The 72,089-nt window shown below is 35.5% G+C and overlaps 1 pseudogene; it reads left to right on the plus strand.

Moving 5' to 3' along the window:
* Positions 1-2,973: 2,973 nt before the first annotated feature.
* On the plus strand, positions 2,974-49,520 carry LOC149150880 (uncharacterized; annotated as a pseudogene).
* Positions 49,521-72,089: the final 22,569 nt, after the last annotated feature.

Consider the following 72,089-nt stretch of genomic DNA (forward strand, 5'->3'; position numbering starts at 1 on the left):
GACAAGGAAGTAGAAGAAGTTATTGAATCCTGGTTGATTAACATGAATATATACTTACAAATATATGAATATGATGATAACCTCTAGGAAATATTAGCCATTTATCATCTTCAGGGGAAGACTACGTTGTATTGGGAAGATGAGAAGGGGGTGACCTGAGTAGACTTTTAGAATTACTTTAAGGAAAAGTACTTGCTTGAGCAATTTTATGATGATAAGGCGAAGGAATTCTATGACCTCTCATTGGGACAATTCTCTATGGATAATTTTGTGACCAATTTCACATCCCTATTGAGTTATGTACCTTATATATGAGAGGAGAAGGCCAACATACAACTCTTTAAGAGAAACCTATGAACATTTATGAAATAGTGTTTGGATTTTAACAATCCTAAAACTATTAATGAGGCCATTAGGAAGGCATGGATTTATTATCAACAAATGGAACATAGGGTGGAAGGCAACAATATTTTGGTTGATAAAAAAGGACAGAAAAACTTCCAAAGCATTAAAAATATTAAAAGTGAAAATACCATAAATTTACACAAGAACCAGGACAATAAACCTCCTAGAAAGAATCAACAAAAATTCAGAGTACAAAATGAATCTAAATAAGTGGAAGTATCTAGTAAACCATAGGTTAGCTAATCACAGAGACCTCCATGAGTGGTTGCCATGTATTCTGCCTCTGTAGTTGATAGTGCTACTACAGATTGTTTCTTACTCATCCAACTGACTGCACCTCCAAATAGGTTAAACACATGTCCACTTGTAGATCTTCTCTAATCTAGATCTCCAGCCCAGTTTGCATCAACAAAGCCACGAATATCCAACACTCTGTCCAATCCTGGTCTTCCTTGGAGAACAAACCATAATCATTGGTGCCACGCAAACACCTGAAAACCCGCTTCATTATTGTCCAGTGCTCCTTCCCTGGCTTTGACATAAACATGCTCAATACTCCCAGTGCATGTGCAATGTCTGGTCTAGTACATACCATTGTATACATCAGGCTACTGATTGCACCTGCATATGGAACACAAGACATATCCTCTTCCTCTTCTTGTGTCTTGGGACACTATTCAACAGATAACTGTACACCTACAAGAATAGGAACCTTCACCGGTTTACTATCCTGCATATTAAACCTTTACAATATTGTCTCAACATACTTCCTCTGGTTTAACTAGAGCTTCCTCTTTTCCCAATCTCTTTTAATTTCCATGCCCAAAATATAGTTTGCAGCACCAAGGTCTTTCATGTCAAATTTGGAGGACAATTGGGTCTTCAAATCTTGGATAATTTTTTTGTCATTTTCAACCAGCAACATATCATCCATATACAAGACCAGATAAATAACACAATCACCAATTAATTCAAAATACACACAGTGATCTGCTTTGCTTCTGGTGGAGCCAAGTCCCTGTATAAATGTATCAAATTTCTAATACCACATCCTTGGTGACTATTTTAACCCATACAAAGACTTCTTTAACTTGCATACTAGTTCTTTCTTACCCTTCATCTCAAAGCCTTTAGGTTGCTTCATGTAGATCTCCTCTTCCAAATCCCCGTGAAGAAATTTTGTCTTAACATCCATCTATTCTACCTCAAAATTAAAAGTGGCAGTAACAAATAAAAGTAATCTAATAGAAGTTACCTTGGCAACAAGAGAAAAAATATCACCAAAATCAATTCCCGGCACCTGGGAATAACCTTTTGCTACCAACCAAGCTTTGTATTTCTCCACTTTTCCTTCTGCATTTGTCTTCTTTTTGAACACCCATTTGATACTAATGGGTTTCCTTCTAGCCGGCAACTCCACTAGATCCCAAGCCTAGTTTTTGTGCAAAGATGTCATTTCATCAACCATGGCCTCTTTCCAAAGTTTTCCATCCTCTGAATCCACTTCTTCCTTCATAGTTCTGGGATCATCATCAGTAATAGTCAAAGAAATATTTGAACAAAAAGCAGATGGACTATACCTTTCTGGCTACCTTCTTTCTCGAACTGATCTTCTCATAGTCGGAGTTTGTGGCTCTTCATCTTCTGATTCCTCCTCTGCTGTAGAGTCTGATTCTTCCTCCTTTAGCTCAAACTCTATCTTCTCAGGTTCCTTTGGTTGGACTTCATGTTTAATAACATCTTTTACCTCTCTGAACACCACATCTCAGTTGTACACAACCTTCCGTGCGACTAGGTTCCAAAGCTTATAACCCTTTAAACCATCCTTATACCCAATAAAGATGCACTTTTCAGATTTACTATCCAACTTGGTTTGTTTCTCCTTCGGAACATGTACATATGCATCACATCCAAATACCCTCAGATGTGAAAGAGAGGGTTTCCTACCAGTCCATACCTCTTGTGGAGTCTTATCCTCCAATGCTAATGAAGGTGATCTGTTGACCAGGTAACATGCAGTATCCACCACCTCTGCCCCGGATTCCTATCCTAACCTGACACTACTGAGCATGCTTCTTTCCCTTTCCATCAACGTCTTATTCATTCTTTTTGCAACTCCATTTTGTTGAGGGGTATATGGAATAGTCTTTTGTCATGCTATACCATACTTCTTACAGAATTCTTCAAATTCCTTGCTCCAAAACTCTCCACCATTATCTGTCCTCAGCGCCTTTATCTTCTTCTCTGTCTGATTTTCCACGAAAGCCTTAAATTCTTTAAACCTATCAAAGGCTTCAGATTTCTTCTTAAGGAAATATATCCATGTATTCCTTGAGAAGTCATCTATAAATGATACATAGTACATAGACTTACATAGTGATGGAACCTTCATAGGTCCAAACACATCACTGTGCACAAGTTCTAATATGTTTCGCCCTCTTACTACTAGAGGGGAAACTCACCCGATTCTGCTTGATATGAATTGGATCCTCAAAAAATTCCATGATTGGTAAGAATGAATGACAGACTTCAAGAAATCTTATAGCTATCAGAAATAACCTCTGAATAATGGCAATTTGTAGCCAGCATGGAGCAATGAGGACCTTTGGTCAAAGCACGCTCACCGTTGGCCCATGGAGACCGCGCATGGTGAAAAAATGGAAATTGGGAAGCTCAGATCTGGAAATGGAGGCTTTTTCTGATACGCGTATCACTGGGCAAAACCCCTCGAGAAGGAAAATCCTCGAGCGCTCAGTCACAAGGGAAACTAGAAAACCGTGGAAAAGCACTAAATTGACAAGGCGGGTCCCGTGCTCAAAATCGGTGGAATATCTGACGCATTTCGGGTGGTAAGCAAGTTTGGCCGAGGACCCAACGATTCCATACACTGAGTGATGCATGTTTGGTGACGAGAGAGAGAAACTGCTTACATTACAGACTAACAGTCGAGCACCTCAACTGCACGATATAAGCGAAGACCGTAGGATCTGGGGGCTCCAGATCAATGGCAGAGGTTCAAACCAATGGATGGCCAGACCTGGGGGAGAAATAAACTACGGCGCATAAGATTTGAAGTCTGATTTGACCAATGAATTGACAGAATGATCCGTTTCATAGGCATCTGGGAAATAATGGAAAAAAATGATCGTTCAGGAAGAACTGACACTCAGTTCGCAAAGAGACAGGTTGCCACCTCTGTGCAAAGCATGACATAGCAATGATGACGCAAGGTAGAGGAGTCCCAATAGGCAGAGGCAGGTGATCCAGAGAGCTGAGAAGCTGAGACGAATAGTCGAAGGAATGAACTGGCTTTAAAGCCACAAGCTGACAGGAAGCAAAACGGATAGTGAGGCAGAGAGGCATTGAAGAAGCCAAAGGCCGAGAGACACAGAAAGAGAGGCAAAGTTGCAGAGGGCAGAGAAGCCGGGCTGACCATTAAAGTAAGGGCAGCACCGAGCAGTCAAAGACCAATTGAGGTGGAAATTCGGTAAGGGGAGTCTGTGAACTCTAAGGACTTGGGAATTCCAAGTGCCATCCTACTGATCATCCTCTCTCAATTGAGACTCAGATTGAGCTCCCTATTGTAAGACTCTACTTTAAAAACATAATAAAAAGGCCACCACTAAAGGCTGGACCAGGAGACGTAGCTGTTGTAGGGAAAAGTATCCGACTCGGATGACCCTATCCCACTCTAAGGGTGACAGTTCCTTAGCAACAACTGTAAAACAAACTACTTAAGGTTTACTTCTTTATGAAAGCAAAAGAGAATGGAGAAAGCACTAACCGTTGCCTTGCGCTTAATGTTGAATCCAAACTCTTCTCTTTGGCCGCTTGCTCCTAGCTCTTTGTTCTTCTGCTCGCCCAGCTACAATGAGATCCTGCACAATAACAAAGAAGGAAACTACGAGAGGCATGCAATCATAACTGGTTCATGGATTAGTGTAAACCAAACATGCAATCATCACAATATATAATTGAAACAAGAGCACATAGAAGAACCTCAATAGCTTTTATTAATGAAGAAATAAAGGTTCTGAGAGTATTACAACCATTGCAGGCTCCAACCCAGCAACACCTCCCAGCAGAAAGAATTGCTCTTCTTCACCTCTCTCAAACAATCACCCAATAACTCAATAATGAAACCAACAGCATATCATTACTTTGCACAAAATTCCAGCCCCCTGAGCTCATAGGAGAGAGCTCAATATATAGATGAATTGAGAAAGGATGAGTCAGCTTGCAATTGATGTGTAGCTGCCTTGTGTCCTCTCTCTCTTCAGTTAATCTTTAGTTGATCTTCAGTTCTTGAGTCCACTTGGTGAACCTTGCTTCCACTTGGAGAAACAAAGCCTCTGACTCATCACAAGGCGAAATACCTGATCCAAGTGTCATTTTTGGAAGATTCCAAAGCAATGACTCACTGTGCCACTTGTGCTTTCTCGCTCAGCGCAGGTGGCCTTTGTCCCACTTGCTTTGCAACGCAGGTACACCATGGAGCAACTGAGTTTCAGCGCAGAACCCTAGTGGAGCACCTGCTTTGATTTCAGGATTGCTTGTTTTTGAGTGTTTTTAGGTGGAGAACTGATCTGAGAGTTGTTGGTTTGCTGACCTTGTTCCTCTAGGGGTAGGAACATCATGTTTAGGGAACTTTGGATCCCTTGGATTATTGACAATTCATGCTTGTTGCTGTAAGGCACAAAATTGTCTATAACAGATGCCCCCTAAAGTATGAGGTCGTTTATCGGGTGAAATGCTTTATTGAGAGGATCCGAAGTTCGTTCAGTCTGCTGAGAAGTGTCCTGTAATAAGATACAATACAATACACTATTTTTCATACATTTTTCATGATCTAGCTGAGGCGGGCATTCCCATGCTCAACTTTATAAATACATTTTGGTACATAGAACAGACGATCGTCTGATTGTAGACTGATAATTCTCTGCCGAAGTTATCATCCTTTGAGAAGGATTATCATCTGCTGTAATGATGTACATATCAAATGTCTTTATGTCCTGAATATATATCGCAGCTCGGATGGATGAAACTAGATCCGGGGTCTTCAATCTCTTCCGATCTTCACTCGATGTACAAGTCGATCCATGTGAGAATTTCTTGAAGTCGAACATGGAAAGACATCGCTTGATTACCGGTCAATGATGTAAACCGTTAACAAGCGCGAGAGGAGTCACCGATAAGGATGATGACCCTCAAGGTACGGCAGTACAATCCACATGGTGGGAATAAAGGACTTGGCGTCGACCACCATGCAAAATCTTCTGGTCGAAGGTCATTGATGTATACCTGTCGCCGGAAGTGAGAAACTTGCCATTGAGGCATGCAAGCTTCAAAGTACTGAGGGGGGTGTTCCTAGATCAACTCCTTGGATAATGAGCTGATGTCGACAAGGAGCGATCCGTCAAAGGAGGGCCTTAATGAATCCCACATCAGTGACACGGAACGGAGCTAGCGATTGTGATGAGGTGAAAACAAACTGTGATGTATGATTCAGGGTGGCGGTCATGAAGTGGATGAAGGATAATGTATGGCAGTGGGTGGAACACGGTTGACTCTTTACAGAACCACATCTCTTGAACATATAACGACACTGATGTGATGGATTGGTAGCATTACCCCAATTGTGGGTGGTGTGGCGAGGACCATGGTTATGAGACCGGTGAATGAAACAACCCAACCCGATGTGATACGGAGGACAAAATGTCATGTTCAAGAGCGACTTGCTACCATTAATGCTGTGAGGTTCTCCCAATTTTTCCCCAGTCATTACTGACCAGTACCTCTTTATTTTTGTCAAGCTTGAGGAGGATAACATATGCTTGTTCTATAACCTGCCCTTCGGGCAAGCCCATCGCTATGTTTTAACGAGCCTAGCGATAGGGAAACTCGTTCTCATCTAAAGACAAGTTTGTCGCTATTTAATCATTTTAACGAGTCTAACGACAAAGAAAACTCGGTCCTTTTCATTTTTAGAGAGTCTGAAAAGGTACGAAAAGTTAACTCCAAAATTCCTTTTTCGTCTTCTAATCCCTTAAGTCCGAAAAAGTATAAAACAATACAGAAGGGATGAGTTTTCGATTGCTTTAACGAGCCGAACAAAACAAGCGCTCGATCTTTTTGTGTAATAATCCCTCAGGTCCAAAAAGATTAAAATCTAGAGGAGGGATAGCTCTTCCGGTCCTTTTAACGAGCTGGAAGGCCAAAACTCGGCAAACTTTTCATATTTTACGAGTCAGTGAAAAGAGCTCAAAGAAGACTCGTCTTTTGAGGAACGAGTGATGAACAGGGATAGCAGCAGATTCCAGGTACAGGTTGGAATTCTCCAATCACGGCAGTGTCACAAGGATGGCTAAGTGAAATCACTCTTCGCAGCTGTTCCTCAAAAAGGGTAAACAAACATATGGAGGTGAACGATTGGCCAAATGAACGGATGGAGGTGATGGCATATAAACATGACCAAGGGCTTTTAATATGGCTTTCAAAGGTTACATTTCTCGAGGTTGTTTACCGGTTCATTTTTTCTGGATGAGCTTGAACTGCTAGGGAAAGATTGCTCACAATTTATGTTTATTTTTTAACGAGCATGAACTCTACACAAAAACTGCTCGATTTATACCAGTCTTAATACAAGGAATTCTTTAGGTGAGGTAATCTTATTTAAGGAGCGATACCTCACTAATTACTCCAATTTGGCAGGTTTTAACTTTTGCCCTTCATCCTTTCTTTATGCAAGCTGGAAACGGCTAATCCTACGAGTTTAACGGGTTAGACCTACAGGTTTAAAGGGAGGACCTAAAAATTTAAAAAAATAAATAGTCGTCCCGTGCTTGCACTCCAAAAGGTTTGCATGCCCCCAGGTATAAAGTATAATTTCGAGATTCTGCCATCTTACTTATTATCCGAAAAATGGTTTTGTTTGCTGCCACAAACTAAACTCTCTTTTCGGCGATGTCTATCATTAGGTTGCTAAGGATGGTGACTACTTGTTGCAGCAATTTCATCTCTTTCTTTGGAGACTGCCCCTACTTATCCTTCAAAACATATTGTTTTAATGGGTGAGGCTTGACATTCAAAGATGGTGGCTACTTGCTGCCACAAATGGATCTCCTCCTTAGGAGAGCCTACTTTTTTAGACAAAGGGAGACGATCCTTTCGCTCTCATAACTTTGACAAAAGAATTTTATCCTAGAACAACCCTCTCTTCCTCTGCCGGACGGGGTACGGACTAGTCCATCCTTCTGCGGAAATTAACTTTATACCTAAGGTTTTCTCTGCCCGAGGCAGGCCAGGGTGCAGGCCCCCTGTGTCCCAGTTCTTTCTTTCCGAATTACTCGCATTCATCGGGAAGTAGAACCGGGGGCGGTGGCATTCCTTGAGTGAATAAACCGTTAAAGGATGGTAATTGACTATTTGCAATGCGTGATCCTGGAAATGAAAGTTGGTCTACGAGCTTGACCATTCTTCCTTCGTGCGGAAAACACATGACTCTAAAGAGCGAGGACACTATTGCCTCCATGCAATATATATAGTCTCGTCCAAGGAGTAAGTTATATGCCAAGGGTCCCTGGACGACCATGATGTTCATATGGACTGTCTTCCCTTTCAATGTAACTGGAACATTGGGGAGAATCCCTAACGGGTGACTGGTTCCTTTATCAAAACCTGATAGATTTCTCATCTCAGGTAAAAGCGTCGGGCAACCCAGTGCTTTCCAAGCAACAGAGGAAAGGATACTCACAGATGCCCCTTCATCAATGATAGTTCCAGCCATCACCATTCTGTAGATTTGGACTATGATTCTGAATGGGATACTGGCTGGTAACCGGGGTCTGCCTAGTTGATTCCAATCAAAGGATACAACTAGGTTTCTTGGTGGTGGGACCGAATATACGGCCGGATACGACCCTGACGATGTTCCTTCCTGCGATAAAGGAATGGGCGCATTGCCCTGATGCTCATCAGAGTCTGTGTTGATGAAAAGAATATGGACGGTGTCATCCTTATCCTCTTTAGTGAGGGTGTCATTTGAAGATGGGTCTTCAATGACGGAGTCATTGGACGATGAAACCTCTGAAGGAAGAACCGGGTCAACTGCCGTTTCGACCTTTAGACTTTCATCTGGTCTGGATTCAGTAGATTCATTCTCAATGACCGACACTTCAGCTGACCACTTGGGCGGGTCAGCTGGATTTTCAACTATCGAGGGATTAGGCGCGAGTTTTTGGTATCCAGGAGGAAGTCGTAACGGTGAAACCGGACGATCTTCCAAAACTCTCTTTGCCTCATCTAAGAATGGACATTTGTGGATGGCGTGATCGCCTTCACACAATATACAGGGTGATCTTGGTCTCCCTCTTCATCCTTCACTCTCACTAGTTGACGGACTGCAATCAACATGACTACCAGAGGTTGATGCTACCGGATTGTGCAACCTTGGGGACCAGTCCCTTAGTATCCGGGGAATACAAGGACAATCACGATGGAAGTGGGCCCCTTTGCAAATGACACATGGCGATTTAGGCCCGGTCGGTGCAGTGTGTGGATTTTTGTCAGCTGTCTTTTGCTTGCCCCCAGTCGCCTTCGCCATAGGCTCCTTCTGCTTCTTTTCTCTCTTCTTCTTTTCCTTCTTCTCCACGGGAGGCTGACTTTTTCCAGCTCTACCTTGTGAAGATGAAGGATCAGAGGGAGAATTATAAGAAGTGGAAGGCTGGTGGGTAGTTCTAGATTGGTCTGACTGTTGATTCGACTGCTCAGGATTAGTGGCGATCTAGACTACATTAGTTGAAAAGAGCCATACAGGTAGGCCAATTGTCAATCCTGGAAGTGACAATGTGGCCATATGAGGCGCACCAACATCTCCCCAAGAGGAGAAGGGATTTGGACTTCCGCCAAGGTTACTTCCTTGGTTGGTGGTCCCCATACTTTTCAACTAAAAGATCAACGTGGGAATAACAGGTGATTATGTTCCGTTTAAAATAAATTTTATTAACGACGCTTTTAGACACAAACTTGCTTTTTCATGTTTTAAGAGTCGAGAAAAAGCTAAAGATGACTCTAGTCGCCTTCGATGTTTTAACGAGCCCGAAGTGACGAATGCTCGGATGGACTTTTTCAGTTATAGAGTTTAAAAAAGGCCAAAAGAAACTTCTCTGGAGTTCTAGGCAGAGGGTGTGCCAAACTTTTCACGAAACCACAGAATACGTTTTACGGTACGGGTGGTCGATCTTCGTGAATGTTGTGTTCACTGCATCGCGATCAGTAGGGCGGTCGACACGGCTTCCTATGGATAAAGGATAATTGCCTATAGGGGTCTCCCAATATATACGCGACGGTACGTGGGAGCACAAGTCCGTATTAGTGCCACCGACTCTCAGGAGGAATCACCCACCTTCGTAGAGATCGACAGTCACTATGTTTAACGACGCCGGAACACGTCTCTACCTAGACCTCTATGTGTTTGCGTTATGTTACAAAGCGTTGTTATGTAAATTGGATTTATTTTAATGTTGATCTTGCTTATCAGTTCGCCTTTAAGGATCACCACGAGATGTATATAACAAATTCCTGAATGCAGTCTAAGATGAGAAGCAAACTTTTCAATCTTTCAACTTTGAAAACCTTAACTACTGAGGGAAAAGAAAGGCAAATCTTTTCACACAGATCATAGAGCACACACTAAAATGCAAATTTTTCCTAAATCGTCAAGCACACAGTCAAATGCAAAATGCACAATGCATGTAGTTTCTTTTGCCTTTCTTAATGTGGATGGATACAAAAAGAAAGTGGTTATATAACTTTGATTTCGATTTAAAGCGAAAGTAAACAAGTTTGTCCAAAATCAAAAGACACCTTAAGATTCACTTGCTTAATCACTGGAAATACATGAAATCAAACCATACTAACGAAAGTAAAATGACTAATCAGCTATGGACAACAAACAAGCTAACTCCTTAGACCAGCAAAATGCCTAACACAGGTTCAGATCTAAGAGGCCAAAAGCATGACTAGTTTACTTTTCGTTATGGGAAATTGTAAATGAGTAAGAAATACAAAGAACAAGTACAATTTCGTTATATAACAGAGGCGGAATGATGGCAAGTAATATTGGTTTCAAAACAGGCACAAGACTGACACCTAGCAGCAAAACTAAGTGAAAACAGGCAAGAGAAAGGAGGAAACCCCAAATGCACTAAGCAAATTTGGGCCAACACAGGCTCTGCACAGCCAAACTGGCTCTCAGCGCAGGTGGTCCCTTCGGGACCTGCGTTGCAAAGCAGGTAGCCTGTGTACTACCTGCTTTGGAAAACGAGAATTGCGTTTTCACAGTTTCCGGGTCATAATTTTCTCAAAAATGCTCGGTTTTTGCTCAAATCAGAAGCAATCAGTCAAGCACACTCAAAGGGATGATTTAGAAGGTGCAAAGCTATCACTAAGAGCTTACAAGGATCCTTGTAGATCAGCTCTTCAAATCACGAATTTGCTCAGAAAATGAGCAAGAGTAGCTGCCCTCTACTTCGCTTTTGATATAGTCAAAAGCTTTTCGATTCGGTACTCTTTTGTTCAGGAAATGAATAGCAAAATACTACAAACACAATCAAATGGATACGATCCCCAGTGGAGTCACCAGTTTTTTGTAGGGAAAAGTATCCGACTCGGATGACCCTATCCCACTCTAAGGGTGACAGTTCCTTAGCAACAATTGTAAAACAAACTACTTAAGGTTTACTTCTTTATGAAAGCAAAAGAGAATGGAGAAAGCACTAACCGTTGCCTTGCGCTTAATGTCGAATCCAAACTCTTCTCTTTGGCCGCTTGCTCCTAGCTCTTTGTTCTTCTGCTCGCCCAGCTACAATGAGATCCTGCAAAATAACAAAGAAGGAAACTACAAGAGGCATGCAATCATAACTGGTTCATGGATTAGTGTAAACCAAACATGCAATCATCACAATATATAATTGAAACAAGAGCACATAGAAGAACCTCAATAGCTTTTATTAATGAAGAAATAAAGGTTCTGAGAGTATTACAACCATTGCAGGCTCCAACCCAGCAACACCTCCCAGCAGAAAGAATTGCTCTTCTTCACCTCTCTCAAACAATCACCCAATAACTCAATAATGAAACCAACATCATATCATTACTTTGCACAAAATTCCAGCCCCCTGAGCTCATAGGAGAGAGCTCAATATATAGATGAATTGAGAAAGGATGAGTCAGCTTGCAACTGATGTGTAGCTGCCTTGTGTCCTCTCTCTCTTCAGTTAATCTTTAGTTGATCTTCAGTTCTTGAGTCCACTTGGTGAACCTTGCTTCCACTTGGAGAAACAAAGCCTCTGACTCATCACAAGGCGAAATACCTGATCTAAGTGTCATTTTTGGAAGATTCCAAAGCAATGACTCACTGTGCCACTTGTCCTTTCTCGCTCAGCGCAGGTGGCCTTTGTCCCACTTGCTTTGCAACGCAGGTACACCATGGAGCAACTGAGTTTCAGCGCAGAACCCTAGTGGAGCACCTGCTTTGATTTCAGGATTGCTTGTTTTTGAGTGTTTTTAGGTGGAGAACTGATCTGAGAGCTGTTGGTTTGCTGACCTTGTTCCTCTAGGGGTAGGAACATCATGTTTAGGGAACTTTGGATCCCTTGGATTATTGACAATTCATGCTTGTTGCTGTAAGGCACAAAATTATCTATAACAGTAGCCCAGGGGGATTAGGTGAACTCCTTATTAAATTTTGTTGTGTTTATGTTTGCTTACTATGATCTCTTATTGTTTCAAGTGTCTGTGTATTTCACAATCTTATCAATCTGTTGCACAAGATAACATAGACCCACACACCATCACATGAGTCCGTAATACCTTCATTAATTTCCTCAGGTCACCTAGGGGTGATTTCAAATCAAGTGGTATCAGAGCATTAGGTTGTTAAGGTTAGACAAGCTTGTGTTGGATTTAGCTATTGAATCTAACTAGATGTAAGCTTAAATTAGGAGAAGGTGAGTTGGTTGAGACTAATCATGAAATTGGAAGAGTCTATCCTCAGAAGAAAATGTCAGAGGAAGGTTCCTTGCGCCCAGACCCACAATTTATAGAGAGTTTCTTGGCCATGAGGTTCATGGTAGAGGAAATGTATAGGGACTTTAGAAACAAAAACATGAGGAATCATCAGGCTCCAAACAAGATAAGGGGGAAGAAGAATCTCTCCTCCATGACCACTCCAAAGGCAAAGGGAAAGAAGAAAGCTTTCTCTTACTTCCTAATAGCCCTGAACATAAAAAGAAGACATCTCTGATTAAAATGGATGTTAAATTTGATTTACCAATATATGATGGAGAGTTGAATGCAGGAAAGCTGGACAATTGGATCAGACAAATTGATGTTTATTGCAGAGTGCAGAGTATTGACTTAGACAAGAGCAAGATTCAGCTGGCCAGCCTACGCCTTGGGGGCACTGCCTTGGTTTGGTGGGAAGGCATGACCCAAGCTGACATGAAGAGACATGGTAAGACTCTTTCTATCTGGATTGAATTTGTTTCTGCAATCAAAAAAATTCTATCCATTGGCCTACATGCAGAAAGCCATGATGAGCTGGCAAACTCTTCGCTAACTGAAAGGGCAAAGTGTACAAGTTTACACCCAAGAATTTAGGAAGAGAGCTTTGATTCTAGGAATCTCATTAGACTCACCTGAGACTCTGTTGATGTACAACGGTGGTCTACATAGCTACATGAGGCACACTATCCTCATGTTTAATCCCACTAATATAGATGAGGTATCTGTTCAAGCTACACATCTAGAAGCTAGAGGAAAGAATTGGAACCCAAAGGTTGGAGAATCATCCAAGCCCATTGCAAGCAAGAATAAGGATAAAAGAAAACATAAATGGAAAGAGAGGAAGGCGAACACTGCACAGAAAAGCAAGTCTTCATGCACTCACTGTAAGAATGATGGGCATGATGATGAGCACTGTTGGATTATGCATCTGGAGCTGAGACTTAAGAAGTTCGAGGGCAAGAAGAAGAAGATTGTTGCAGCTATTCAGAAAGATTTGGGGTCAGACTCAGGAGATGAAAGAACCATTGCAGCCATAGGTATAAAAGGTAAGAATTCTGAAGCATCTACTAGTAATTCTGCACAATCTACTATTGATGAAGAAAATTAGAGAAAAAGACATGAGCTTTTCCATATTCGAGTTATTTCCAAACATCAAAGGATTGATACTTTGTTTAATAGTGGCTCACAAGTAAATTTAATTTCTTAAGCAATTGTAAAGAAGTTGGGATTACTGACTACACCTCACAAGAAACCATAGCCATTAGGTTGGTTAAGTGATAAAGCACAACTACAAGTGACTAGACAATGTAAACTCAAGTTTTCTTTTGATTCAACATTTGTAGATGAGGTTGAGCTAGATATAATTCCTTTGGATATATGTGGAATTGTTTTAGGAAGTCCTTACTTGTATGATAGAAAAGCTATTTTCTATGGAGCTAAGAACAAGTATCTGCTGGTTAAATATGGAATCGAATACTTTGTAAGAGCTCATAAGCTCAAGAATAATTATACTCTCATAAACTCAGGGCAGATTAAATGAATTGTAAATTCATGCAAACAATTTTTACTGATGGTTGTAAAGGAAAAGAAACCTAATAAAACCAATGTGTTTGAGGGCTGTGATACAACAAGCTGATTTAGAAAAAGTTGTTTCAGAGTATGATATCTTGTTTCAAGAACCTAAGATCTGCCACCCAAAAAGGAAATAGTACATGATATTAATTTGAAGCAAGATGCTCCATTGCCTACATTGGGATGTACAGGTTATCTGCTTTAGAGAATGCAGAAATCAAGAAGCGGGTGCAGGAGTTGCTCAAGAAGGGGTTCATCAGACCTAGCACATCACCATGTGGGTCACCAATCGTTTTGGTGAGAAAGAAAGATGGCTCGTGGAGAATGTGCATTGATTACTAAGCACTGAATAAAATAAAAATAAAAAATAGTTATCCCCTTCCTCGCATAGACGATATATTAGATCAGTTAAAGAAAGATGTTTATTTTTCCAAGTTAGACTTTCATAGTGGGTATCATGAGGTCAGAGTTGTAGAACAAGATGCATGGAAGACTGCTTTCAAAACAAAGCAGGGATTGTATGAGTGGTTGGTTATGCCTTTTGGCTTAACTAATTCTCCTGCTAATTTCATGACAATAATGAATGATGTGCTCAGACCTTTTCTTGATGATTTTGTTATTGTATATCTGGATGACATTCTTATATTTAGAAAAACATGGGAAGAACATTTAAAACATGTTAAGAAGACACTAGATGTTTTGAAAAGAGAAGAAATTTATGTTAAACTTTCAAAATGTGAATTTGGCAAAACATCTTTGAATTATTTGGGACATATAGTAGGGGATGGTGAATTGAAGATAGATCCCTCTAAGGTGGCAGTCACTGTAAACTGGCCTAAACCAAAATCTACTATAGAAGTTAGAAGCTTCTTAGGAGTAGCACAATATTGGAGAAAGTTCATTTCTAACTTTTCCTTAATTACAGCTCCCTTACATGCTTTAACAGGATTGAACAAGGTGTTTCAGTGGGGAGGCAAACACAAGAAAGCCTTCGACACCTTGAAAGAAAAGATTAGTACAACACCAATAATACCACTACCAGATCTTCAAAGACCGTTCAAGATCCAAACAAATGCCAGTGACTATGCCATACGAGCAGTGTTGATACAGTACGGTAAACCCATATGTTATCATTCTGAGACGTTTAACTCTGCAGTAGTTAACTATCCCACATATGATGAGGAATTGTATGCATTAGTACAAAGTGTGAAAAAGTGGAAACGTTACTTAATGGGCAAAGAAATAGTTATCCATACTGATCATCAACCACTTCAATATCTACACTCCCAAACTAAGGTGCAACAATCAAGACACTACAGATGGATGGGGTTCCTACAGCAGTTTCATTTACTCATCAGATATAAAAAGGGCATACGTAATAAAGTTGTAGATATGTTATCTAGACCCGTTATAAATGCATCTACTATACTTAAGCATAATTTTGTATTGCTTGAGAGCTACATTGAACAATATGCTCAAGATATAGACTTTAAAGATGTATATGCAACTTTAATTCAAGGCAAACGAGTAGAAGAATTGGATTATCATATTAAGGACCAACTCTTGTATCATTATGGGAAGCTATGCATTCCACAAACTGAAAGAGTAAAGATAATTCAAGAAGCACACACTTCTCTAATATCAGGTCACTTTGGGGTAAGCAAAATAGTTGCACAGCTACAAATATTTTGTTATTGGCCAAAAATGAACGAGACAGTTTCTAGATATGTAAGAGAGTGTACTATGTGTGCTAAAAGAAAGCCCAGCAATAGGAAACTAGGCTTGTACACTCCATTGCTACTTACTTCTCATCCTTGGGAAAGTGTTTCCATGGACTTTGTTGGAGGATTGCCTAAATCTAGGAAGGGTCGTGATTATCTGTATATTATTGTGGATAGGTTCAGCAAAGTGTGTATCTTGATACCCTGTAATAAACAGATCACAACTAAACAAACTACAAAACTGTTCTTTCAGTATGTATGGGTTCATTTTGGATTACCCACATCCATTATATCTGATCGAGACACCAGATTTGTGGGGAAGTTTTGGTCAAGTCTATGGGAACTGAAAGGACACCAAACTGAAGAAAAGCACAACTTTCCATCCACAAACTGATGGCCAAACAGAAGTAGTCAACAGGACAGTGATCCAGTTGCTCAGGGGATATTTTAGCAAACATCCCAAGCTTTGGGATGAACATTTGTGTTATGTTCAACATGCTTAAAACCGAGCCAAACATTCTTCCACCTAGATATCTCCTTTTGAGAACTGTTTTGGTTTCACACCAAGGTCTCCCTTGGATTTTGTCTTTGGTAAAGACACAATAGTTGAGGGACACAACGATGTGGACAAGGCAACTAGGTTCATTGAAAAAATCCAAGAGATCCATCAGGCAGTACAGGAATAGCTGGAAAAGAGCCAGGACAAATACAAGGCAAGGCATGACAAGCATCAGATGGAGCATATTTTTCAAGTTGGTGATCAAGTTTGGCTGTATATTAGCAAGGACAGGATGCAAGGTGAAGGTAAAAAGCTAAAACGAATAAGGTATTGACCTTTCAGGATCCTTGAGAAAATTGTTGAGAATGCTTTTCACCTTGATTTGCCAGCTTATATGCACATCTACTCAGTTGTCAATGCAAACAGCTTGAGACTATTTGAACCTTCGTTAATTGAAGATCTTGAAGAGCAGAGTCAATTGCCTTCTATTGATGACCTATTACCTGAATATCTTAATGAATTGTAGGAAGACACAGTTTTGGACAGGAAGGTGAGAACGACACGTAGGGGAAATGTTGAGTACCTCAGAATTGGGCTCAGGGGTTCAAAGCCAAGTAGTGAAAAATGGATAGAGATTGGACAGGTGAGAAAGTTGTATCCTCACTTAGTCGATGCTTGAAAACCCACTTTTGGTGGTCCAAAAGCTTTTTCAGTGGGAAGGTCGTGATCTAAATTAGATCCTCAAACAATTCCATTATTGGTAAGAATGAATGACATACTTCACAAAATCTTATAACTATCAGAAATAACCTCTGAATAATGGCAATTTGCAGCCAGCATGGAGCAATGAGGACCTTCGTTCAAAGCGCGCTGACCATTGGCCCATGGAGACCGCGCATGGCGCAAAAATGGCAATTGGGAAGCTCAGATCGAGAAATGGAGGTTATTTCTGATATGCAATTAGTTCTGGGAAAACCCCTCGAGAAGGAAAAAGCCTTGAGCGCTCAATCACAACGGAAACCAAAAAACCGTGGAAAAGGGCTAAACCGACAAGGTGGGTCCCGTGCTCAAAATCGGCGAAATATCGGAGGCATTTCGGGTGATAAGTGGTTTTGACCAAGGACCCAGCGATTCCATACACTGAGTGACGCGTGTTCGGTGGGGAGAGAGAGAAACCGCTTACATCGCAGACTAACGGTCGAGCAACTCAACCGCATGATATAAGCGAAGACCGTAGGATTTGGGGGCTCCAGATCAACGGCGGAGGTTCAACCCGATGGATGACCGGACCTGGGGGAGAAATAAACTACGACGCATAAGATTTGAAGTCTGATTTGACCAATGAATAGACAGGAAGATCCGTTTCACAGGCATCTAGGAAATAACGGAAAAAAACGATTGTTCAGGAAGAACTGAAACTCAGTTCACAAAGAGACAGGTGGCCACCTCTCTGCGAAGCATTACACAGTGATGATGACGCAGGGCAGAGGAGTTCTAGCGGGTAGAGGCAGGCAATCCAGAGAGCTGAGAAGCCGAAACGAATAGTTGAAGGAACGAACTGGCTTTAAATCCATGAGCTGACAGGAAGCAGAATGGATAGTGGGGCAGAGAGGCAGTGAAGAAGCCGAAGGCCAAGAGACACATAAAGAGAGACAAAGTTGCATAGGCTAGAGAAGTCAAGTTGACCATCAGAGTAAGGGCAACACTGAGCAGTCAAAGACCAATTGAGGTTGAAATTCGGTAAGGGGAGTTTGTGAACTCTAAGGACTTGGGAATTCCAAGTGCCATCCTACTGATCATCCTCTATCAAGTGAGACTCAGATTGAGCTCCTTATTGTAAGACTCTGCTTTAAAAACATAATAAAAAGGCCACCACTGAAGGCTGGACCAGGAGACGTAGCCCAAGAGGATTAGGTGAACTCCTTATTAAATTTTGTTGTGTTTATGTTTTCTTACTGTGATCTCTTACTGTTTCAAGTGTCTGTGTATTTCGCAATCTTATTGATCTGTTGCACAAGATAACATAGACCCACACCCTAGCACATCAGTCTGCAATACCTTCATTAATTTCCTAAGGTCACCTAGGGGTGATTTCAGATCACTTCTTTCTATATACACAATTTTCACAAAAGTCAAAATCCAGAGAGCTATTACTCATACCTTCTACCATACCCTTACCATGAAGTATTCGAAGGCCCTTCTCTCCAATATGTCTAAGCCTTTGATGCCACAACATGGTCTTCTCTCGAGAGACCATTAGATTTCCTACTCCACTTTCAGGAACCACAGAAGTATTGCACCCATCAATAATAGTGCTACCTTGCAGCTTGTACAGAGTTCCAATTCGAACTCCCCGCATCAATATTAGTGCTCCTCGAACTATTTTGTGGGTATCCTTCTCGAACACTGTTTTTACACTTGCATCATCCAACTTGCTTATAGAAATCATATTTTTAGCCAATGCAGGAATATGCCGAACACCCGAGAGTGTTCTAACTCTTCCACCTTGAAACTTCAACTTTACTTTTCCACGACCAATGATTCAAGCCTTCCTATCATCCCCTAAGAATACATCACCACCATTGTATTTCTCATACTCGCAGAACCACTCTCTATGGGGAGTGAAGTGAAAGGATGCACCTGAGTCAATCAACCATGCCTCATGATCTACATGTCTACTTGAAGAAGCCAAGTACACATCCCCACCTTCATTTGAGGTGGTTTTTGCCTCTACAGAAGGAGCATCATCAGATCCCTTTCCCTTATCAGGAGCTTTAGATTTACAGTCCCTTTTGTAGTGCCCTTCCTTTTCGCATTTCCAGCACACCACCTCTACAGGTTTTCCAGGAGATTTAGATCTCCCTCTAGATTTATATCTCCCACTCGATGACTTATTTTTGTTTCTGTTCTTGGAACATCCTCATACAAACAAGTCATCACCATTCTAACTCTCCATATTTTTTGTCTCATCTCCTCTGTCAGAAAGGATGAGACTATTTCATCAAACTACAAGATAGTTGCATTGCTACCTATTGCGATAGCTAGACTATCCCACGAATTTGGTAGAGAAAACAACAAATTGATGCACTTATCTTCATCTGAAATTTTAATATCAACAGATGCTAACTGACTTACCACAGTATTAAATGTGTTCAGATGCTTTGTCACTGAGTCTCCATCTTTCATCCTCAGCTTATATAGCTTTTTTCGTAGGAATAGTTTAGTCACCAAAGACTTAGATTGATACAAAGTCCTTAACTTGTCCCACAAAGCCTTCGCCGTAGATTTCCCTGATACATTCAACAATACTAAATTTGAGACACACAATCGGATGGTGCTCTTTTCCTTTTGATCCAACTTCTTCCATTCTTCATCGGACACTCCCGTTGGTTTAGTACCTGGATCAACCGCGATCCACCGATCTTCAGCCACCAATAGATCATCCATCTTGAGTTTCCACAACTCAAAACTCTGACCATTAAATTTCTTGATCTCTATCTTTCCACTGCTCACCATCTTCTTTCACCACCAAAATCGATCTTGCAGATCTCCCACTGAACAGGGTCTACCACAGGCTCGAGCGAAACCTCTCAGCAACAAAGGCGTCCCCTTGAAGCCAAAACTGCTCTGATACCAAATGTAGGTTTTAACCCCATACAGAAACTACCTGCATACGAATTCTAAAACACAGAAAATAAACAATGCGAGAGAATAACACACAAAACACAGATATTTTCCCTTGGATCCCAAAACCGGGACTACCAGCTTGATTTTTCATTATGTTTCTTTCAATGTTATAATACATATTTATACATGTCGAAGCATCCAATACCATGGACCGAAAACCACCGCGTCCAAAACCATGGATCAAAAACCATCGCGTCCAAAAAACTTTTGCGAAAATCATGCACAAAACCATAGGTGGTTCCGCCCAACCTAACATAGGGTCCAAAACCAAAATTTTCTGGGGCGCTGCCCCAAACCCCATAGAGTGGGGTTAGCTGCACCCCTCAAACCCCCTGTGACCGGTGGAAAGAATATAACACAACCCAACACAGCCTACTATTATCAAATTTGAAAGTAATATGCACAACCATTTTGTGTAAATTTTGATAGACCCATGAGCCATTTTAAGTTATATCAATCCTAAAAGTGTGGGAATGTGTCACCTATAAACTTGTAAATTTAAAAATCCATAGTTCATGTAGCTAGCCACTGGGGAAAAAGGAAGGGTGATAAACAAAGTAGATGATTTCCCTATTGAGATAGCACACTAGCTAATCAGTGTAAATCTAAATGTATTACCTTTAGGGTCTTATGATGTCCTAATCGAGATGGACTATTTGGAAGGACACTGATCCTTAGTGAACTACAAAGATAAAACTATCAGTTAACTAACTATAGAGGGTGTCAAACAAGAGATTCAAAGGGTAAGAATACCTATAGAATTGCGACCCATTACTACTTTCAAGCTAGGTAAGTCTATTAAGAAAGGATGTCAAATCTATACAATTCATGTGGGTTTTACTAATTCAAAATAGAAGTTAGCCTCCTTCAGAAGTTTGCCAGTTATTCAAGAATTTGGTGATGTTTTTCCAAAATAAATTCCAGGGCTAACTCCCAATAGAGACATAGATTTTACCATATAATTAATACCAAAGTTTGCACCTATGTCAAAAACTCCTTATCGAATGAGTATTATTGAATTAACTGGGCTAGAGATGCAGCAACAAGAATTACTCGAGAAAGGTTATATTCACCCAAGTGTGTCCCCTTGAGGAGCTTCTGTTTTGTTCATTATAAAAAGGCATGGTACTATGAAACTATGTATTGACTATAGATAGCTTAATAAGTTGGCTATTAAGAACAAATATCCTTTGCCAAGGGTCGACAATATATTTGACTAAGTCAAAGGGGATACCATATTTTCTAAGATTTATTTGTGATCCAGGTATCATCAGATAAGGGTAAAGGAGGAGGACATTCCTAAAACATATTTCAAAACCTGTTATGGTCATTGTGTGTTTGTGTGTTTGCCCTTTGGCCTTACCACCACCTCGGAAACATTCATGAGTCTTACGAATAATGCGTTTCATCCCTATCTTAATAAAATTTTCCTAATTTTTTATTGACGACATCCTTATATACTCAAGGAATATGGAGGAACATAAGAAACATTTGCATATAGCTTTGCAAACACTTCGAAAACATCAATTGTACACCAAATATAGTAAGTGTGACTTTTATAAGGATTAGATACAATATGTAGGATATATAATTTCTACAGAAGGGATAGTTGTTGATCTAGAGCAAACTAAAACTATTATGTAATGTCATGTTCCTACTAATGTTGCGGAAATCCAATATTTCATGGGTTTAACAAGGTATTATCATCGTTTTATTGAAGGATTTTATAGAATAACGTATCCTATAACTTTCTTCTAGAATAAAGGAAAAGCATTCAAATGGACCGCTAATTGTTAGCATAGTTTTGAACTATTGAAACATTTGTTAACGACAACTCCAGTGTTAAAAATTGCAGACCCTGAGAAGAAATTTGTCGTCTGCACTTATGCATGCCAGGAAGGAATCAGAGGAGCATTGGTGCAAGAGGGAAAGGTAATTTCATATGAATCCCAGAAAATAAAATACCATGAGAAAATACATTTTTGTTAAGATTTAGAGGTAACCACGATAGTTCACGCATCAAAAGTACGGAGACACTATTTATTGAGTAAGAAATTTGTGTTAATGACTAGCCATAGTATCCTAACGAGATTCTTTAAACAACCTAATCTTAACGCACAACAAGCTAGACGGAAAGCCTTTTTAAGTGAATTCGATTTTGATATTTGTTGGCATCATGATACAAGTGTTGTCCTTGATGGAAACTCACTCACACGTCAATTTAGTTTTGGTAAAGGGAAAATCCCAGTACAACAGGTATATTCAGAGGTTACATGGCAATGGTACAGAAGAACAGAAAGATGGAACTAACGTCTACTGATCAGAATAAAGAAGGTAAAGGAAAAAGATGATACACACTAGTCCACTTAGTCAAAACAGCGTATACACGTTGTTCCACATAACAAAAAGAGCATATGTGTATACACACACTCCCACAGAAAGAAAAGGGTGTACATGATTATAAAACCTTGGATTTGGTCTGAGGTATTTGGTCTGTGGTATTGACCCTAGGTATTTGGTCCATGGTATTGACCCTAGGTATTTGGTCCAAGGTATTGGTCCTAAGTGGTTTTGGTCCAAGGTATTGAAAAAGAGCCTAAAGCTATATAAGGAGGAGAAGATCATAAGGCCAGGTGTGCAAGTGTATGGGTTTCTAAGGAATACTTCTATCTGAAGTATATTTTATGTTGCAGGGGCTATGTTTGTTATTTGATCTAAAATACTTTGTGCACCTTGAATTCAATGTTGGATCAGGATCATGAGACATAAAGTGACTTATTATTGGATGATCTGATATTGGTAGGGCTAGATCTAATTGTGTACACTTGTTTTATTCTTTAAATGCCATGATCCAGGTTTGTTTGAAGTTCAGAAGTGCAACTAAGTTATGAGTTGATATTTGCAGATATGTACGCTCATTCGTCTCTTCAAAAGTGCCTGTACACGCAGGTTATATTCTTCAAAATAGCATGTAGAAAAGAAAAGATTCTTTTTCAAATCTAATTGATCTATCTGATCAAATTCTGTTGTTCTATTGTTGCCTATCAATGAGATCTTCTTAGATCTGAATGTAAAAATGAATGCATAAGGAGGCTGGTATTTTCTTGAATGATTGTATAAGTGAGAAGAAGTGATCTCTTTCGCTACCTATGTAAAGCTCTGTAAGTTGACAGTAGATATTCAGTATATTGCTGGTTGGCACAGACTTGATTCAAAAGTTTATGTCTACAATAGTTTTGGAGGTATACGCAGGTTTGATTAACGGAAGTAGCCTATACACGCAATTTGGGTTCAGCAAAGTAGCGTATACACTTTCATGCATGGTTTTTGAGGTTACAGTTGGTTCTGAATGATGATGCAGGCTTTTGGGTTCAACACGGTGTTTTAGTGAGTGATCTGATTATTTAGATTAACTGAATGTTGGTTGATTCAGTTTATGTCTAAAAGCTTTGATGGGTCCAGTATGAAAACTGGATGAAACGTGGCCTTTAGATTGTGGTGTTGTGATCCAGGAGTATCCAATCTGAAAATTCATGAAACGTGGTCCCTGGAGGAAGAAAGAAGGTCGTAGCCCTCTGTAGGTCAGTTCCTATGCACTAGTAAACAAATTGGCTTGTACAAGAGCTAGGGGGTTGCAGCTCCCTTCTAGTAGAAGCTAGAAAATGAGAGAAGGTTTTAGCCTTCTGCAGGTGGGTGACTGTGTACTGGTATGATTATCCACCAATACAAGATTGTAAACAAATTTTGGTATTATTAAAAGAAGACAAAGATGACAGAAGCACGTGGTTTTCACCCACATTCGGTTTCCACATTAAATCTTGGTGTTCATGTGTGTTTCTTATGTGTGATGCTTTATTATGCTTTTACTGCATTGTCTAATAAGTTACCGTTGTACTGGCTTAAGATCAACACATGATAAATTTTCTAAATCACAAGTTCTCTAGATATACGTTGGTTTCTCTAAACAGCGTTGCATGTACACGCTAGTTCACTTCACTGAAGTAGCGTATATAAATTTGTTTGGGAAATAAAATTATGTATCTGAAAATACTAATTCGCCCCCCTTAGTAATTTTTCCAACAATTGGTATCAGAGTAGGTCTTTCAGAAGAAGCTTGATTGCTTGAAGGAAGATCTTTCAAGATGAATAATGACGAAGGCATTGGATCCATCAGACCACCAATCTTCAATGGCAGCAACTTATATTGGAAAATAAGAACTAGATCCTATCTACAATCGCTTGGAACTAATGTTTGGGAAATTGTGGAAGGAGGATATCAATTTCCAATGGCAATTCCTACAGACTCTGCAAGAAAGAAGTTATACAAAACTAATTCCAAAGCTATCGATACATTACTAGGAAGTCTGTTAGAATTAGAATTTGTCAAGGTCATGCAACTCAAGACATCAAAAGTAATATGGGACAAAATCATTTAGAGCTACGAAGGAGACTCTCAGGTAAAACGTGCTAAGCTTCAAACTCTCAGAATTCAGTATGAAACTCTTAAGATGCATAATGATGAGAGAGTAGCAAGTTATTTTTTACGTATAGATGTGATTGTTAATTGTATGAAGAATATGGGTGAATAAATAAAGGAAGTTACTTTAGTTGAAATTTTTTGAGATCTTTGTCTTCTAAATTTGAGTCAAAAGTGTCTACCATAGAAGAAAAACAGGATCTTCAAACTATCACTATGACTCTACTTCATTGAATCCTAACTGCCTTTGAAATGAGAAAAGAAGGTCCATCATATATGAGAGATGCCACATTTAAAGCATTAGCAAAGGGAAAATAAAAGGAAGAGAACAATGAATCATGACACATTTCTGAAGAAGAAGATGAGGTAGATTTTGTTAAGAAGCTTCAACGGGGTTCTGGAAGGTTCAGAGGTAAGCTACATTTCAAATGCTTTGCTTGTGGTAGAGTTGGTCATTATGCTACCAAATGTCCTCATAAAGATAAATATGAAAAAGGGAAGGAATATGCAAAAGGCAATAGGAAACAAGTTATGAACAGAAGGAGTTACTATACACATGAAGATAGTGATGGTTTATCTAATAGTGATGAAGATGAAACTAAACAAGATTATAGACTTCTCATGGCCTATGACAATGATGATTTTTTTGATGCATTAGAATAGGAAGACTTTCATGAAGAAATCACTAAACTCAAAATCTGTTTAGACGAAAAGAATATGATCATAGATAGTTTGACACACTAACTTGTTTAAAGAGAAAAACACAATGAAAATATAGAATGTGAAATTGTGGGTCTAAGAAAATATCTCGAGAAGACAAAATCTCTCAATCTTAGATTTGCTAAATGATTACAAACTTTAAATGAAATTATGAAAGTTCAGCGTTCTCCTCTGATAAAGACAGGTCTTAGATATACTGAAGAATCATCTCAATCACAGAAGTCATCAACCTCCACCAGAAGCTATCTTGATGCAACAAAGACCAGTGAATAGTATGTCAAACATCAGCGAAGGCCTAAAACCCATTATCAGGTAAATCATACTCAATTTAATCCAAGGATGAATATCAATAGAAGCTGCTACCAATAGGTAAACAATGTAACAAGATTTGATGGTCGCAGAAACTTCTTTAATGGGCAATGTTTTTCATGTCATAACATTGAGAACAAGGCTTCCCATTGCGTTGCTTACAAAACCATCATGAATAGAGACGTACAAAATCAAAGAAGTGTAACAGGAATAAAAAAAAAAAGTTCCTATAATAACTTTTCTCCTCTTGAAAATGAAATAGAATGCTCGATTTGTAACAACTTTGGTCATGAAGAATATGAATGCAGGAGCAAATTTCGGCGAACACTTCAAAAGGAACAAACGCCATTAAATCCCAAGATATGGAGAAGGAAGGAATCTCAATCAAAAAGATGTGGTATAGCCTTATATGCAGAAGAACAAGAAAATTAGTGGTACATCGACAGTGGATGCTCCAAACACATAACATGTGATAAAGAGAAAATTCACTCATATAACGCTTTAGAAAAAGAAAAGAATGTCTCATTTGGAAAGGACACTCTAGCTTTCATTAAAGGTAAAGGTTTTGTCTTCTTGAAAGAAAAGGTTAAAGATGTAAATGTTATGTATGTAGATGGTTTAAAGCATAATCTGTTGAGTGTCAATCAAACGTGTGATCAAGGAAATGAAATGGTGTTTCGATCAAATGGATGTGTTGTTCGTGAGATTGATACAGGAAAGACTGTGATCAAAGGTACAAGAACTCCAAACAACTTATACATACTCAAAGGAGGACAACAAAAATGCTATCTAAGCAAAACAGATGAAAAATGGTTGTGGCATAGAAGATTGGGACATCTAAGCTTTTCTCAAATATGAAAAGCATGCAGGCTCAAGGTAGTTTGTGATCTTCCAGATATCGGCATCCCAGAAAATACCATATGAAAACCATGTCAAAACAGTAAGCAAACTAGAGTTCATTTCATTGAAAAGGAAGGGTCATCAAGTAAGCCTCTTGAACTTATCCATACTGATTTATGTGGACTAACAAGGAAAAAGTCACCTCATGGAGAAGAATACTTTATTTTGTTTATTGATGATTTTTCCAGAATGTGTTGGATAGGTCTTCTAAAGCATAAAGATGAAGCATTTGAAAATTTTAAAGCCTTCAAAGCTTTGGTTGAAAATGAATCAGATCGAAAAATCAAATGTCTCAAATCTGATCGAGAGGGAAATTCATATCAGATGAATTCTTTGACTTTTGAGAGCAACGTGGAATAAAAAGGCAATTCTCCACCACAAGAACTCCTCAAAAAAATGGTGTGGTAGAAAGGATGAACAAAACAATTCAACAAATGGCTTGAGCTATGCTAGATGAATCCGGAACTCCGGCAACCTTTTGGGGTGAAGCTGCATTTTCTGTCGTGACTATTCTCAACAAAGAAAATGTTTGGGTAAATGGCACTAAAACTCCACATGAACTTTGGTATGGTAAGCCTCCTACAGTAAAATACTTTAAAGCTCTTGGAAGAAAATGTTTTATCAAAAGGAATGATGAAAAACTTGGTAATTTTGAACCCAGAGCAGACGGAGGTATTCTTCTTTGTTATTCTTCCAAAATTAAAGGATACAAATGTTATAATAAAAGACTTCGGAAAATTGTTGAAAGCATTGATGTTGTAGTTGATGAAGCATGTAGAAATCCAGAACAGATGAATTCAATAGAGGAATATAACAATGAGGAAGATGGGGATTGCTTTCCCGCATCAAATCAAAATGATATTGAAGAAGAAACCAATAAAGCGCCAGAAGAAGATACAACAGATAGGGAAAAGACTCCATCCAGGCATTTTCAGAAGAATCATCTAGAATATCAAATTCTAGGAGAAAAAGGGTCTGGAGTACAGACAAGAAGAACTCTTACAGGAACCTCAAATTATCTAGCATTACTATCCTCCACAGAATCTCAGAATGTAAATGAAGCCTGCAAAGATGAATGTTGGGTCAAGGCCATGGATGAAGAATTAGATCAAATTGAAAAGAATGATACCTGGGAATTAGTTCGTAGACCTCATGATAAAAATATTATAGAACGAAATGGATATTTAAGAATAAACTAAATGAAAATGGAGAAGTTATTAGAAACAAGCAAGACTTGTTTGCAAAGGGTATGCCCAATAAGAAGGTATATATTTTAAAGAAACTTTTGCACCTGTTTCCAAACTTGAAGCCATAAGGATGTTTCTTGCTCTTTCTAGTTTTCTAAAATTCAATGTATATCAAATGGATGTAAAATCAACCTTTCTTAATGGAGATTTAGAATAAGAAGTTTATATTGAACAACTAGAAGGATTCATTCTTGGAAATGATGCAAAACTTGTATGTAGACTCAAAAAGGCTCTTTATGGTCTGAAACAGGCTCCAAGGTCTTGGTATTACCACCTTGACAAATATCTACAACAGAAAGGCTTTACAAAAGGTTTTGCAGATAGAAATTTATAAATAAAGATTGAAAATGAGAAATTTCTAATTATTGTTGTTTATGTTGATGATATCAGTTTTGGTAGCAATGAAGAATCCATGAGTCAGAATTTTTCTTCAATAATGCAACAAGAATTTGAAATGTCATTACTTGGTGAACTTACTTATTTTCTTGGTCTACAAGTTCAGCAAACAAAAGATGGTATCTTTATCTCAAAAACCAAATATCTCAAGAAAATATTGAAAAAGTACGGAATGGAAGATTCTAAACCAATATGTACTCCAATGGTAATAGGATGTAGTCTCAGCCCTAATGATGAATCACCAACAATAAACCAAACAACTTACAGATCTATGATTGGAAGTCTGCTTTATCTAACATGTACCATACCTGACATCATGCATGCAATAGGAATTGTTGGAAGGTTCCAAAAAAATCCGTAGGAATCACATCTCCAGGCAGTCAAAAGAATTTTCAAATATCGTCAAGGAACTCAGGACTTTGGACTATGGTATTGTTGGTTTGTGTTACATTCTTTCCACGACTAGCCCACGTAGTAAACCGTGGGGTTAGAGGGGGGCGAAGCCCCCCTTTGTTGCGTCGATTATGTAGCAAGGGGGGGTCACAGGGGGTTTGAGGCATACCTGTAACCCCACTTTATGGGGTCCAAGCCAACGCCCCAAAAAATTTTGGTTTGGGTGGACCCAACTATGGTTTTGTCTATGCTTTTCGCACATGTTTTTGGACGCGATGGTTTTCGGTCCATGGTATTCGACGCGATGGTTTTCAGTCCATGGTATTGGATGCTTCGGCATGTATAAATATGTATTTTAACATTGAAAGGAACATAATGGCGGTCCTGGTTTTGGGATCCAGGGGAAAATCTCTATGTATATGTGTTTTATGTGTTATGCTCTCACATTGTTTATTTTATGTGTTTTAGAATTCGTATGCAGGTAATTTCTGTATGGGGTTAAAACCTACATTTGGTATCAGAGCCAGGTTTTGGCTTCAAGGGGATGCCTTTGTTGCTGAGGGGTTTCACTTGGGCCTGTGGTAGATCCTGTTCAGTGGGAGATATGTGAGATCGATTCTAGTGGTGAAAAAAGATGGCGAGCAGTGGAAAGATAGAAATTGAGAAATTTAATGGTCAGAGTTTTGAGTTGTGGAAACTCAAGATGCAGGATCTGTTGGTGGATAAATATTAGTGGATCACGGTAGATCCGGGTACTAAACCAATGGGAGTGTCCGATGAATAATGGGAGAAGTTGGATTGGAAGGAAAAGAGCACAATACGATTATGTGTCTCAGATTCAGTATTGCTGAATGTATCAAGGGAAGCTGCGGTGAAGGCTTTGTGGGACAAGTTAGGGACTTTGTACCAATCTAAGTCTCTGGTGAATAAACTATTCCTGCAGAAAAAGATGTATAACATAAGGATGAAATATGGAGACTCAATGATAGAGCGTCTGAATGCATTTAATACTGTGGTAAGTCAGTTAGGCTCTGTTGATATTAAAATTTCAAATGAATATAAGTGCATCAGTTTGTTGTTTTCTCTACTAGATTCATGGGATAGTCTGGCTATTGCAATAGGTAGCAATGCAGCTGCCTTGTAGTTTGATGAAATAATCTCAGCCTTGCTAGCAGAGGATATGAGACGGAAAAATATGGAGAGCCATAATGGTGATGCCTTGTCTGTACGAGGATGGTCCCAGAACAGAAACAAAAATAAGTCATCGAGTGGGAGATCTAAATCTCCAAGAAAAGCTGTAAAGGCGGTGTGCTGGAAATGCGGAAAGGAAGGCCACTTCAAAAGGGACTGTAAATCTAAAGCACCTGATAAAGGAAAGGGATCTAATGATTCTCCTTTTGCAGAGGCAAAAACCACCTCAGATGAAGGTGGGGGTGTGTACTTGGCTTCTTCAAATACAAATGTAGATCATGAGGTATGGTTGATTGACTCAGGTACATCCTTTCACTTAGCTCCCCATAGAGAGTGGTTCTGCGATTATGAGAAATACGATGGTCGTGATGTCTTCTTAGGGGATGATAGGAAGGCTAGAATCATTGTTCGTGGAAAAGTAAAGTTGAAGTTGCAAGGTGGAAGGGTTAGAACACTTCTGAGTGTTCTGCATATTCCTGCATTGGCCAGAAATCTAATTTTTGTAAGCAAGTTGGATGATGCAGGTGTAAAAACAATGTTTGAGAAGGATACCTACAAAATGGTTTGGGAGCAATGGTATTGATGTCGGGAGTTTGAATTGGAACTCTGTACAAGCTGCAAGGTTACATTGTTATTGATGGGTGCAACAGTTCTATGGTTCCTGAAAGTGGAGCAGAAAATCTAGTGGTCTCTGGTGAGAAGACCATGTTGTGGCATCAAAGGCTTGGATATATTGGAGAGAAGGGCCTTCAAATACTTCATGGTAAAGGTATGGTAGAAGGTATGATTAATAGCTTTCTGGATTTTGATTTCTGTGAAAATTGTGTATATGGGAAGCAGAATCGGGTGAGTTTCCCCTCTAGTAGTAAGAGGGCGAAACAGATATTAGAACTTGTGCATAGTGATGTGTTTGGACCTGTGAAGGTTCCATCACTAAGTAAGTCTGTGTACTATGTATCATTTATAGATGACTTCTCAAGGAATACATGGATATATTTCCTTAAGAAGAAATCTAAAGCCTTTGACATTTTTAAAGAATTTAAGGCTCTCGTGGAAAATCAGACAGAGAAGAAGATAAAGGTGCTGAGGACAGATAATGGTGGAGAGTTTTGCAGCAAGGAATTTGAAGAATTCTGTAAAAAGTGTGGTATAGCATGACAGAACACTACTCCATAGACACGTCAACAAAATGGAGTTGCAGAAAGAATGAATAAGACATTGATGGAAAGGGCCAGAAGCATGCTTAGTGGTGCTGGGTTAGGATAGGAATTTTGGGTAGAGGCAGTGGAGACATCATGTTACCTAGTCAACAGCTCACCTTCATCAGCATTGGAGGATAAAACTTCATAAGAGGTATGGACTGGTAAGAAGCCCTCTCTTTCACATCTGAGATTATTTGGATGTGATGCATATGTATGTGTTCCAAAGGAGAAAGGAACCAAGTTGGACAGTAAATCTGAAAAGTGCATCTTTATTGAGTATAAGGATGGTTTAAAGGGTTATAAGCTTTGGAACCCAGTAACAAGGAAGGTTGTGTACAACCAAGATGTGGTGTTCAGAGAAGTTAAATATGTTATTAAACATGAAGTCCAACCAAAGGAGCCTGAGAAGATAGAGTTTGAGATAAAGGAGGAAGAATCAGACTCTACAACAGAGGAGGAATCAGAAGATGAAGAGCCACAAACTCCGAGTGTGAGAAGATTAGTTCAAGAAAGAAGCTAGCCATATAGGTATAGTCCATATGCTTTTTGTTCAAATTTTGCTTTGTTTATTACTGATGATGATCCCAGAACTGTGAAGGAAGTAGTGGACTCAGAGGATGGAAAATTCTGTAAAGAGGCCATGGTTGATGAAATGGCATCTTTGTACCAAAATGAAGCTTGGGATCTGGTGGAGTTGCCAGCTGGAAGGAAACCATTGGTAGCAAATGGGTTTTCAAGAAGAAGACAAATGCAGAAGGAAAGGTGGAGAAATACAAATCTTGGTTGGTAGCAAAAGGTTATTCCCAGGTGCCGGGAATTGATTTTGGTGATATTTTTTCTCCTGTTGCCAAAGTAACTTCTATTAGATTACTTTTATCTGTTGATGTTGCTTTTGATTTTGAGGTAGAACAAATGGATGTGAAGACAACATTTCTTCATGGGGATCTGGAAAAGGAAATATACATCAAGCAACCTGAGGCTTTGTGGTGAAGGGTAAGAAAGAACTGGTATGCAAGTTAAAGAAGTCTTTGTATGGGTTAAAACAGTCACCAAGGATGTGGTATCAGAAATTTTATACATTTATACGGGGACTTGGCTTCATTAGAAGCAAAGCAAATCACTGTGTGTATTTTAAATTATTTGGTGACTGTGTTATTTATCTAGTCTTGTATGTAGATGATATGTTGCTGGTTGGAAAGGAAAAAGAAATTATCCAAGATTTGAAGACCCAATTGTCCTCCAAATTCGACATGAAAGATCTTGGTGCTGCAAACTATATTTTGGGCATGGAAATTAAAAGAGATAGGGAAAAGAGGAAGCTCTGGTTAAATGAGAGGAAGTATGTCGAGACAACACTACAGAGGTTTAATATGCAGGATAGTAAACCGGTGAAGGTTCCTATTCCTATATGTGAGAGGTTATCTGCTGAATAGTGTCCCAAGACACAAGAAGAGGAAGAGGACATGTCCTGTGTTCCATATGCAAGTGCAGTCAGTATCCTGATGTATGCAATGGTCTGTACTAGACTAGACATTGCACATGTAGTGGGAGTATTGAGAAGGTTTATGTCAAAACCAGGGAAGGAGCACTGGATAGCAGTGAAGCAGGTTTTTAGGTATTTGCGTGGCACTAGTGATTATGGTTTGTGCTACCAAGGAAGACCAGGATTGGACAAAATGTTGGATATTCGTGGCTTTGTTGATGTAGACTAGGCTGGAGATCTGGATCAGAGAAGATCTACAAGTGGGTATGTGTTTAACCTATTTGGAGGTTCAATCAGTTGGATGAGTAAGAAAAAATCTGTAGTGGCATTATCAACTACAGAGGCAAAATACATGGCAGCCACTCATGCAAGCCAGGAAGCAGTTTGGTTGCAGAGATTGTGTTCAAGTATGGGGTTAGTACAGGGAGCTATAAGTATAGACTGTGACAGCCAAAGTGCAATTTTCTTGGCAAAGAACCCTGCATATCACTCAAAGACAAAGCACATTGATGTTCAGTATCACTTTGTGAGGGATATGATAGAAGACAAAAAGGTGTTGCTGGTAAAGGTGGACACTTTGAAGAATACTGCGGATGCATTTACAAAATATGTGAGGTTTGAGAAGTTCTCTTGGTGTAGAGAGACAATGGGTGTTTCAGGGTTGGAAAAATGACTAAGCTCTCCTATGGCCCGCTGTGGAAAGAAAAAAACAAGTGGGAGAATGTTGGGTTGTGTTATATTCTTTCCACGACTAGCCCATGTGGTTAACCAGGGGCTTAGAGGGGGGCGAAGCCCCCCTTCGTTGCACCGATTGTGTAGGGGGGGCGGTTCACAGGGGGTTTGAGGTGTACCCGTAACCCCACTTTATGGGGTCCGGGGCAGCACCCCAGAAAATTTTGGTTTTGGACCCTATGTTAGGTTGGGCGGAACCACCTATGGTTTTGTGCATGATTTTCGCACATGTTTCTGGACGTGATGGTTTTCGGTCCATGGTATTAGATGCGATGGTTTTCATTTCATGGTATTGGATGCTTTGGAATGTATAAATATGCATTATAACATTGAAAGGAACATAATGAAAAATAAAGCTGGTAGTCTCGGTTTTGGGATCCAGGGGCAAATCTCTATGTATATGTGTTTTATGTATTATGCTCTCGCATTGTTTATTTTATGTGTTTTAGAATTCGTATGCAGGTAATTTCTGTACAGGGTTAAAACCTACATGTATCCTAAAGATACAGACCTTATTCTTCATGCATATACAGATGCCAATTGGGTAGGAAGTTTTGATGATCGAAAGAGCACCAGTGGTGGTGCATTCTATATGGGTTCCTGGTTAGTATCTTGGTTTAGTAAGAAGCAAAGTTCGATTGCTTTATTCACAGCTAAAGTAGAATATGTGGCTGCTGCATCTTGCTGCACAAAACTGCTTTGGATAATGCAAACTTTGCAAGACATTCAGATCACATATACTCCACCCATCTCCATTCTATGTGATAATACAGGTGCCAATAGTATTTCAAAAAATCTAGTCATGCACTCCAAGACCAAGCACATACCCATCAATTACTATTTTCTACGAGAAGAAGTGCTTGAAAAAAAGGTCAAATTGGAGTATGTTCCCTCCGAAGAATAGGTTGCTGATGTAATCACTAAACCACTGCCTAAAGAAACATTTGAATATCTCAAACAAAAGCTGGGAGTAGTTGTTGCATCATCCCGCTGTTAAATCTAGTTTTTCAGAGGAAGGTTATTATACGTGGGTTTCATGAAGTATAGTAGTGTATACACATGGGTTTCTGTGGCTAAAGGAGTGTATATGTTTTTCTTATGGGAAAAACAGTGGGTCAGACTCTGATATAGGTGCTCTGTCTGATGTTGATGATTACATTCTAACGATATGATTTGTTCATTAATTTTTATCTGATTGACAAAGATGCCTTGATTAATGACTTGTTAACAATGCAAAGGTAGCACAGGTTCAGGGGGAGCATTAGCCTTCACACACATTCTACATTTTTGGAATTATGGTTGCTGAGTCCAACTATGTCTTCAGATATTTATACCATTTTTTGCTTAAGTCATGTAAAAGTCTAGGATGTGATATGATTTCTCATACATTTGAATGAGTCCTATTAGACAAATGATGTAATTTGTATCCCCACTTTGCATGGGATGGATGACGTAATATTTATTGTATTTCTTTCATGTATAAACAATTGGTATATCCCCACTTGGTTGGGTGGATGAGTCAAATTTGGTATATCCCCACTTGATTGGGAGATTGATGTATGTATGAGTCATTGGTGATAGGAAGGTAAAACTCACATATTTGAGTTATAGAGTCATGTTATTCTTTTGGAAAATATTTTTGCAGACTCTGCATGTGCTCAAGGGGAGCATGGACGGTTAGTACATCACAACATGTACAATGATATCAGAGCATGCATAAAGAGGGATTTTAATTAGAGAATTCAGCATGTGCCTAAGGGAAGAATGATCATATTCAGTTGTTCAGATATGAAGAGTATCCCGGTTTTCCCTTTGCCCTTGATGTCAAAGGGGGAGAGAATTTCGGTCTTGCTTGTTATCTCTAACAATTTCTACATCTTGTAGAAATCAACACCATCATGGTTGCAATCAAGTCCAAAGGGGGAGATTGTTGGCATTATGATACAAGTGTTGTCCTTGATGGCAACTCACTCACAGGTCAATTCAGTTTTGGTAAAAGGAAACTCACAGTACAACAGATATATTCAGAGGTTACCGGGAAATTGTACAGAAGAATAGGAATATGGGAGTAAGGTCAACTAATTAGAATAAAAAAGGTAAAGGAAAAATCTGATACACATTGGTCCACTTAGTCAAAAAAATGTATACATGCTTTTCCACATAACAAAAAGAGCATATACGTATACATGCACTCCCACATAAATAAAAGCGTGTACATGACTCGAAAACCTAGGTTTTGGTCCTTGGTATTGATCCTAGGTATTCGGTTCGTGGTATTCACCCTAGGTATTTGGTCCAAGGTATTGTTCCTAAGTGGTTTTGGTCCAAGGTATTCACAAAGGGCCTAAAGTTATATAAGGAGGAGAATATCATAAGGCTAGGTGTGCAAGTGTATGGGTTTCTAAGGAATACTTCTATCTGAAGTATATTTTATGTTGTAGGGGCTATGTTTGTGATTTGATCTAAAATACTTTGTGCACCTTGAATTCAATGTTGGATCAGGATCATGAGACCTGAAGTGACTTATTATTGAATGATTTGATATTGGTTGGGCTAGATATAACTGTGTACACCTGTTTTATTCTTTAAATATCGTGATCTGGGTTTTTCTGAAGTTTAGAAGTGCAACAAACTTATGAGTTGATATTTGCAGATATGTATGCTGGTTCATCTCTTCAAAAGCGCGTGTACACACAGGTTATACTCTTCAAAATAGTGTGTACAAAAGAAAAGCTTCTTTTTCATATCTGACTGATCTATCTGATCAAATTCTATTGTTTTATTGTTGTCTCTCAATGAAGTTTCTTACATCTAAATGTAAAACAGAATGCATAAGGAGGCTGGTATTTGATTGATTGACTGTATAAGTGAGAAGAAGTGATATCTATCGCTACCTGTGTAAAGCTCTGTAAGTTGACAGTAAATATTCAGTGTATTGTTGGTTGGCACAAACTTGATTGAAAAGTTTATGTCTACAGTAGTTTTGGAGGTATACGCAGGTTTGATTAACATAAGTAGCGTATACACACAGTTTGGGTTCAACAAAGTAGTGTATACACTTTGATGCATGGTTTCTGAGGTTACAACTAGTTCTGAATGATGATGTAGGTTTCTGGGTTCAACACAGTGTTTTGGTGTCAGTGATCTGATTGTTCAGATTAACTGAATGCTATTTGATGCAGTTTAAGTTTAAAAGTTTTTGAAGGGTCCAGTATGAAAACTGGATGAAACGTGGCCTTCATATTGTGGTGTTGTGATCCAGGAGTATCTAGTCTAAAAATTCATGAAACGTGGTCTCTGGAGGAAGATAGAAGGTTGTAGCCTTCTGTATTTTGGCACCTACGTACTGGTAAACAAAATGGCTTGTACAAGAGCTAGGTGGTTGCAGCTCCCTTCCAGTAGAAGATGGAAAATGAGAGAACGTTGTAGCCTTCTACACGTGAGTACCTACCTACTGGTATGAGTCTGCACTAGTACAAGATTGTAAATAGATTTTCTTATTATTAAAGGAAGACAGAGACGATAGTGGCAGTTGGTTTTCACCCACATTGGGTTTCCACCTTAAATCTTGGTGTTCATGTGTCTTTCTTATGTGTGATGCTTTATTATGCTTTTACAACACTGTCTAATAAGTTACTGATGTACTGGTTTAAGATCAACACATGATAAATTGTCTGAATCACAATTTCTCTGGATATACATTGGTTTCTCTAATAACAGTTGCGTGTACATGCTAGTTCACTTCACTGGAGTAGCGTATATAAATCTGTTTGGGAAATAAAATTATTGATCTATTAATACTGATTCACCCCCCTCTCAATATTATTTCCAACAATATTAAGCATCTAAAATGGAAAGAAAATCATGTAGCTAATGCATTAAGTAGAAAATCACATCACATATACGAAATTTCATATAGGCAAGTGGAATCTAATATTTCAGATAAGATTAAGGAGGCTACGAATAAGCATCCGGAATATATGTTTTTGTGGTAGCAAACTAAACAATTAAATAGTTTTTAACAACATACTAAGTATGGCACAAATAGAGATAATTTATCAACCTTTAGGGGAATAATATATGTTACCAATCAAATAGATGTTCGACAATTCATACTAGATGAATTTCACAAAATACCTTATGCTTCCTGTCCCCTATTTCAGAAACTATTTTATGCTATAAATAAAAAAATATTATTTTCTTGAAATGAGAAAACACATCATTGAATATTTGGCCAAATTCCTAGTGTGTCAGCAAATCAAGGTTGAAAACCAACATCCAACCAAGTTTCTTCACCTGCTACCCATTTTAGAGTGGAACTAGGAAGTAATTACTCTATATTTTATAACAGGCTTGCCTAAAACAAAGAAACAAAATGATGCAATAATGGTGGCAGTGGATAAGATGACTAAAGTAACCCATCTCATCTCTGTTCAATGTACATACAAAACTTTGCAAATTATAGATATATTTATGTGGTAGATCTTTAGAGTACACAAAATTCCAAAGGTTACGATTCCAGACAAAGATGTAAATTTCACATATGAATTATAGAAAACTCTCTTTATTCAGGTTTAGTTTAGCACAACATATCACCCACAAACCGATGGGAAGATGGAGGGAGTAAACCAATTTCTTGAAGATATGTTAAGAATGTATTTAATGCAACAATCAAGTAAATGGGAGGAGTACCTTCACTTTAACTAGAAGAGGCCAACTAGGAGGATGAAAGCTTGATGCAACAAATAAAAGAGAACACTTGGATAGGACGCTGTCAAGCTGGGAAGGTGTACAACTGAAGGGTGTTCTTGAGATGGTTACAAACTAGTGGAACCTTGGAATAAAATTTTGGACTAGACTAGAGGTCTTGAGGTCCTAGAATAGTTGTTGTTTTAAACTTCTCTGGAAACTAAGAGGCTTAGGGGGAGACCTGGACATAATTTCAAATCTCATAGGTTGGGTGGTTAGAGGAGTTTCTTCTTGGTTCTATTTCTCTGGCTGAGCTAACTAAGATAAATAAGTACCATTATAATTAAATCATAATTGATATGTTTCCTTAAGGTACTATCTCTCGAAAAGATTTGGAAACTAAATTTTATTAGTTAATTCCTCTTTCAAAATATGGAAAAGTGTCTTCTTTCTAGATTAATTTTCTGATAATGTATGTAGGTAAGTATATTGGAAATTTCATACTAGATAAAGTATTGCTCAAGAAAGATAATGGGTATAATTTTTCTTAGGTGATATAAATTATGATTTCTTTCTGCACTAAAAAGAATGTTTGATGTTAGTTTACCTATGGTAAAGAATAATGACAATAGGTTCTTTATGTGTAAAACCAAAAAGGAATAAGAATAATGAAATGATTGGTAGGAACTTATATGTTCTTGGAAAAACTTGGAATTAAAATATTGAACCCCACTACTAACTAGTATAAAGTTCATTTTTATGTGTATTTGTATAAGTGCTAGGGTAAACAAAACTAGCACTAAGAAGAAAGGAGTAAATATTCCACTCATACTCATAAATGTCGTGGTAGTTACCCTTAGGGATAGTTATATTAAAATGAGAAGTAGGTTAGGTCTCATTGAGGAACCAAGGGTTCACCAGGAGAATAGTCCATCATTCCTACCTGAAAGTTTCTAAGTAAACAAAATAGAAGGGATGGAATCTGATGGGTCAGATTCCATTCCCTTGAGGGAATTGAGTATCATCGTTGGATAATAATATTAAAACATTGTGGTATTACTATGTATGATAAAAACAAAGTAATCTTAGACAACAAAATGAAGTAACTATTATTACAACAAAATTCAATGACATGGTCAGGCATGAAATTCTTAAATTTAAATGTATAAGTTTCATATATGAATCATATCACTAACAGAAAATAAAGTGTAATTAACCTTGCATGCAAAAGTAAACAAAATACCAAAAAAATTGATAATTAAAGGCAGGAAGCACACTGTTAAATAAAAAAGGAACTGCTAGTAATGGTCTCCAAAATTATATACTGAAACAAAAATTGGGAATTTTTATAAATTTATAGTCAAACCAAGAAGAAGGTTCCTTCACTTCAACCAGACAAGCCTTGGAAAAGAAGAATGAAAATATGGTCCACGGAATGATTCCTTGAGTCGCTTATTTAAGAAAAAAATGCATAGCCCATCAAGGGAATATGAAGGTCCATTAATTTAAAAAGTTATTAAATACAACAATCCTTTAACAAATGAAATTCAAGCCCCTGGCTGTAGAAAACCTAGGAACTTGTAACAGTGAAAATCCGTGGGAATGTCAGTTGCCATGTATCTTGAAACTAGACTATTGTAAAGAAAACTAGAAATCAGAATTGAATATCTCACTTGCAGGGTAGAACAAGAGAGTCATGGGATCATACACATAGTCAGATCAAAGTATAAATAATGTTGCGCCAGACTAAGTATAATACAAATAAAAAAAATAAGACCCTGAAAGGGAATTAAAACCATAGCAACAACAAAGAATATACCTGAGAAGCCACATCAAAGGAATGGTGGAGCATAGGAGGAGCTCATGTCACCAAAGTAAGAGTTAAAAAAGAAAGAAGAAGAAAATGCCAAGGTTTTTCAAAAAATAATGAAGGGGTTGAGGAAAAGAATAAGATAGGAAAACAAGAAAATCATGTTACCTGGTTGGGTAATAAACGTCATGTGTGCCAGTGCACGAATGCCAGAGAACCAAAATGTTTCATCCTCCATACTACCTAGACACATCAAAATCAGAAACAAACCTCTTGTATAAATTCTCAAAATAATGTATGGATAAAATATATGAGGGTAGCGATGAGATTCTTGACTCACTGATAAGAAATTGGTTGGAATTGAGACCAAAACTTTTGGCAAGGTGAGTTCTAGAGCTACTAGATGGGAATGGCAGAGAGACAATTATGGTAGGGGGCTTGAGGCAACACCAATTACCATCAACTGTCTCTTCGAAACCTACATTGTTTGATTGAAACCCTAGTGCTTGGATGGTGGAGATTAGGACAATTGAACCCCATTACAATTAATCACAATTATGCTGGGTGGTGGGACTCTGAGTCTCTAGAGTGTTCTCCTGAGCGAGGGTTACCAAGCCTGACTTCTAAAATTATATAATAACTTAAATAAATGTCGATACCTTAGCAATAGTATGATCACAATGTTAATATATAAAGTCATTACATTACAACTAGTAATTTTTAATGCAACAATATGTTATCTAATGCAACAATACATTACACCTAGTCATAAAGATCACACTAATTAATATAACAAAGTTTTCTGTTATGTATTCCAGTATACTTGTACACTTGTATTTGCATGATATTAACTAATTTAATTGATATTTAATTGATTAATTACTATATTATTGGTGGGTGAGTGTTACAATTTGGCTTAAAATAAGGCTTTACAACCTAACAAAAACTAAGTTTTATAACCTTTTTCTCAACTACATTTTTTAGCATTCACCAACATAATACATATTCATGAAAATACAAATTAAAATTAAATATACCAATGCATGACATTACCCAACGAAAATTACCTGAATCTAGGTATCCAGTCCTCAATCATCTACTTTGGCATTGGCCATAGTTAAAAGATAAATTGTTTTCGCTTGTTATGAAGTAATCATATTTAAATAGTCATTTTAATTACTTAAAAGATAAATTGTTTTCTCTTGTTATCACGTAATCATATTTATATGGTCACTTTTAGGCCGATAGGCCTTCTTTTGAATGAGTTTAGTAGTCTACACTTTGATTCTCTGATTGACATCTCGCATCAATCTGGCATATGGTCTGATTGACATCTGGCATCTGGTCTTGGTCTGGCATATGGTCTTGGTCTGATTGACATCTGTTCTCTGACATCTGGCTAAATATCTCAGACTATTTCTCCCTCACCAAAACTGCTTTCTGATTTCTGCTCTTCCACGACGACCTGCTTTCCGCTTTCTGCTCTTCCACTACTCTTCCACGACCTGCTGCCATAACAATGCTAGTTGTTTTTGCTGTGCACGACCTGCCTTGCTGCCATAACAATGAATTTAGCTCTCGGTTGTTCAGTGCTCATTCACTATTCTGCTATACCTGTTCTATTCTGCTATACCCTGTTTACAGCTCGGTTGTTCTGTTCAGAAGTTGTTCATTCAGTGATCAGAGTTCAGTGGTTGTTCTGTTCAAAGTTCAGTGGTTCAGTGCTCAAAGTTCAGTGAGTTGTTCATTCAGTGAGTTGTTCATTCAGTGCTCAAGAGACTAGAGAAGGAGCGCTAAAGCCCTTTAGGTAACATCTTGGGTTGCCTTCTTTCCAATTTCATAGCCCTTGTTTGTTGTTTCCACTTTTAACTGCACCTGCTGCGTTCTCATTTTGGCACATTCCACAGGAATTCAGATGCATAGATTGGGATTTTTGCATGAATATTATCATTTATGCCCAAGGAACATTTTTAAATTTTTTAACTATGAGATTCTAATTGCCTCAGGTTCCTTGCCCTGTTTAATTATGACTACCAATGATATAAGCATCAATAAAGGGCTCATAAGATTCAATGAGGATCACACAAAAAAAATTATGCTGCAACATGTGCTAGAAGACAGTTTTTCCACTCCCTTTTCCAATTTCAACCAAGTTTTGAAGTCGTGGCTCCAATAGCTGTCAAATTCCTGTCAATATCCAGCCAGGAAAGTTCACTTTTTTTTTCATTTTCACTCAAAGTATTAAGAAAAGCATACCCCGACACCACAAAAGGTAGTCTTTCTTTGGCTTGACATATTTTCAACCTTACTGGTGAACCAACTCCAGGTTGAAAGGAAATATTGTTGACTGTCCATGCGTGTTTTATCAGTAGGGGTTATTGTTGTAATTTGACCTGTTTATAGATCAGTACGCTTATAGGATTGATATCGTACAAATTGAATCAGTAGTTATTTAACTTCGTAATTCTAGATGTTTTGGGTTTGTGATGTAAATCTTCTTTGGTTTTGTCCAATAAGTTATTAAGTGGTTGGTTGATATCCCGGTTCATCTGCTGACAAGGCATTCATGAAATAGAGATACTCTACAGAATTGGACGTTATTGGCTTACTCATTCTGATAATACTAACCCGACACTTTCCTCCACCTAATGGTTTCTCTTTTCATTGTAACATAGCTAGAGATTGGTTACAAGGACCCTACGTTTACTATCTTTACAGCACGTATTGTTTCATGAAAGGAGATATTGGAAGACTCTTCATTGCAGGATTCGGGTCATCTATGTTATTTGGCACGATTGTGGGATCTTCAACTGATAAAAAATAAGATATTAACACTCCGTATGGTTTGTAGCTGTGCACTTGTATTGTCGCAATTACTGAGAACAAAAATAACTAATAAAATAGATCTATTCTAATATGTTGTTCTCTCTACATGGGTTGGAAGAGGACTTGTATAACATACTGCATAATGTATATATTGAGTTGTATTACAAAGCATTCTCTTGAGTACAAAATATTGATGATTGCCGTATTCTTGGAGGCATTGCCACATCTCTTCTATTTTCATCTTTTGAATCATGGCTTGTTGTTGAACATTTCAAGGTAATGAATATATCCATCTTGCATAGAAAGTTGGGGTAGTTTTTGCATGTTTACATCCTGTGCATGCAATGTTCGGTGTGGAGCCTGATTATCTTATGTATTCAAAGGTATCGCCACATTGGACCCCAGTTCGAAATGGGAAGGCAACGTTGCCCGTAAAATATTCGCTGCAGGGGGGGTATAGGGGGGGGATGGATGCGCCATTTGGGAAGCCCCCCCTAGTGGGGGGTTTCGGGGGCAGCGCCCCCAAAGCTAAAAACAGATGTAAAATTGCCTTGTAAAAGTATAGTAATTTCTAGTCAATCTGAGCCATTCATTAGGGAGATGATATGATGGTGGAACTTATGTTTAGTTTAGGGTTTTTTCCCTAGAAGGCAACCCCTCTCTTTGTATGAGGGCATTGTATTGATTCTGTGTAATATATGTGTATTCTTTGAGCGAGAAGCAGAGAGGTGAGACAGTGAGAGAAAACAAAGAATATTATAGCGGATCTGCTATAGGTTGTGTCTCTTCATTTTGTTGGATAATAGAAAGGAAGGACTTGCTGTTCGGGGTGGACGTAGCCAAAACTAGGTGAACCACGTATATCTGTGTCTCTCTTGTTTTATAAGTTTTCTATGTTTATATCTCTGCAATATTTTATGTGTTCCATTTCTCTGTAATATATAATTTTCTAACATGTAACACTACTGAATGACATGGTGTATTTAGAATTATTTTTGATAACATGTAGTTTCTCTCTCTCATTAATGTGTTGTTGGAGTTTGCCTGAAATCTGAAGACAATTTTTACCTTTTGTAGAAAGAAATATAAGAAAAATTAGCAAGGCATATGCTAAGATATTCTGGTCACTTGAGGTTTTTTTTGTTTCTTGCAGAGGAGTTTTGATCCACAATGGTTATCATTCACCTTTTCAAAGGCAATATTCCTTGGCAATGGTCTTGTAGCCATTCTCTCTGGGTTGTTTGCCAATACCCTTGCTGACACTCTAGGCTTTGGTCCAGTTTCTCCGTTTGATGTTGCAACATGCTTCTTAGCTATAGGGATGGCCATTATCTTCTCCACCTAGACAGAGAACTATGGAGATCCTTCAAAGAATAAGGATCTATTTACTCAGTTCAAGGGTGCTACCACAACTATTGCTTCAGGTAAGTGTTTAAACTCTATGATCTCAAAATATCTTGCCTTCTTTGAACTATACATCAGATAGACAAATGATGGTAGAGACTTTCCTTATATTTAGTCTTGACAACTATGTTGCTAATTTTGGCGAGTAGATGAGAAGATTGCATTGCTAGGAGCTAGAGAGTCCTTATTTGAAGGTTCAATGTACACATTTGTATTTCTTTGGACACCTGCTCTGAGCCCAAATGAATAGGATATTCCTCATTGGTTCATATTTGCAACATTTATGTTGTCTTCAATGCTGGGAAGTTCCCTTCCCTCTAGACTCCTGGCCTACCAAGTAGTCAAGGTGGAGAGCTACATGCAGATTGTATTCCTTATTGCTGCAGGATCCTTCTTCCTTCCTCTCATAACCACTTTATGTCTTAGCTTTACAATTCCTTTGTCTCTTCTAATAGAATTTACTTATATGAAACATCAGCATACTGTGGATCTGAGGACATTTTGTGTGCTTGCTATGAGCAGTTCCTTTTAGAGCCCAACACAGAAAAAGGTGGAAGCATTACACCAGGATGGCATCTCCGGCTTCTTGGTTTCCGTGTGTTTGAGGCCTGTGTGGGAATTTTCTGGCCCTCGATTATGAAAATGTGATCACAATACATTCCTAAGGAGTCTAGGAGCATAATTATGAACTTCTTCCAGATACCTTTGAACATATTTGTCTGTGTTGTGCTTTACAATGTAAGGCCACAAGACCTTCTAATCTCATTTTATAATATGGATGTCATGAGCAGGAGCATTGTATTGTATATAAACGAGGATTAACAAGTCTTATTAACTAAGGAACTTTTTGTTTTGGAATGTTTTATGGACTTTTTTGGAAACCATTTAAAAGTTTTGAAATCACTCAAACTTTTCTTTCTTTTCTTCTTTATGTAAGTTCAATGCCTTCCCAATCATAGTCATGTTTGGTATGTGTGCCATCTTCCGCTTCATGGCATCAGTTCTCCAAAGGCGACTCATGGTTGTTGCAGAGAGTCACAAGACAAGTAAGTCATATAAGCTTCTATCAGGTAACTGATTTTAAGCTGAGTCACAAGTCAAGTAAGATGCACACTGTAAAAACCCAAAGTAAATATAAAATTAATTTTCTAATTAAAATCAGAATCAACAAATAAGTACATACCTATATTACCTATGATCGATGTCTACCAGATGACAACAAGGTTTTGGGGATGACTCTCAACCCAACCGTAGGCTCAATTGTGCAAGGATTTGCTACAACTGGCCACCTCCGAGCCCTCAATCAACATACTACTGCCAGTGATTCCTAAGTCTTAGAACACCATTCTCCCAAGATAATGAAAGATAGATCTTCGAAAAGATGGAATGCAGGCATGCCTCTCATCTCCCTCCCATCTATTAAATAGAACAATATTGAAAGGGAAACCGCATGCACACACCCATGTGTCTACATGCAACTTTATTTTTTTGATTTTTAGATTTCTTGTTTTATTTCCTTCTTTTTGATAGTTTCCTTTTTTTATTTATTCTTATCTACAGCTTTAGTATGGTTATTACCATTTTTATTTTTATTATTTTTATTTATTTTCTTTGTATATATTTTTAATCTTATTTATTATTTAACATTTAACATTTATTATTTTTATTATTATTAAGTGATTTATTTATTATTATTTATTATTTATATTAATTATTATTTTTATTATTTATTATTTATTATTAGGGGGAGGGATATTACATACTCTCCCACTTTAAGGAACTTCATCCTGAAGTTAAGTTGAATTTTGTATTATTTATTATTTATATTATTTATTATTCATTATTTAATTTACTTCATGTTGCCAACACCCTCTGCTAAACCAGGTTACAACGCTAAGCTTCCAGATTCCCTCAGCTAGATTATATGTTTCTTGCTTTAAGTTGTTTATTGAAAAATCCACATTAATGATTCAACTAGTGGACTATTTTATAAAATCACCAATCCAGACCAATGTTGAAAATAAATGGGGCTCATAAATATTGCAGCTGGGGTCAACAAATCATAAAATCAAGAAAAAATCAGAATAGCTTAGTTAAAAATCAATATGCGGGATGAACAAATTGTTACAGCACTGCAAAGACAATGTAGGAATTAATAAAGTTTGAGCGTTTAAGTTGGTTTTGCAAATAGAAGTTTGACTGCAAATGATGTGAAGGTTGATGAAGCACTTTCCATGAAACAAGCGCCAATACTTGGTAATTTGACTGGTGAAGAAAAGAAGAAATGGAAATTGTGTTTTAAAGTGAATTCAAACTATGTTTCGAACCACAAAATTACTACAATTTACACTGACTTAGGGCTTCAGCCTTCTACTTCTCCATCACTTGAAAGTAGCCCCAATAAAAGTCAGGCAGAGAGTCGACCTGATTTGAGTCCTTTATCTATAATTCAGATTATGACATCGTATCAAATAGCTAGTGATTCTATTCTTTCACCTCTTCCAAAAAGTATTTTGGAGTTGTCGGTGCAAAAGAATGAACCATATAAAAAAATGACAATACAAGCAGGACAGAGAAAACACAACTGAAGGAAAAGCCTATACTAAATCGTTGTGCTTCTGAGTTTAGGAATGACAATCAAGCGTAAAAGCCAAGGAAATATACACACAGTGAAATTTCTCAAGGTGATAGAGCCAAGAAAGTGAAGAATGATGCTGAGAAAAATAGTAGAATGGCTAAAGATTCGGATTCTATTTTGTCAAATATTTCATCAAAACCTCTGTTTAAAGGGTCATTTGAAGATAACAGACAAACAATAAGGGCTTCTAACATAGGACAATATATATATATATATATATATATATATATATATATATATATATATATATATATATATATATATATATATATATATATATATATATATATATATATATATATATATATATATCTATTACAAAGGGAACAAGTTTAAGAACAGAGGAATCCAACAATTTAGCAAAAGATGGTGATGCTTTTTTTTATTGAAAGTTGGACAGAAGGAAGCAGATATTTATGGAAATACAAGAAACTCATCGTGTTGTCATAGTATTTTGGTTTAAACTTCATAGAATATTTAGTACGACATCATTTGGACTGAACCGGGGAGTTTTCCTATTGAAAAGGTGAATTAACATACTAGAACGTTGAAGAAAAAGACTTAATCCATGTCAAAGCCAAGCCCAATTAGTTGAGAACCTGTCTTTGCAAAATATTTTAGTATTACAGCATTTCAATGACTTAACAAGTCCAACTGGCATAAAATTCATCTTCTAATGTTATTTGATAATTTTCTTTCAGCATATTTTAGTGCCACAGTTTTGTTGAAATAGGGTTCAAAACACAGGTCTGACAAGTCCATATTTCAGTGCAAAGTGTTTCAATTGAAAAAGAGCTCAAAACGCCATGAGGGAAGATTTGATTGGAAGTTCTATTTTTCTTTTTTTTTTAAGTTCATTTTTCCTAAAATCTCATGATCATTCCACAATCTGTGTCATCCATTTAACGATGGATGTCATCTTTTTTAAAATGGACCAAAAGCTATGGGACAAAAATTTCCAATGATGATGTGAAACTGCAACTTCCCAGAAAGCTTTTGCTGAATAATGGATTAAAATCTATGGGAACAAAGTTCATGGACAAGATTCCAGCAATAAGGCAAAACCGTAACTTCCCAGAAAGCTTTTGCTAAATAATGGATTAAAATCTATGGGAAAAAAGTTTAATGGACAATTAGAATCATTTGCTTTCATGGGTGCATGATTAGTCACACACAGCTAAAGTCTATAAGTGGATCTGGGTCTACGAGGTTAACCAGCGCGAGAAAATCACTAGATTTTGGAGTTAGAAAATCAAGAAATTATAACCGAGAAGAATCAAGAAAGTTGTTGCAAGTAAATCCTGCTTCTGTGAGAGCATATATATATATATATATATATATATATATATATATATATATATATCCTACTGTTGTATATAGATTCAACTGAGATTTAAGCTCTGCTTTGGATTTGGCTTTTCAATTAAAATATTTTTATGAATCTTTGATTTTATTTTTCAATAAAATAATATTATTGATAATTATTGTAAACAATAATAAAAAAATGATAATATGATTTTTCTCCATAATTTTTTTTTTTTTGAGAATATTTTCTCATGAAAGTAATAAATATCAAGAAATAATCAAAATTCTCCACATCAAAATGCCCATAGGCCCTAAGTGTTTGAGCCTTGCTCTGATACCATATGTAACAACCCAAAGTAAACATAAAATTAATTTTCTAATTAAAATCAGAATCAACAAATAAGTACATACCTATATTACCTGTGATCGATGTCTGCTAGATGACAACAAGGTTTTGGGGATGACTCTTCACCCAACCATAGGCTCAATTGTGCAAGGATTTGCTACAACTGTTCACCCCCGAGCCCTCAATCAACGTACTACTGCCAGTGACTCCTAAGTCTTAGAACACCATTCTCACAAGAGAATGAAAGATAGAACTTCGGAAATATGGAATGTAGGCATGCCTCTCGTCTCCCTCCCATCTCTTAAATAGAACAATATTGAAAGGGAAACCACATGCACACACCCATGTGTCTACATGCAACTTTTTTTTTTAGTTTTCTTGTTTTATTTCCTTCTTTTTGATAGTTTCCTTTTCTTATTTATTCTTATCTAGAGCTTTAGTATGGTTATTACCATTTTTATTTTTATTATTTTTATTTATTTTCTTTGTATATATTTTTAATCTTATTTATTATTTAACATTTATAATTTATTCTTTTTATTATTATTAAGTGATTTATTTATTATTATTTATTATTTATATTATTTATATTTATTTTCTTTGTATATATTTTTAATCTTATTTATTATTTAACATTTAACATTTATTCTTTTTATTATTATTAAGTGATTTATTTATTATTATTTATTATTTATATTAATTATTACTTTTATATTATTTATTATTTTTATTATTTATTATTTATTATTTATTATTAAGGGGAGGGAGATTACATATTTTACTGCGGAGTTTTGATGGGAAACAATGCATTAACGCTGGTATGATCGCACCATGATCACATTAACGGTGCATTAACGCTGGTATGCCTCTCATCTCCCTCTCATCTATTAAATAGAACAATATTGAAAGGGAAACCATATGCACACACCCATGTGTCTACATGCAACTTTTTTTTTTTTTTTTTGTTAGTTTTCTTGTTTTATTTCCTTCTTTTTGATAGTTTCATTTTCTTGTTTCATTTCCTTCTTTTTGATAGTTTCCTTTTCTTATTTATTCTTATCTAGAGCTTTAGTATGGTTATTACCATTTTTGTTTTTATTATTTTTATTTATTTTCTTTGTATATATTTTTAATCTTATTTATTATTTATTATTTAACATTTATTATTTATTATTTTTATTATTATTAAGTGATTTATTTATTATTATTATTTATTATTATTTTTATATTATTTATTAATTATTATTATATTATTATGTTATTATTTTTATTATTTATTATTTATTATTAAGGGGAGGGATATTACACACACACTTCTTTGCCATGTAACTAATGTTAGGTCTGTGGAAAGTGTTGGCTTTTTATTTGTCTATGATTTTGAGCTCCTTTCTAGTTTTTTTTATCAATGTGTTCATCCAGTTCCCTTCTTATTTGCAGAATCTCTAGATACTTGGTGTGTAACCAAGGAGCGGGATACAGAGGCAGAGCCCCTCAATCTTTGAAATGAAGAAGCTTTGGAGAAGTTAACTTGAAATATTTGCATGGGTTGTGAAAAGAGTCATCGACAATTCCCTTGCAAAAATTGTATTCTTGGGCTAGCCCATGAACTGTTTCTGCTAAATCATTTTGTGACATAAAATAATAGGCAGTTTTATTCATCTATTTGAGAAGGTAATGAACTTATTCATTATAGAACTTCAGTTCAAGATATTAATGTTTTTTGTTTAACCGATTAAGATCCCTTTGTAGACAATTATTATAAGGTGTAATTTTGTTCTGGAATTTTATTTTTCAACAATCCTGAACCATAGCTGGTCAGAGGACAAGTGGTATACTAACTAGGCTTTATTTCAACCAATTGTTATCTAGGTAAGGTAAATTATCTGCACGCTCCTTTTTGCTCAGCAGTTTGGTGTAGAGCCAAGAGCTCTGTTTGTAACTCCAATGATTTATTAATTAACTCACCACGGTCCACTAGGTGTGTGAAAAGTTCTGTTAGTGTATTGCACATTTGAATTACTTGTTTATTTTTAGTACTTGGCTTTTGTTATTTCTTGCACTTTTAAATATTGGGGACTGATAAATGCTAGCAAGATTGGAATAGCAAATGTTGGTTAGTGTTTTAGACTTGACTTTCATGCAAATTATCAATATTGTGTGGAGGAATTCCATGTTCCATGCTTAATGACATAAATGAGACACTTTCTTGGAACTTTTGAACTTGGAAGTTTCATCAATCTAGTGGAAAATATAGCAGTGCCAATAAATTTTCATCATCTGTTGTTATATGACCTCACAAAACTACAAGGCACTTGGTTTTGTAGAATGTGTAGAAATTAGAAGGAAGAAGAATGGATTGGCAATCTCATGGGAACTGTTGGAAGTGGTTTATCAGTGTAAGGAAAAATGGTGTGGCTGTGATCAACTATTCAATACTTGTGGCATGTGACTTCCCTGAATAGAAAGAAAATCAGTTATATGGAATGTGAAGAGATAGAAAGCACAATAGAAATTTGGTGAGATACATGAAACCCATGACACAGGCTAACTAGGAATCCATCTTGCATTTCCCCACATATTGAGAAACTCTGCCAATGTATCATAATGATTTGAAACTCAAACTATTATATTGTTTTTTACCACATTAGTTTTTTAATTGTTGCATGTTCGAGGTAGCTATATATACAATATACAATTATTTTCACAAACATAAATTTGTGTTGGTTTACATTTCTGGTAAGTCGATAAAAAACTGTGAACATGGCTGTCCATAACTTGCAGGGGATTGTTTGGTTTGTGAAGAAGGTGAATAGGGTCATAATCAATAAATTTTCAGTGCAAGAATGTTTGTGAATTTATAGATATATAATTTCAGAGCAAAGTATCAAGTAAAATACATGCTTTTAAGGCATACATGATAGGCTTTGTAAAAAGTTTAGATATCTTCTTCCCAATATAAATATATAAAAGGGGAAAGCTTTTGTCCATCAAATGTGGATTTTGGCCTCTTTTTGCGCTATGGTTGCTGGAGGTGTTATTCCTACTTGTGTTTTTCTGTTGCTCTTGATTTTCTTTGCTTTTATTATTTTCTTGATGTCCAATCCCAAGATGATGACCCGAAACCTTCCCTTCTACACATTATCTTTCTTCAATGAAGAAAATATGAAGTTACATGCTCTCATTTCATATCCAGAACTAAAATGTGCCGAGATATGTGATTAGCCACGACATTTTTTTGCAACATGAAATTCCCACAGCTTCCCACCTAATGAACACTAAAGTGGTCTCGGACACCCTTCCAAGTCATGGAGTGTTTTGGAGCGTATTATTTCTTGTTAACTTTTCACTCAAATGAAAATCGTGGATTTTCACCAACTGAACATGCAACTATTCTTCAAGGAATCCTGCAGCTGGTTGCAACTTCATTATACTTGGTACTTGCGTTTGACTGTCTCCTGCTGCTTTTAAGTAGCAAGGTCCCATGGTTGAATTATATGTGATACCCCATAGCATTTTGTTGTAAGAAGAAGTGTCCAAAGCTCCGTACCTAATGGACCATCACAATGATTTCCCAAGTCCTATTATGTTCTTAATTGTCTTTGGTGTTTTGTTCTCTGGTAAGCTCTCTACTGGCTTTATTTGTGATGGTTGTCTATGCAATCTTCATTCCTTTCTTCAGTAAAAGATGCAACTATCCTTCATGGACTGTCTTGTATTGCTGGTTGTAAACCTTATAACAGATGATTTCTTATGACTAAATGATCATTCTTAGTTTATTCAGAAATAATTAGATCATGTTTACTCTTTAGTTTTCCTTTATTTATAATAGATATAATACAAATAATAACAATAATAAATAAATAAAATAAATTGAAGGATTATGATAAATAAATAATAAATTATATATAAATAAATAATAAATACTTGTTTGATCTGCACATTTGCAATCATATGATACAATTGTTTTATCTCTGCAAATACGATTGTATGTTCATAAAATCAGAAAAGACGAGTATTCTGATGCACACACTTTCATAAACTTTTCTTCTAGTTATTGAACTCCTCACTACTAACGTTTTGAATATATCATCTTTTTGTAAGGCTTGCTTTAATGTTTTTTCACATATTTAAATAGTCTGGAATAATAAGCATTTAAAAGTTTAAAGTAGAGATTTGAGCTTCTGTGCCTTGATTTTAGCATGATCTCTCTCTCTCTCTCTCTCTCTCTCTCTCTCTCTCTCTCTCTCTCTCTCTCTATATATATATATATATATATATATATATATATATATATATATATATATATATATATATGTTTCAACTTTTGTAGTTATGACATCATTACAAAAATATCTGATTTTATCATATTCAAGTCGTGACTCTATCATTTTTCCTTTTGACAAGCTCGTATGAAGATCCTTCTTCTGCAAATGAGCCCTTCCCTTCCTTCTCGTTATGTTGAATTTGCATTCTCACATCTTAGTAAAAAATATTTTACAAATGATTTGCAATATTGGTTTATTTCTATTTTTGTTCATTGTATTTCAACTTCTTAACACAATATCTTTTTGTCTTCTAATTCTATTTACAACAACTGTCAATAGTTGATAGACACGAAAGAAAAAATTGTCAATAGATCATATACACTTGTAAAATGACATTAAGGGGTGACTCCAATTTGAGATGGGCAGTAACTTATGCCACTTACTGTCTCAAAGTTTAGGAACAACAAATAGAGAAAGAAAAAAGTGCATGCCTTCTTTATGTATTCATGAAAGTGAACCAGCTTCCACAACTTGCTGCAATTAAGTTAGTTGTTAGAGACAAGATGATAAATAAATTAATTTCAAAACTGACAGAAACAGTCATAATTTGGTAGTGTAAGGTCAACAGTTTCATTACTAACCTAAAAAATAAAAAATAAACCTAAACTTTAAACATTGGACATGAATAAGTGAAAATAGCAATGCACTCTTTCACCTGGGCTTTTCCATCATAAGCAACTACACTAGAAGACTCAACAAATTCTATGGGAATCTTTAGGCCGTGATGTTTCAGTTGCAGCAACCTACTAAGTGCAGGCTGCCTCACTTTGGCCATCAAGTGGAAATCACCATCATTAGGTTCGATCTCAATTTCTGGTTCTGTTCTTTTTAATCTATCTTAGTTTGTCTGAATCTGCCTCCAAAGTGAGCAAACTAAAGTATTAATTTTCTGTGGGAAGTTAACAGTATCATTTTGTGGTTTGCAGTTTCCAGCTTGCAATATTGGCAACATACATGGGAGATGAACTCGTTGCAGTCTATCTATATTTTTGAAGCTTGGAAGTTGAAATTCCATTGTCTACTACATGAGACAATTTGATTAAAATATTTGACAAGGTATTCGTCTTTTTCCGTGTGAAGTAAATCTGATTACAATGAGTATAGTTTTTATCGGGTATGGCTATTCACGTAGGTGTTCAAGGGCTGAATTAGGCAGTGCTATGTTCATTTAGTGTATTATATTTTACTCTCTTGAATGTTATTTTTCCTATTTAACTTGCAAGAACAACAGTTTTCTGCATGAATCAGAAATGATGGATCTTTCTCCCTATAAAATTTTTTATTACTGTACATCAGGTTTACAAAAGGGAGGCTTTCCCTTAAGGATCAAAAATAAGGGGCAACCATATCAAAGAGAAAACAAATAAATATTCCAGAGGTTAATAAGGCTTTTCAAATTCATTTCATTTGCCTTAATGGGATTCTCTTTACACACACAAGGAATGCTCCATTTCATTCTTTCAACTTTTCAAGCCAGTTTTTTACATTGTGTTTGGTGTTTTCCTAGTTCACAAATACCTCTTCACTTATAAATTTAAAAAAAAAATTAATTGCCAATCTCGAGACATTTGATGAAGTTTGTTCCTCTGAAATATTGGTCGATGGCTCAACTTTTAGTGGACTTGTGTTTCTTCAGATTGTTTCAATTCTAATATTCACAATTCATAATATAATCCTTGTGTTGCGGTTTTCTTCCAGAATGACTCTGAAGAATGTTAGCAATATTAGGAGATGAAATCCTTGGAACAATTCTCAAATCAGAGCATTAGGACATTTATCATGGGTTTGGATTGTTGTCATGATTTCTGCACTAGGCTTTCTTACATGAAGATATAAGGTGAAGAAGAAAATGGTGAAGCCCAAGTATGAGGAAGATGAATTTCTAAGGCCTTATCTTCTTGCCTGGATAGAATACTATATGGGAGTTCATGGTACCTCTTGTTTGGTGTGAACATCTTGTTGGTGAATGAGATCAAAAGCAGGGACCATTAACTTCCTTGTTGGGTGTGAACTTCTTGTGGGTGGATGAGAACAGAAGCACGAACTGTTAACTTCCATTATGGGAGGCGTGGATACCTAATTCGGTTGTGTACATTACCAACAAGGGTTTTATACCATCTGGGAGTTCCATCTACAACATGGAGGTGTGAGCACTGAAGGGAAAGATAATCATTCTCATTTCTGGGCATTACCTCCTCTTGGTAACTTGATATTCATCCTTGTATCAACCATACAGTCAATATAAAGACCATATACATGTTGTAACAACCAATATTGCGGAAAACACTCATTATCTACATTTCTATGCAGTTGTTCAACCATTTCTAATAGTGTGGTATTCATTCTCTATTTGTGTTCTCACTTGTGATTGGCAACTTTTTCTTAAGAGCACTTTTGTATTTTTGTTTTCAGCACTTGTGCCTGGATTTTTCACTCTCTCTCAAGCAACACTAGAGAGAAATCTCTCTCTAAGGTACTTTTAAGGAGGCTATTTCAAATTTTGGGTGAGATTTGGTTCCATCCTAAGCTGTAGGAAATGCCTAGTCCAACCATGTTTCAATTCCTGAAATACCCAAACGGGTACAAAATGCCTTGGAAACATTGCCAACCATAGCATATGACATTTCCAAATCTAGAAAGATTGCACAATAAGGCCAGCATTGTTTCCAAGGCATTCCATCCATCTCTGGTGACATTTTAGGCACTTTATTAGAAGTTTCTAGGCCCATTTAAGAGCCCGAGAGTGGTATGGGACACTTAGGAAAATATCACCCTGTCCATGACTCCATGCCAAGCACCTTTTAAGACAAAACAAAGATAGGGATTCAGCTTTGAGGAGCTTGTCACCTTGGTAATCACTGGTAATATTAAATCTTAAAGTAAAAGGATAGAAAAGGTAAGATAAAGGAGAATGGATAGAAAAAGTAAAATAAAGGAGAACGCCAACTTTGACTTAAATTTTTAACAATACCATTAATTGTTTCAAGATGCTTGAGAGTGGTTCCAACAGAGAAGCAAAGGTGTATGTATGTACTTGTCAAGGCCGCTTCCTGCTGAAAATGATGACCATGATAACTTGGTATGTTTAAAGAAGGATGAAGCTATTAGGTTGATCAGTCTTTATGTCAGTTTAATTGCATTCATCATACCAAGGATAACAAAGGTCCAAAGGAAATCTATAATAACTTCAAAAGTCTCTTTGCAACAATAAATACTACTCTAGTCCACTGACTTGAAACTAATCTCTCCAACCTAAAGAAGGGTGACTTCGACACAGCTGAGGAATATATTGCAAAGTTTAAAAACCTGAAGACCGACATTATTCAAACAAGCAAAAATGACAAATAATCGTTTATAAACTATTTCTTATTGCACTGCACTAGTGTGGCAGGTTTTACAAAACATGACATAGTGCATAAATGTTGGAGCAGAGTTGCAGTTGTGGAAGAATATGAATCAATGTTGGAGCAGAGTTGCAATTGTGGAAGCATATGTTTCTATAAAAGTTTTAACTTTCATGACAGATAATAACATCAAATTCTGTACATATTTATAGTTCGTCATTTTTGTGTACCATAAACCATATTGTGTGTAACCAAAACCCAAATTGACAATACAATTGGGATTTTAATTAATTTAAAATATATATATATATATATATATATATATATATATATATATATATATATATATATATATATATATATATAATATAATTTAGACTGTAAATGTTATGTGGTTTCCAACATTCATTATTCTCTATTTTTAATATTTTGTTAGAAAAATACTTGTACTTTTTAATCTTTTACAGAAATTCAACAATTCCAATTTCATAATTCTATCAGCTCTTTTTGTACCTTTTGGGACAATTGCTAATAATTACTTAAGTCACTTGATTCATTTGAAATTATAATGTTTTTAAAAAAATATTAGTAAAAATATTTAAGGTTAAAATTTAAATTATATATATATATATATATATATATATATATATATATATATATATAATTTTTATTTTTTTAAATTACATTATAAAATTAGATTAGTTTAAATTTAAAATAATAATTATAGTTTTTTCTTCCAAATAAATCACTATATTTTATTCTTCCCTACATCATCGTAAGTTTTTTCTTTTGTCATTATATACTTCCTCATATACTTATTACCATAACTCAAACAAGAACACTGTAAATACTAAGAAAAAGACTATACTGAATAAATGGTAATTGATATTCTATGACGAGTAATAGACTCCAAATGAATTTGTTAAGAAAAAAGTAAGGCTTACTCTAAAAAATCATATTATATATATATATATATATATATTTAATTACATTCTATGAAAGTGTGGGGTGAATGATGTCTGCTTAAAATATGAAAACATAGAAGTGTGGTGAATGATATTTACTTTGAAAAATCAAAATATGAAAAAATAGAAGTATGGTGAATGATATATATTTGGAATATTAATATATATAAAATTTCATACAACAAATTTTTTACCTAAATAGTTTTCACATTAATTTTTTTATAATATAATAATTTAATTTTAAAATTATAATCAATTTATTTTTTATTTAACAATTTAAGTGAAAATAAACCAATTTTGTAAATACATATTTTATAATAATAATAAATTTATAAAATTAATATACTCATCTAATATATAAATATATTAATAATAATCTGTACAGAAACTTTAAAATATTATGAAACTTGAATAGAATGTATGAACAAAGTACAAACGAAAACATCGGGCCGTTTTCAAAATTTAGCTTTGGGAATGAAGTGTTAACTCATTGATCAGACGTTGGGTCTATGTTGTGTGATTGAATGAACATCGCTCCTTAAACCTCTTTGTGTGTTACTTGTGGACTTGTCCTATGAATTTCAGTGGACTCTGGAGTGTTGCACTGAGTAGATGGAATGATACCATCAATGAGTAAGATGGAATGATATTTTAGAGGGAGGGAGAGAAAGTCTACGCATTTCCTTTTCTTGATAAAGCTATAAATGTTTTAACTCTATAGAATGAACTCCAAGTTGAATAATGTTGAACTAATTCTATTTGGAATTCAAGTTACGATTTATTTTCGAACTCCCTAAGGTATAAACAATTTAACTAGCTATTGTTTTTAAAAATTCAAATATACCAAGAAGGAATTAAAGATTTAGATTAAAAATAATATGATATTCTATATACATAATTAAAAAAGGTTACATAGAAATAATATGATATTCCAGTATATAACTTAATGTGATATCAATCATTTCTAAAAGGAAAAAAAACTTTCACTGAGTGTGAGTGGGAGTGTTAGCACCCTGGACTTGTCATCAAAAGATAAACCTACTAGAGTAGCAAGAAGACTCTCAATCCCTTTAAAAGGTTACATAGGAAAGGCCAGTGTTAAGTTAGCATCATTTCAAGGTCCATTCAACAATCATCAAGGTACGACTAATGGTGCAAACAAAGATGCAATACCACCTTCCATGGTTGGAGTGAGACTACATGAAATTCCAAGGTCTCAATAAAGAAGAAAATTTGGCACCTTAAGATTTTCTTCTTGTTGGTTGGCACAAATCAAGCTTGAAGAATCTGCTGGAAAACATGGCATTTCACTTGGATTTTTTTGACTTGCTCTAGAATCTAGAACCGAGCCTCTGCAAAGGGTCCTATATGAGTTGAAATGTTTTGCCAAAAAAGATAATCTCCTTCACCTTGGTGATGTTTCTCAGGAGGTCCTACTGAACTACAGTTTTTTGAAAGAAGTTATTGTAGAAGTTGAAGATAAAATAGGGGCCAAATAACTTGCAATGTGCGTTCGTGAGGCATCCCCCTTATACCTGAGCATGATGCATAAGAAGAGTCCCATGGTGGCATTGATGGCCAAAAATCCCCCAGGAGAGCATAGGAGATATGTTCGTCAAAGATCCAACTCAAACAAAAATACTTTTGATAAAGTGAAAACATGGCATTTCACTTGAATTTTTTTGACTTCCTCTAGAATATACAATCGAGCCTCTCGAAAGCGTCCAAGATGATTTGAAATCCTTTGCCAAAAAATCATAATCTCCTTCTTGGTGATGTTTCTTAAAATGTTATCTTGAACTACAGTGTTTTGGAAGATGTTATTATATAAGTTGAAGCTAAAACAGAGACCAAAGAACTTGTAGTGCACATTCCTGAGACATGCCCCTTATATCTAAGCATGATGAGGAAGAAGAGTCTCATGGTGACATTGATGGCAAAAATTCCCTTGGGATAGGAGAGCAGATATGTTCATCAAAGATTCAAGATGGGAATGTAGTGAAGGCAAGAAAATTTGACTCAAACAAAAATACCTTTGATAAAGTTGAATTAAAATTTGACTCAAACAAAAATACTTCTGATAAAGTTGAATAAATTGATGCAGAAAAACCAAGGTTGACCTCTCAAATTAAGAAAAATAGTGACTTTTAAAAGTGGAACAAATATACATAAAAATAAAATAACTCAATTGATTACTTCCTTTATGGTATTTAATATTTACTAAAACTATTCATAATTAAACACTTGATATTTACTAAAACTACTCATATATTACTACTCATGATTAAATACATTTGTAATGTTAGGAAGGAGCATTTTCTTAAATAAACACATAAATAAATAAAATAAAATAAAAACTCAATTAATCATTTCCCTATTGTATTTAATATTTACGAAAGCTATTCATAATTAAACACATAATATTTACCGAAAACAACTCATGATTAAATACATCTATAATGTCAGGAAGGAATTTTTTTTAAATAAACTTAGCAGTCCATTGTTTCAATAGTATCAACCTAACGTATCTCCATTAATTTCATTGTTTTATACATTATTTCTGCAACCATTTCAACTATTTCTTTGATTGAAACATTGTAACATGTACAAGAAAGTTACGAATTCTAATAAAATTTAAAACTACGCCGAGGATACATTTATTGAGAGTTTCAATGTTGAATTTGGAATTTGTCACAGAAACCTATGTCTATACAGCTGCCACTGGTCTCCATCACACTTTTATTTTTGACTTTATACAAGTTTTTTTGGCCAGCTTCATAATTTTCAACAAAGTTCAGAATTTGTGTCACACAACAAATATAATCTTAAGATTTTAAACCGTCACTTATAAAAACACTATTTTTGTCATAAGTACTTGAGTTGCTAACTATACATTCTTGGTTGAACGTTTGTCCATTAAATACGATTGCCGTGATAGAATTTTATTCAATGACACTATCTATTTCCTTTGGAATGAAATGACGAAATATTTAGAGTTTCATATTTGCTATAGTGCGGAGAGGATACTTTTTAAAGGGCTTTTCTGGAGCGAAATGTTTCATGCTTCATAGTGGTATAAAATTACATTACAACAAGGTTAAAGAGAACTTTAAATAGTCATTGTTGAATAACCAATAGTATGCACATAATTATTTATATATTTTAGAAACTTAAGAACAAACCATAAACATATTTTGTTGCATGGTTTAAATTAGAGGAACTATCTATAACAATTTTAAAGTATGTCCATAGCTTAAAAAGTATGAAATGGCACACGAAATTTAGTCTATTTTAGTTATCTTAAAATATAAGGGAATTGCTTGACCATGATGACAAAATTATGTGTAAAATTGAAAGTTTTCTAAGAAAGAATCTCTTATAAGAAAGTGTAGAATGGCCCTTGGACACTACCAAATTTTTCTGTTTGCATGGAGGAAATCACTCAGAGGAACGAGATTCTCATCACATTCATGGTTTCCTAAAGTTTGCATTTCTACTTATAAAATCTTTCTTGACTTTAGTTCCTTATTGCCGCAATTTTTTAATGGCCACTATTGATCCATTTCTAATTTTTCCTTTGTAGACCGTTTCAACGCCTCCATTACCAATCACATGTGATTAATACAAACTTGATTTCGCTAAGAGAATGTTTGTGAAGGTAAACTACATGCCTTTGAAGAAATGCATTGTTTTGAATTCTCGAGAGAACCTATCACTATTATTTTCTTTCAAGATAATAAATTCCACTTCGATTGGATTACTTCTCGAGACCTTATTCCTCACATATAAGGTGATAAGTCCACACATCAAAATAACAACACCAACCATAATGTATACGACCAACAAAATAGTCCCAGTCTCTGAGAATTAGCATTTATTGATTGGCTGGTTGGTAAAATAGTGGGGAGGTGTTTAAAATAGAGTTATTCATATCCAATTTATCAATATTAATCTTCAAACATGCTAAATTTCCCTCCACATTGAGCGACTCCTGTCAATAATGGATTGTATGATGTTGAAAATGTAGCTAGATTTAGTCTTCATAATTTTTTTTGTACTCATTTCAATATGTATTATATGTAACAAATAGGAAAATAAAAGAAAAAGTTATTATTATTAATCATGGGTTTTCATTCTCTTTATTGACGGTTTTCTAGCTAAAAGCATGTTCTTCATGCCTCTAGGGTTTGTTAGGTCTTAGGATTTATTGTCACGAGTTAAAGGAGTCAACATCATGTTTATAATATCCTTCTAAGAAAAATGTATTTATAAAAAGAATTATTTTTAAGTCTAAAAAGTGCTTGAATCTTCTAAAGTACAATTCATCCCTCGAAACATCAAGTCATCCTAAAGAAGGGAATTCAACCCCTTGAGAAGGCTATATAAAGGAGTAGGTCGACCTCATTTAGAACTCATTCAACCAAGACAAATTCAATCATCACCTCTAAAGTTTCTAGCAAAGATACATAATAAGTTGAAAGTACAGAACTAAGTCGAAGGTGCAGAACAAACCAAGTACACAACCAAACTGATGGTGTAGAACATGATGAAGGTAGAGAAATGAGTCAAAAGTGTAGGATGGGTTGAATGTATAGAAATGAGGTAATAGAAGAAAGGTGTAGAACAGGCTAAAGGTTCAAAACTAAGTTAATAAAGCGAACGGTCAAAGTAGATGTGCGAGTTACAGGGTTCAGGCTAGTAGGTCTAAATTGTAGGTTGTAGTTGGTTGGTGCAAGTTTAAGAAAGGAATTGTTGGAAGTGCTAACTTGGTACTTGGAGAAGGACTTGGTGTACAGTTGGGTTGGGTATTTTTATCTCATTTGAAGTAGATTCTAGGAAGAGAATATTCTTTCTAGGTTTTCCTCTTCGAGGGGTTTTCCCTAGCTCAAAGGATAATTTTTGTGTCCTCTATTGTTCTTTTTCATTCTTGATATTTGTTTGATTAAAATATATAACTAAAGAACATAAATAAGACTAATAAAGTTCACAAGAAAATATTAATTTTAAGGAAAATAAGAATTACAAGCTGCCACTTTACATTTTCAAACATGGTACCAGAGCTGAGGCGAACAAGGAAGGCAATGGGAAGGACACTATAAGGGATTTCTTATTGAGGGGAAGGAAAATATAAGCTCTCAAAGCATGAAGAAGAAGGCCACAAGGAATATTTTCTTTTGAAGAGATCTATTTCAAGACTCATTGGTAGACCTCTTTGAAGAAAGCATCAAGGGATCATGTTATCAGTCATCACTCTCAAAAGTTGTTGTTGGAGGAATCATAGGGAACATCTTTCAATAAAGTATATTAAATTTCCTTGAAGGCATCAAGAAGATTGAGGACATCATCAAGGAGAATTTTGGTCTCGAATATGTATCATAGTATTACATCATTTTTGAATCTATAAGTCACGTGTTTCTCTCACAAAGAGAGAAATAAACTCATAAGAGCATAAAGCTATCTAGCATGGAAGAAAAGAATTAACTTGATACTCATGGAACAAGAAGTAATGGAATATGTTACATGGGAAAATACTAAACCAAGAAAATAAAAGACCCAAGAACTAGCAAAGTACAAGAAAGGGGAAGTAAGGGGTCAAAGGACCATAGTTGAATTAATTAAGGATACTCTTGTTCCATTTGTTGCAAAGTTGAAGAGTTCCAAGGGTATGTATGTGAAGCCAATGAATTTTTACACTCTAAATATAACAAGACATAAAATGTATTTGCAGAATAAGCTATATATAATGAAGAAATCAAAATATGAGGATTTGGCATCCTTCCTCATGAGAGTCTCTCAGCTAAGAGACCATCTGCAAGGACTTGGGGAACTAATTATTGATTTAGAAGTAACCATCTATGTACTAAATGCATTACCACAATCATGGAGAAAATTTTCAACAAGCATCTATTCCACGAAGGATTCAAATGCCTTTTATGAGTTGTGGTCCCAATGCATATCAGAAGAATTAAGGATGAAGGTCAAGGATGATATTAAATCAGATGAGAAATATCAAGGACTTTTAGCCTAATTAAAGAAGTTGAAGAAGGGAAACTTTGGTAAGTACAAGAAGAAAGACATGTCTAAAGTTCAATGGTTTAAGTGAAATGAGTTTGGACACTTCAAGAGGTACTTCCCGAACTAACAAAACAACACGAGAAAAGAAAGGAGTGAATCTCATGTAACCGAAGAAATGGGAGAAATTGATAAGAAGGCAAAGAAGGAAGAAGTGAAGGAACTTTACTACTAAAGAAGGTTCACTTACTGTTATGTTATTTATGAAGATTAATCTTTCTTTTAGGATAGTAGGTTGTGCATAAGAATCACTGAAAGAAAACATATGATAGTAACATATTTGGAATTTACATGACTAAGTTTCTTTATAGATATCATATAGAGAGATAAATTGACCATTTTGCATAATGTTCATCCAAGCATTATCTAACATCATGTTAGAAGTTGTCATATTTCCTAAATGGATCATCATGATCCTGGAAGGACCATCATTGTCAAAGTTCCTTGGGAAAGGCATCATGACAAGGGTAGTATACCTTCCATGTAATGTGGAATCAATACTAGTAAAGGGATGAAAGAATACAATAAGGTCAGATTCCAGAGTCATTTTAGGGAATAACGCTAGATGATTAGATGAAAGAATAGGAGTGCATGTTAAGTATTAATGATGTTGGAAAATAATAGAATTTTACTTTCTTTAGGATGTATAAGAGATTAATACTTTCTCTAGAATAGGTAAGAATATAATTAACATCGAGTATAATATAAGAAAAAGAAAAGGTTGTAACTTGGTAATCAAGTTTGATCCTTGCTCACTTTAATGCATGAAGGAAGGCTCAAATGGAGATGGCCAATGAGGATGTCGATGGAATTAGAAGGTAAACTTGGTAAGGTAAGTCTATTTATTTACGGTTTTGTTATCTAGTTAACATATTATTATGATACCTAAAAATATGCTGCAGGAGTTCATGATGAAAGTTGAGGAAATTTCAATTATATGGATGGAAAGTATTGAGGAAATATCAATACCTGGTACATGAAAACTATAAAGTCAAATATTTGTTCATATTGGAACTAGAATCTAGTAGTGTGAGATGATATCTTGAAGGTTAAAGGAGATCACTTTCATGAGCAAGATATAATCCACTTGAAGATTGGAAAGGCTCAATACAATTCTGTTACCTGTGATGTTGAAGATGAAACTAATGAGAAAGAAATATAACTTGAATCCTAACACAACATTAAAGAGATAATATGGCTCCATGATACCTCAAAAGGAAGTAACCTCAAGAGATGCGAAGAAAAGAGGGAACCATATAGCTATGAAGATCAAGTAGGTGATACTCACATGAAGACAAGCCATAAGGATTGTGGTGTTGGTTTCCACCATTGAAAAGAAGTCTGGAATATCCTCTAGTTTTAAGAGGGAGTAAAAGTTGTCACCTTGAATAGGAGCAGGGATCTATTCTCTAAGAGAATACGGATTTGCTCTCTAGTTGAGAGGGAGTGATGGTGAACATCACATGTGCATTATCTTCATTAGGTGGTGAAGAAATAATGGTGAAGGATTGGATAGGCATTTGTGGTTTCCTTGAGGATATAACATCCAGGAAAGGAAAGGTACCGACAGCATTTGAAGATGGGACAGGTATCCAAGATAAGAGTAGTCGAAGAGGATGGATATTCTTTGAGGACTCAAGATTGGAGATCTAATATAACAATAGTCCTAAAATGGCATATGTTGTGGACATCCAAATGGGGTATGTGCCTTGTAGAGGTAGTGCAGTATCACACATAAAGGCTCCTCACATAATGCTCGTAATTAAAGAAGAGCTTGTCTAACTGCACCTTAGAGAGAATGTTGGTCATGGTGATGATGCTTATAGTATGGCTTATCAATCTGACTCTTCTTGTCAGAACTCTTTAGTCTGAGATATGTGTTATACTAGTTATATAATTATGAGTACCTTCGTAGTTAAGAGGGAGTGTTGAAAATGTAACTAGTTTCGATCTTCATAATTATTGTTGTACTAATTGCAATATGTATATTATGTAACAAACAAGAAAAGAAAAGAAAAATTTATTATTATGAAAGCATAGATTTCATGCTCTTTATTGATGGTCTTCTACATAAAGCATTTTCTTCATGCTTCTGTGATTTGTTAGGTCTTAAGATTTATTGCATGATTCAAAGGAGTCAACATCATGTTTATAAGACCCTTCCAAGAAAAATGTATTTATAAAAGTTAATTATTTTGAAGTCTAGAAACTCTTGGAATCTCCTAAAGTACAATTCAACCCTCCTAAAGTACAATTCGACCATGAAAACATCAAGTAATACTAAGGAGGGAATTTGACCCCTTGATGAGGTTATATAAAGGAGAACTCATTTAGAACTTATTAAACTGAGACAAATTCAATCATCGCATCTAAAGTTTCTAGCGATGGTATAGAATAGGTGAAAAGTATAAAATTGAGGTGAAGGTGCAGAACATGTTGAAGGTACAGAACCGAGCTAATGGTGTAGAACTGGGCTGAAGGTATAGAACTAAGTGGAAGGTGAAAAATGGAAATATGGTATAGAACTCATGTAACATGCCAAAGGTGCAGAATGGAGGTAACAAACTGAAGGATAAAAGTAGATGTGTGAGTTACAGGGTTGAGGTTGGCAGGTTGTTGTTGTATGTTGTAGTTGGTTAGTGTAGGGTCAGGGAAGGACTTGTTGGAAGGGTTGAATTGGTACTTAGAGAAGGAATTTTTCTATATTTGGGTCCTTGTATCTCATTTGAAGCATAGTATAAGAAGAAAATTGTTTTTCCTGTTTTTACCCTTGGAGGGTTTTTCCCCTGGCTGAGAGGCTAATTTTTGTGTCCTATATTATTGTCTTTTTTTCTTGATATTTGTTTGATGAAAATATCTTACTAAAGAACATGAAGAAGACTAATAAATTTTACAAGAAAATATTAAGGTTAAGGAAAACAATAATTATAAGCTACCACTTTACATTTTGTAACATATGAAATGTTGAATTTTGTGAACTCGCTTAGATTAGTAAATGAGCTTGGTATTTTCCCTATGAAATTACTGTGGGAAAGATCCAGGATCTGGAGACACTGTATACCACCTAGTGATATAGGTAGAAACCCATTGAAATTAATGAAATAATCACTAACACGAACAAGTGGGGGATTGTGAATCTCTTTAGGGAGAGACATAAGTAGTACACCTTACCAATGATTTTCGGAATATAATCATTGGCATGTTGTTGGTAAGTTGTAAGTACGCATCGATAATGGGCCCAAAATATTCCCATTACCCTTCACTACAAGTAATACATGCGTCATATCTCACACACATTACTCAGTATAGGCTAGGAAAGGAAATGAAAAATAGTCGACAACCCAAATACAAATTTTGAACATGAAAGAGAATGAAGAGCTACTAATTTTAATGGAGAATACTTTCAAACAATATTTGTTTTGATGACATCCAAGAGATTGGAATCGTCACCGAACAACCCACATTGGCATGCAAATCCTTCTCCTTCGAAAGCATATATGACTGTGTCTCATCTTATTGAAAAATTTACTATAAGATTGTATATGTGATTCAGTGCAATTCATCGTGGATTTTATTAGATGAAATATCCATTTAGCATAAAACTTTACTTACATGCATAATTTATTAAACTAGACTGGATCCATATTAACTACAGATCTATGAAGCGTTGAGAGGGATCAAATATCTCGTGGTGCAAATCTATTTTTTGATTGCAAAACTTGAGGAAATGTTTTCACCATGAGAGATTTGATCTCTTTCAGTGATTAATATATCCAAAGTTAACATAGATCTAGGATGGTTTAATATATATAACCTTGGTAGTTAAGAAACTTTACTTGAAACTTTGTTATTGAATCGTAAAACCTATTAAACTCATTTTTTATATATACCTCCTTCTTTGTAGGAGTCAAGGATATTAATTATTCTTCGTTTAATTTTATTTTTAATGTTTCACTCTATCTCTTAAATAAAAATCAATAACAATTGTAAATAAAATAAGTTGTTATGAACATCTGAGAGACATATTCCAATGAATTTTCATGTGGAGGTTAAAACCAATAGTTGAGATAGTCTGGATTGAGAAATTCTAATAAATGTTTAAGTGGAAAAAAAACATAAACAAAATGTAGGATTGCATGCACCAAATTTTATTATTTTCGTGCTCGCATTTCTCTTAACACTCAAGAGTAATTTTTGAAGGTATAATATAAAAGAACCTGGAAGAATCTGATCTTTGAGGGCTATGTAACAAAGCGAGCAAAGATGCTTTTCCTAAGTTTTACCTCGAAGACATGCTTCGAGAGAGCTATAAAGTCTTACTATATTATGACTTTATTGAGTGGTTTTCTTTTCCAAATGAGATATGAAAATCACTCAAGATTAAATATTTGTTATGAAAACTAGGATTTACCTTTGATCTAGCTAAAAGATTTTATTGCAATAAAGTCTTAGCATAATGTGACTTTATTTTGTGGTTTTCGTTTCCAAATCAGATATGAAAATAGCTCAATATTAAATATTTGTTGTGGAAACTATGATTTACTTTTGTTCTAGCTAAAATATTTTATTGCAATGAATGTCTCAAATTAGCAAACAATACCTTTAAATAGGCTACATTAGAGAAGAATACCACTAGCAAAACCATGGGTTGTGAAAACCTAGAGCCTAAAAACCTCTATTCATAAATTTTCTATTTTATATGAATTTTATTTTAATTATTAATTATTATTTTTTTATATTTTTGTTTTTTAATTTTTTTTTATTTAACTTTTTAATGTATTATTATTATTATTATTATTATTATTATTATTATTATTATTATTATTATTATTATTATTATTATTATTATTATTATTATTATTATTATTATTATTATTATTATTATTATTATTATTATTATTATTATTATTATTATGTAATTTGATAATTAACCCATAGGGCTTTGGATTGATGGTGAATGGGTGCACTATTAAGGCACTCCTTACGACAAGTCACTGGTTCAAATCCCCCTTGGTTGCTTACCTACAAAAAAAAAGTAATTTGATAATTATAAAATAATACAATGGGAAAAACCATAGATTTTGAAAACATGGAGCACAAAAACTTCTTTTCATAAATTTACTATTTTACATTAATTTTATTAAAATGATTTATTATTTATTTTATTTATTTTTTCAAACTTTATTTAATTATTTTTTAATGTAATTTGACCAAAAAAAATACCATATAAAAAATCATGACGTGTGGAAATGTAGAGCCCAAAAACCTTCCATAAATCTATTATTTTATCTCAATTTTATTTCGATTATTAATATTTAATTTTTACCAACTCAAAATATTTACCTAAAATAACATATTTATACTTGTGATACTTCACATACCTATCTAATATATACACATCTAATATGTAACATCATCTACTCATAATTGTAACGTGCCTCTCAATACAACTACCATAAAACTTCTATAATTTTTTAAAATTCTAATTTTTTAGTTGGTTTGATTTATTTTATCCTTATGTATAATAATCCCCAACACGACAAAAATCCCCTTCTAAATATACTAATTTTTCCTAATGCGATTACTTATTCAATTATTTGACCTTTGTGTATGAATGGAAAATGTATACATAACTTTTCCAAATCTTTTATGTGCCGTAAATAGGAATCATTTACACGATGTCATTGTGAAAATACTTTTAAAAAATTTCAATGCCATCATATAGTAAAACAAAGTATCCAAAAAATTCTTTAAATATGCGTTGGTTATTGTGTTGCGTTAATTCTTCAATGCCATCATATAGTAAAACAAAGTATCTAAAAAAAATCTTTAAAATATGCATAGGTTATTGTGTTGCGTTAGTTCCTATTCGATTATGGTTATTATTAGTATGAAGTTATTACAATAATAGAATATTATAATATTATTGAGTCATTATAATATAAAAATCAATATTAACATTATTAATAATATAATATTATTGACGTTAATAAAATATATTACCACTAAAAAATAATAATAGCCACGTTAAATAAGAATAACAAAATAATATTAGATATGGTGTTGTCATATTCAACTTAATATAATATAATATTATACTATTAAATATTATACTATTAAATATTATTAAATATTAATTAAACAATAGGAAATATTTATATTATATAATATTATTATATTGTATTAAACATAAAGTCATAATAATGATAAAAAATAATCTTCTTATTTAAATTTTTTATTATAATTTTATTTGTATTAACAAAATTATAAATAAAATTTTATATAAAAATATTTTTTTTTTCTAGGTTAAGACTAAACTAAATACCCACGGGGAATTGAACCAGTGACCTATCACAAGGAGTGTCTTAACAGCGCACCCATTCACCGTCAATCCAAAGCCCCGTGGGCTAATTTTATATAAAAATATTATCATATATATAGATATATAAATAAATTCAAACAATAATAATTTATATTAATAACTATAATATTTCAAAACAGATAATTAATAAATATATATTTTTAATAAATTTAATTATTAAAAATATAATTAAAAAAACTAAATATAAAAAAAGTATTTATATAAAATAAAAACAATAATATATAAAATATCAACCATATATATATATATATATGTTTATATTTCTAAATAATATATTTTAAACATCATACATCAATTCAGTAAATAAATGTATAACAATAGATTTCTTTTTCTAAATTTATATATATACTACACATATCACTTATAAATGTATTGTAAATTTTTTTATAGAGTAAGTTAAAAGAAAAATGGGGAATATATATGGGGTAGATTGTTATTAAAATTTTAATAAAATAAAAAATAAGAGTATTTTTATATAAATGGGAAATTTGATAGATATAAAAATAATATTGAAGAGTTATTATAGATCTATTTGAACTTTAGGGATATTAAGTCTTTGAAATTCAAAAATTTCAAAAAGAAATTCATTTTATGAAAATAAATTCTATTAACACGAAATAAATCTAATATTAAAATAAATCTATACTAAATTATAGTTAGTATAGTTATTGTTTTCTATTTCTATTATAATAATTATTAATTTGATATTTTAAACTTTCATATTTAATAAATAAAATATGAAATAAAGTGAGAGTTATCATTTTTAGATTACTTACTATAAATGATTTTGAAGTTGAGAGTAACTTTCACATACATTCTTAGTGGATATATTCTAAATTCTTATAATTCAAAATTATTTATGTGAAAATTTACAAAGCCCATTTTGAATAGTTATTTGAAAAAAATAAAAAATAAATAAATAAATTAACTCGTCTAATTTATATAGTCACTTGAAAAGTTTTTCTGACATAATTAAAACTATATTTTTATGAACTTTACATAAATAAAAATCCTTAAAAGCATTATAGTTGTTAAAGTGTCATTAAATTAAGATACTCGTTAAAATGTTCTTTAAATTAATAATATCGTTAAAAAGAATTATAGTTGTTAAAATGTTTATTAAATTAATATACTGGTTAAAATGTTTTTTAAATTAGTATACTAAAAACCCTTACTGCAGGTGAAAAGGTAGAGTCCTCAAAATTGACAATACCACCCTAGGTGGTTTGGCTCTCTACCTACTAGCCATGCGTCAATTAGAGCTCAGTTGCATGCTCCATTAAATTTTGTGATGCTTGGAGCCTTTACTATCATTGTGAGCCAATACTATCGAGTTTGGTTTATGATGGAGCATGATGATTATAAGGTCATTCAACCTTAGGGAGAATGGCGTTGGTTTAATGCTTCAGCGTGCAAGGAGATTATACAATTTTCTAGTTTCATGGAGAATCACAATATGCTTGGGGTTGTTGTTTGATCCATAGTGTGTGTTCATTGCAATGTTGATGCTCCTTGCAATTATCTAGAAGCCAAGGTCGATGCCTTCATTTGGGATTGTCGTCTCTTCGTCTGCATGGAGGTTGGGGTTGGTCGTCCATTGGTCATGGGGAAATACACCACCTATGGAATTTCTATGGATGCACAAGGGATCTAATTCGGCAATGAGGTTCTCTTTTCGGACCCGGGGAAATTGGCCACTCAGTGGGCTGATTACATTGGGAGGCATTCATGGAATTTGATGAAACACCTTTGGATTTGTAGTCTTGGCATGTTAGTGAAGAGCAGAAGCTTTGTGTCATTTCTTTGTGTCACAGTTTGGGGCAATGTCGATGCTTCAAGCTCAGGCATGTCGAGGAAATAAATCATGTTGTTCGTCGTTGATAATCAGGGATGGAGTTCTTGTTGTGCGTGTTCGATGCTCACAGGTGTAAAGCAAGGATATTCCGTTGTGCGTGGTCGATGAGCGGAGAAGGTGTCCTTGTTGTGCATGGTCATCGCTCTAAGTTCTTGTGGAAGGAGTTCCTCCTCATGGCTCGTGACTCTGAATATCCCGTCTATGGTCTCAGGTTTTCCATACTCAGTAAATTAGTAGGTCATCGCTTATGTGGCTTCTAGCTCTTTTACTAATGGTAATCTAGTCATGCCAAGTACCTTTGCTGCTAGTTTTGTGGCTCTAGGCCAAAGTTTTGGTTATCTTATATCGTTATGCAAATCATTTTCACTCTTGCCTATGGTTTTGAGAGACATCTTAGTTAAACTTATTATGTGTAATCTCAAGACTTTAAACTGGTAGTTTTAGGATGGTTTCCCAGTTGGGCAATCCTTAAGACCACGTAGACCTATTTGTACTCATTTTCATGAGTAATTAAATGATGAGCCTTACACAACAAAAAAAAAAATAGTATACTAAAAGCCATTTTATATTCCTATACTCTTCTTATTTTGAAAAAAAAAAAAAAGACAATCACATTTCACATAACTTCCATTATACATTAGTAGCTTATAAAGGTTAGAGATATTTAATTATTTTCTATACTGTTTGAGTTCTCAATACATTATTCACATATAGATTGTCCAAAATGATTTTTATTAAATGTTTGGTTAAGTTAGATTTATAATTATCACTCATATATATGTATATATAAATATTCACATTGTAATTTTTATTTTATTTATAAACTGTATTATTTATATTAAATACAACTTGAGTGAGCCTAATGGTTATGAGCATGTGTTTCCTCCTAAGAGGTCACATATTCAAAATCATAGGGGGTATAGTATGTATGCCTTTGTAGACTTAGCATTAAATGGCTGCCTGGAGGTGGGTCCCTTGTCCCACTAACAAGGGGTCTAATACACCAATTTGGTGTCTCATTCAAATGTGACTTTAAAATTGTATAATAATAATAATTAATATTTTTTAAGGGTGGTTCATAAACACTAAGTGACCACTACATTCATGGGAAAATCCAGGTAGATCAAC

The sequence above is a fragment of the Pinus tabuliformis genome, chromosome 9 (assembly GCF_031772625.1).
Source record: "Pinus tabuliformis cultivar Carrire ecotype Pingquan chromosome 9, CPIR1, whole genome shotgun sequence".
In the NCBI taxonomy this organism is placed as follows: Eukaryota; Viridiplantae; Streptophyta; class Pinopsida; order Pinales; family Pinaceae; genus Pinus; species Pinus tabuliformis.